Source organism: Gymnogyps californianus, chromosome 2, assembly GCF_018139145.2.
Source record: "Gymnogyps californianus isolate 813 chromosome 2, ASM1813914v2, whole genome shotgun sequence".
Taxonomy (NCBI): Eukaryota; Metazoa; Chordata; class Aves; order Accipitriformes; family Cathartidae; genus Gymnogyps; species Gymnogyps californianus.
In genome coordinates, this window is record NC_059472.1 from 35,186,796 (window position 1) to 35,248,567 (window position 61,772).

At 41.2% G+C, this 61,772-nt stretch overlaps 2 protein-coding genes across 2 annotated transcripts; one reads left to right on the forward strand and one right to left on the reverse strand.

The window, feature by feature from the left end:
* The first annotated feature begins 24,747 nt into the window (after positions 1-24,747).
* Positions 24,748-35,263, forward strand: SBSPON (somatomedin B and thrombospondin type 1 domain containing). Its single transcript, XM_050892567.1, has 5 exons — positions 24,748-24,964; positions 32,606-32,800; positions 33,382-33,472; positions 34,300-34,476; positions 35,146-35,263. Exons 1-5 carry the CDS (start codon positions 24,748-24,750, stop codon positions 35,261-35,263), a joined length of 798 nt encoding a protein of 265 aa, XP_050748524.1.
* Positions 35,264-35,512: 249 nt separating this feature from the next.
* TERF1 (telomeric repeat binding factor 1) lies at positions 35,513-60,511 on the reverse strand. The gene is made up of 10 exons (XM_050892566.1): positions 60,361-60,511; positions 56,333-56,428; positions 54,017-54,147; positions 53,224-53,310; positions 51,726-51,875; positions 48,087-48,193; positions 46,937-47,002; positions 46,805-46,848; positions 45,649-45,713; positions 35,513-37,767 (listed from the first exon to the last, which is right to left on the reverse strand). The coding sequence occupies exons 1-10, from the start codon at positions 60,446-60,448 to the stop codon at positions 37,609-37,611; spliced, it is 993 nt and encodes a 330-aa protein (XP_050748523.1). The 5' UTR covers positions 60,449-60,511; the 3' UTR covers positions 35,513-37,608.
* Positions 60,512-61,772: the final 1,261 nt, after the last annotated feature.

Genomic DNA, 61,772 nt, shown 5'->3' on the forward strand with positions numbered 1-61,772 from the left:
TTCTGAAAACTGGAACAATACGAATGCTTACAAATGAGAACGTGAAACATGTCTGATGATAGGTGATGTCACTTTTGGCATAACTGCATGATACAAAATACAAATAGGTAATGTTCTCTGAAATGTGACCCAAACGAACGACAGGAGAGGAAGAGCGGATAACCAAATTGCATATGATGCTACTGTGGAGCAGTTAGTCTCACAAATAGTGAGACTGTGTTTCTGTCACGGATGTGAGGAAAGTTCATTCCTCAGCAGAATACAATTACGAGTTGACATTGAATTCAAACTAGTACTTAGACCTCAGTCTGCGAAATACTTGTGCATGCAAGCAGTATCAGGCAATGAAAATACTTCAGGAGTTTATTATCTGTCAACGGAAAATGAAGGAAGGAAAATATGTGATGGGATCACTTAAGTTTTGTTACTACGTTACAGACAAATTTTCCCAAGGGCTCTTCATTCTACCATGGACCAGTCAGTTAAAGACTTGAAGGCCTAGTGTCTGGCTTCTGTCCCACCTGACGAAAATCTCAGAAAGGAAGACTTAGTTTTTGCACCAGAACTATACTCAAAAGGGTGAGATGAAAGGCACTTGGAAAAATTACTTTTAACTCCATTATTTACTGGAGACTGTAAGAAGAACCAGAAAGACGGAATCATACCAGGCTGTGATCCAAATTACTTACTAATTTGGATCCTTACTAAATTAACAAACAGGTGTTTTATCACGAACATCCTTCTTTTCTTACTTTTCCTGAAGTCAAGTTTCCAGGGAGTGTCTTGGATCAAGACCAGTTTCATTAAAAAATGAAGTCACTGCAGCAATATAGCCACACTGGATTTTAGAATTGGCTCAAGCTAAGCAAATTCTCAAACCTTAAGGTGCTTGGGGGGGTTAGTGTTTTATCCTGTCTGTCCTTGAATCTGTATGGAAGCAGAAGAGCTTAGTCACACAAGAAGTTCCTTTGCTTTACTTTCCAGTGAGGACCTGCCTAAATTTCTCTGCCCTACTTGCCAGGTGAGTCCAAAGTGTGATGGGTGAGTATATCCATCTGGTGCCTGCCACATAATTCTAGCTGTCAGAAGCATCACTTCTTTTTCTAAACACAGACTGTATGTCTGAACAGAGAGAGCACTCTGATGGACTGGAATGGATATTAGGCTCTTGAATGGTATCTTGAATGGATATTAGGCTCACTGTATGAAATGCTGAGTCCAAGCAAAGGATTAATCACTCTAAAATGCCAACACCATTATTTATTTTTCACCATCAAAGTGCAAATACTCCCCCTGTAAAAGAAAGGCTGAGGGAGCTCCATTATCATAAGGTAATCACTCTCTCAGGGACCAGAGCCCTTTGGCTGAAATTCATGCCTCCCAGTGCTTAAGGGCTGTGATGATCTCATGGTATCTGTACTTATGTTTACTGCTTCTTCTGCATTGTTTAGTAAGTGGCAGAGATACATTCCAAGACTTTTTTTATATACCACATGAACAGCTCTTAAAACACTCCAAGACAGGTTCTCAGCTGGTATATTACCTTACAGACTTCTGCAGCACCATGCTGATTCATATTTCCTGAGGATACAGCCTACTTACTGGAAATACTTTGCAGAAGGAAGGCTTGTTTCCCTAAGCTTTTCAGTTTAAATTACTCAGCCAGAAGAATCCTTTGACTGGACTGTATTATCTTATAAAAAGGTATAGTCTTATAAAAAATGCTATGTAATCTTATTAAAAGTCATCCTCTGTAGCTCCACCCAGCTGGGATATACATCCTCAGAGGAAATGGGGAACCACTGTCAGTATCTACCAAAACCACAAATGATGTAACTAAAGAAAAAGAACTAGTGAAAATGTACAAAAAATTTACTTCAAATCCACTGCCTGTAGAGAAATATTCAAAACTACAGGTGACTCTAGGTCTTAGGTCCTAGCTCACCTCATATGGGTGAATGCAGCAAAACTCCTACAAATGCATCAGGATTGTGTTCATATATTTTTCGGCTTTTAAAGAAGCTGTTCCATCTCCCCAGTGTATATAACATACATCCAGATACTTGATATGGTATAACATGATTTAATGAACTTGTGATTACCCATGGTTATAAAGGAAAAATTCTGAACAGATTCTCAGTAGAGAAATAGTAGGCTAGCAAAGGAACTTCCCTGACTACTCAATCATTATTTCTTGCCTAAGCAATACCGTGTCTCCCTGTGAATTGTTTGGCCTGTTAGAACCACCGTAAGGTTAATAAGAATGTATGTGCGCTGTGCTTGCAGAATGCAAGGAGAATGTTTGTGCATGGTATTAAAGAGCTACGATCTGTGGGATCTGACTGAAGATCAGTGGTCTTGTGAAAGTCCAGCTGGTCCAACCCTCCGCGTAAGATAAGAGGAAGAGCTGCAGGAGACAGCTGGTCTCACATAGGACTGATGTTGTTAATAGGATTAAGAAAAAGTGATGCCATTGATAATACAAAGAAAGAGCAATACCACTGAAGTAAAAGATGGGTCAAGATGGGTGTCATGGTTTAACCCCAGCCAGCAACTAAGCACCACGCAGCCACTCGCTCGCTCCTCCTCCCTCCCAGTGGGATGGAGAGGAGAATTGGAAAAAAAAAAGTAAAATTCATGGGTTGAGATAAGAACAGTTTAATAACTAAAATAAAATAAAATAATAACAACAACAATAACAATAATAATAATATAATATTCTAATTAAAAGGAATATAACAAAAGGACAGAGAAATAAAACCCAAGAAAAAGAAACCAGTGATACACAATGTGATTGCTCACCACCCGCTGACTGATGCCCAAGCAGCAATCCGCGCCTCCCGGCCAACTCCCCCCAGTTTATATACTGGGCATGATGTTCTAGGGTGTGGAATATCCCTTTGGCTAGTTCGGGTCAGCTGCCCCGGCTATGCTCCCTCCCAGCTTCTTGCACACCTGCTTGCTGGCAGAGCATGGGAAACTGAAAAATCCTTGACTTAGGATAAGTGCTACTTAGCAACAACTAAAACATCCGTGTGTTATTGACATTATTTTCATACTAAATCCAAAACACAGCACTGTACCAGCTACTAGGAAGAAAATTCACTCTATCCCAGCTGAAACCAGGACACCAGGTAATTCTTCAAAGACCAGAGACTGCAATCTGAAAGATAAAGGACACTTGTGAGTGTTCTCCACATGAAAATGGAAGGAGCATCCAAGTGCTCAGGACAGCAATCTGGCTCCACTCCCCAGTGACTTGGTTAGCCACCAGACGGCACGGTGGACAGCTGAGGCTGGTGAATTGTAGAGACTAAGTGAGCATATGTTTGTTCCTGCAAGTAGTTTTAGCTAAAAAGAGGCTCTTCCTCTTGTAATGATCTTGCTTATTTAGGATACAACGACTACTAATGTTAAGAACTGTTGGTACCCATTATTGCATTCAAAGGTAATTGTGTAACTTGGCATTTTGTATGCATCTCTCTTCTTCATGGTCAAACTCCTTTTGTTCTAGCTACTCTCAGACCTTTTGGCTATGGAACTGCAAAAATTAAAACCTGATCTGAGTGTTTTATTTTTGCTAAATGCTAACCACAATCATTTCAGCAAAAGACAATGATGTGCAACGTTCGACACATTTGCATTTTGTGATCTGACTGGAAAATTATTAAACAAATATTAGGTTATATTCATGGAAGTGTAGTCTGGAGAAAGGATGCAAAAACTGACGGTTTGTGTCTCTTACTGTGACAATAGCTAGGTGTAGCTATCAGCGTCTACAAAGTATTTTGCAAATAAATATAAGCTCTTTCTCCCTGTCCTTTCACCAGGCATCAATCTCTTGGCTATGTTACTGTGGCACTGAAGCCCAGCTAACAGACAGGGTATTTTAGTGTTGGCTTAGGGATGCATTTAGCACAGCCACATAATTCTTGGTCAGTAGGCACTGTGAGCTCATGCCTGTCTTCAAATGATTGTGCCGACATTCTTTCTGTTGCATTTCTGTAAGACCGAGAAAAAAGTTGAATGATGACCATCATTTACCACATGAACAAACTTTGAGATCTTAGGGGCTAATCTCATCCCTCCTGGTACCTCCAGTTCTGAACCAAATCCTTTTTAAGGCAACATCTGTTTACAAACATGCTATTCTCATAGCTTGATCAGCTTATGTGACTTTGTCAAATCACATGTTTCCTCTCCATCCTTTATCTGCATTCTTCATGTAATGTGAACCAAATGGCTGTATGTTTGGACAGCAAGGAACTCCTGTTTAATACCAATGAGATACAACGGAATGAAGGCACCCCAGCTCAGCAGCATTTAACCTCCTCTCAACACACCACTGTGGCCTCCTACTCCTTCCTGTAGCTCTGATCTTTCATTGCTTGCAGTGTTCCACACACAGAGGCATAAGTCCGTTGGTGAACTAGACCAACTCTTGCTCTACCCAAAGTCAATAGGAGTTTTGCTTAATTGTAAGCAATTTTGAATACAAGACGTAAATATATATTTGTTTGAAAGCATTCAAAAAAGTTCATTTGAGCAATAACAACATAATTAAAAATCCAAACGTTCTTCAATACCTTTTGTATCTAACTGTTTTTTTTCTCTTCTCTCTCAATTCAGACTGCTTTGTCTCAGCCATCTCTCAGTAATTCTCTTTTTAGTCTATCAGTTAGTTGTCTGCTCTTCTTGGACATTAAATAAACTTTGTATTTCAGGATAACTTTCAAGCACCATTTTATTGGATAATAGCTAAACCTTTATCTTTGCTGACCCATACTCTACTTGAAAACAACTGGGAGGTCCTTTTCAGATAAGCCTTTTGGCAGTTAATGTTGTATTGTAACTTTTTTATTAGCACTGAATGAATTCCTTAACACACTTCAACGAGTGAATGAGAAAGAAATCATTAAACATATCTGTGCAATTAATTACCCTAATATATTGCAAACAAAAATTATTTCATGAGTAGCTGAACAAATGAAGTCTAGTTTCCTATGGATTTGTGTTATATGCCTTCATTTACTCAGTCCCCTCTCCTCACTGCAGTATGATCAGCTCCTTTGCTATCTGCTTTCTGTTTGAACGAGAAGTAGCAGGGTGCACTGGTCAAATGGATGCTGCACCATAGAGTAGAAACACAGCTATGTTAAAATTGCCTTTCCTTCGTAAGGGGAACTTGCCTTCCCTTGGTAGGGGAACTACTTTGGTCTTTCAATGTACTTTCTGATTTTCCTAAAGCTTACAGGGACTAAATGTATTGAAGGTTTCTCTCTCTCTGTCAAACATACTTAAGGTCTCTTCTTTTTTCAAATACATGTAAAATCTCCACCTCTTTGTCAAACCAATGAAAAAAAAATACGAGAGACAGAGAGGCAGGATGTGTAAGTCTTGCTTCCTTGCAAAGCCTGGCAAAAAATACCCACTCTTACAGGAGACTGCATGAATATTTCTCCTAAGTTCTCATGCCACATGTTTAGACTGTCTTACCAAAATATACCTTGAAGCTGTCAGAAATGTTCTCCTCAGTTATTTGTGTTACTATGTAATGCTGGACAAACACATTTCAACATTTAACACCTCTGTCTGAAACATTTGGGAGACTTCTGCCCACTTTTTATTTCCAAATCAAAACTGGCACAAATATATTCCTACTGTTCAATGTCAAAAAAGTAATTAAAATTAAATGCAAGATGTTCAAGAATTTATGACAACAAAATTCTTTGCTAACATCTTTGGCCATAGTCTTGTGATTATGTCAGCGTCAGCCTGGCCAAAGTCCTGCAGGACTGCCCCATAAAAGTTAGTCCAGAACTTCAGCTGGAAAACCCTCAGTGATTCCTTGTCATTTTCAAACATTAAATTAGGAAGTTTGTTCTGCCAGTTTTCTAGTAAACTTTCCGAACTGGTTTTCCAGATATTAGGGGGAGCCTTCTGCTCCTGGCAGAGCAATACAGAAATGGACATATTTTGAGGAGAAAGAAGACATCGGTCCCCTATGCTGCTCTGGGAAGGAGTAGGGCTATGGAAAACCTGCCAGGAACCTGCTGAGAAGAAAGCAGGCTATTGCTAAGTCCACTCTTAGCTGGGCTGAGCACTTCTTTCCAAAGGTCTGCTGCACCACTAGAATCAAATGCGGTGAGAATGTTTTGCCCATTTCTAATCCTTGCAGGAACCATTCACTGTTGCTGGAAGGTATTTGCCTCTGGGCTAAGAGCATTCATGCATATCAACCGGGTCCAGGACACTTTGGCACAAAAAATATGCCAGAATAAGGTTGAAGAAAAGATGTTAATTGCTATCCAGCAGAGAAAAAGCCACATTATTGAGAAGGGAAAACGTATTTCAAGAGGTGGTCTGGAATCTCATTTGCAGCCTATCTCAATGCCATTTCTTTCTTTGTGAGCAGGGATCATGTTGGATTTTTTCTTCATATGAAGGGCATATGTTAAATACAACATGAACTCTCAGCTCCAAATTCCTTTATACTAATGGAAGTCTAGAGTTAACTCCACAGCCTTCTGAATCTGGTTTATAGAGTTTAATCAAAAGAGCTGCATAGCTCTTCTCATGTATTTAAGAGGATTGCAATATAAATGAAGTGAAGGAAAAAGTGGGTCACAACTTTGGCAACCCTTTTTCCTTCCCTCTATTTTTGGTCTCAGAGTTAAAGCCTTCAACATTTCCTTGTACGGACAAAAGAATTAATAAAAAACCAAACCTTACAGTGGAGGCAACCATACAACTAAAATGGCTTTACTTTACCAGCAAGGAAAAAACATAAAAATGGGCAACAGCCTGTAAAAGCCCCAATATCATACCACATATGGTGTGAACTGATAAAATTAGCCTAGGTGATCTGCAGATAATGTCTGGGAAATGTTAACAGTAAAACTGTATGTGCTGAAGGCCTCCAAAGTTTAAATAAATATTCCAAGTAAATGTTATGAAAACCTCTACTCCTTTCATGAGAACCTGTTCCAAGAAGGTTAAATGAGATATAGTTTATTTACATGAATCCCATTTTGATCTGCAATAAAAATAAAGTACAGGCTATGTTGGACAGGATGGTATTGCACACCCAGCAGGACACGGCACAAATCCCGTTCATCTCAGAGATATGCCCAGCCTGTGGAAACAGGAGATATTTTCCTCCTAGGAAAGCAAGCAAAATTTTGTTCTACGCATGCTCCAGTTTTGCAGCCTCCAGAGTGCTTCAAAATGCAGATTCGATTGATCCTCCTGCAGGAGGGAATCCAATTCAGTTTATTCCCTTTAGGAAAGCTGTAAAAAGCCAAAGGGATGGGAGCATGTTCTGAAACGCTGTGTCCACACACAAGGCCAAAAAAGGCGCCCTGGTCAGCAGGGAGAGAGTTCCCCTGATCCTGGCCCAGCAGGACACTGCTCTTTGCTTTGCAGACCTAATGCTTGCCTTGGATTAAGCACAGCCTGGCTTGGAAGCAAGAGCAGAGGAGGTTTAGTGAGATGAGGGGAAGGTGGAGTTGGGATGCTAAAGCAGGTCCATGATGTTTCTGGGACTGGTGGACCTAACGAAGCTTTAGGTGGGGATAGGGACAAGAAGAGGTTTCAGGCACTGCAAATGGGAAAATGTTTCTTGAGAAACTACAGGAACAAGGTTTCTTTCTTCACCTCCCATCTTCCCAAAAACTCCCTCCCTCGCACAAAAAGCCCAGCCACCCTCCTGTACCTCCCCACTTATGTGGCATGTGTGGCCAAAGGAAGAGCATGGAGGAAGGAAAAAGGTAGGGTCGAGGACCATTTCCCCTCATCAAGGGAGGGACAGAAACACAGCTGGGCTAGAGATCCCGCAGGAGAGCCCCAGGGGGATGCGCTCGCTGCTCTCCCTGTGCTGGTGGACCTCTACAGAGGGCAAAACCAGCCGGAGGAGGGAGAGGCAGAGGAGGAGGCTTGTTGCCAGCCTGAGGTGGGCTAGCTGGGGCTCAGGGTGGCAGTGCCTCTGCAAGCACGGCCAGCCTCGCTGCTTGAGAGTCCTTCCAGAACTTCAGCTCGGGGCCAGGAGAAGCCCCCAGCGGGATGAATGCAAAGGCTGGCTGAAGCCAGCTTTCTTATCTTTGCTCCTCTCCACCCCTACTGCTCCAGACTTCAATTATGATTGACTGGAAGTCCCACTGTGTTTTATTTACAAATGAGCAAATTCCTCGTGAGGTTCTGGACCAAAGTTTCCACAACCCCTGACTTTCAAGTGGAAGTGTTCCTTTCAACATGACGGATCACCAATGCATGTTGTAGGTTGTTATCGATGGGCTTGGGCAGTGGGATCAGGCCTTGATACTGTAATTTCAAGACACTTTGAGATGGCATAGAGGTGTGGACAATGCAGAAAGTGAAAGCAGATGCTCGGGCCACGGAGAGGGCAGAACTGCCTCCCTCAGGGCCGGCTTATGCCATTTTCTGCCTGAGAGAACTAGGCCATTTGATTCACCTGAAAAATCACTTTTTTACAGGTTCAAACCATGGCACGACAAAGCAGGTAGAATGAAACCTGACTGACTCACATTTTCAGTTCTTGATTTCTAAAGGCTAAAAATCTGAACTCCCAATAGAATCACATTTGTCAGGTTTTAATTTAATGTCTTCAGTTTCATAAACCAGTTTGCTTTTGGGCTGATGGTATGTGTATCAGGTTTCATATTTATGACTGAGTTACAGACCCTTAATTAAATAAATAATATGGAACCATGAACGCGTTCTACTTTTGTAGCAATTTTTACTTTGCAGAGATATAAAAATAAATATTTGCATTTGACTAATAAGTTTTAGCTTGGTTGCATAACTGTGTTGTTAACTTTTCTTTGTGTTCATTTAGTATAAATTAAATGGCAGAGAAAAAGTATGTCTCATGACAGCCATGTAAAATACTCCAACAACAAAGTTTCTCCATTCACTGGATAAGCAAATTGCTCCGTGGATTTTTGTGCTGCATAACTTATGAGGAATACCTAAAGACAGGAAATAAATAAACTTTTATTCGTTTCCAAGCTGTGGGTCTACCTATAAATAGGTCAAATTGATGGGGGAAGTAACAGTGGAGAACGTTCAAAATACGAGTTTTTCACTTCTGGCTTGTGCTCATGCCTGTTTCGTGCATGATCCGGTTTTTAAAACTTGAATGCTAAAGAGAATGTGAACCGTACATTGTCTCTGCTAACATCATAATATGATAAAATAATTTCTGAGGATTTTTTTTGCCAATATTAACATTTCAATGGCTATATTTTCCACAGGTAGGGTAGGACTTTCTTTTATTTATCTACATCATTACATATGATATTCCCAGATGATTCACTGAATATGGAAATTTTACTATCAGATGAAGTATCTTTGACAGAACAAACAGCAACACTTAACTTTTGGAAGGCTGGTGGTTCAAAAAACTCCTTTGTAGTACTTACAGATTACCAACCTCGATGACCTAGGGTTAAAAAAATATTAAGCTGAAATAAAATAAAAATATCAACAACTTCGGTATTACTTAAATATCATGCTTCCCTTGACACAAAAGCAATTTCATTCATCTGCACCATTTCCTTTCATTTTTATTAGCTGTCCAGATCTTGGAGGCAGCTCTGCAAATCCCAGTCCTACTTTTTTTCAATTTGATAGGTCACACTGAAAACTGATAAAAGATGCTTATGTTTTTTCCTGCTACATTTGCAGTGCTGCCAACTGCAAACTTAAAGAAAACAAGAATATAATCCTCATAGCCTTGAAATGGTGTAAAAGTCATGAAGAAGAAAAAGAAAGGTGGGTTATTCATATCTGACTTCGGACTTTTCTGCTCTGAAACTATAATTGTCTCACATTCTTCATACTTTGTCTGCAAGTAAAAAAGACAGAAGCTTTGCTTGTAATGCAAGGGGAGATTCTTGTGAAATAGAAAAGTTTTAGCTTTCTCTCAGCCAGAATCTTGAGGCTTTAAGAAAAAACATAAGTACTGAGACTTGTGATGAAATTGTGAGAGCTGGCAACACCTCAATCAAGCTTGTTCTTCATTTCCATTGAAGTTGAAAGGAAAAACGCCAAAACTATACTTCTGGTGCAAAAAGTGATAAATCAGCAGGAAACAGTCTTGCCCAGTCAGCTTTTTCCCTGAAATGAAAGACAAGCATCTTGTAAAAGGTCTGCTCAGAGTTCCAATGAAGTCAAATTTCAAAATCGGCTCTCACTGACTCCAGTGTTAAAATAGTGTGCTCACTTAAGCGGTTCTTCAAGGGAGGAGAGGGTACTCTGCTACCAGATTGAAATTTGGATATTCTTGGACTTGATAAGCCTGCAGCTCTTTAGAAGCTGGCTGACATAGACAAATCTTTTTCTTATTGCCTCCTTACCAAGATGAACTTCTGCTACTGGCTTTGCTGTGAAATATTCAAAAGTTATACTGAATACTGTGTTTCTGTTTATGTTTAAGAGAAGCTGAATTTATCAAGCTGAATTAAATGTTTAATAGAAGTTGAAGTTACCAAGCTAAATTAAATTTTTGCAATTTATTCAAGAAAGTGAGTTTATTGGGTAAGGGGTACAGACCTGCTAGGATGAGATAAGTTAAAATAGTGTAGGTTTACGGGTAAATACAGCACCATGATGAATAGCGTATAAAGCTGTACACTCATTATCTTTAAAACATGATGGCAACGCTAGTGCCAAGTCATATTCAGCATCACAATATGCTTTCTACAGGTGGTGTCTTAACACAATGCAAGGTCATGTTGCCATCAAAAATGCCTGTGCAATCATCTATGCTCCAGTTGTGTGTGCCTACCACGTCTTTCTCATTAGCACTGGCAATTGTGCAGTCTCAGAGCTGTTGGATCTGCTTGCACAGCTGCCTGAAAATCAGGCCATGCAAAAAAAAAAAAAAAAAAAAAAAAGAAAGAAGGTTAACATGTAGCTGAATCAGTAAGCTGACCTGGCTCTCTGTTTGTCTCAAATATCGGACATGGGTGGGTGGTAGCAGAAATATGCATGTAGCGGCAGTGGAAAGGTAGGACTACCCTTTCCACAGAAGCATGGTCTTGAAAAAAAGCTTAAGCTATTCATTAAACTGGACCTTGATATTACAAGTTTGTCTGGGGTAACAAGGTCTGCCTGGTTCTAACTGTGCTGCCTTTCCACCACCTTGCACATTAGGAAACCCTTCCAACCTGTGCGAACTGGGCTTAAAAAACAGAGCAGATGAACTGACAGTTCTCTGTTGGCAGTGCTTCCTATCTGCTTCCTGCAGGTGTCAATCACTCCACCAGGTGCTGAGCAGAAAGCCCAAGGGCTGGATTCAGTTTTCTTCCTTAAGACTGCTTTGTACTACTGTAGTAAAAATGAATGCAATCATAGTAAAAAACTGTTTCATGTCATGACAGTATCTAGCTCAGCCTTAGCTTCTTGATGCTACCAGGGTGCAGAACTTCAAATTTTCATTTGTATATACAGATATTTAAGGTGTTCATTTAGTCTTTGCTTTATTTTATTTCCACCTGCCTAAATCAAATGAATTTTATATTAAAGACAAGATTTCTGTTAGGAATCAAATTAACAGGCTGAAATAGCTGCCAACACAAGGTTTTGTTACTTACTGTAGCAGGGAGTTGTATACACTTCACTGAAAATCTTAAGCCATTGCTTTAAGAGTTTCTATGTCACAAAGCAAATTCCCCACTACTTTCCTTGACAGTAAGCAAAAAATGAGTGCTTGAAAAATTAAGGAAGAAGAAAATTAAGATTTTCTACAATACAACATGAAAATTTTGTGGAACAGAAAGGGCATTGATCTATTAGTGTGGGCAAATGCCTAATGAGTAGTGCCCTGTCTTTTACTTTGCCACTGTAAAGGAACAAAATGGGGGCAATGAAGTCAAAATTAACTGTTTACAGTGTGTGACTTGTCAAGTCCAGATACACAACTAGCTGTTTGATGTGAGCAATCGAACACACAGCAGTTCAGAATGATTAGACTCGCTGTTGTTGGGAAAACAGCTATTTTTCTCATCAGAAAGCAATTATATACTTGATAACTAATTGAGCAATTAAAATCCCTTCTAAGACAAATCCTTTGCTAAGCTAGTACTTAGACCGTATTTCCTTTCCATGTTCACTGGGCATCTGCAGTTTCTGTCCTTTTTCGTTGTATAGCAGGATCCTGCCTCTCTGTTTTGCCTGTTTCTCTTCAAACAGTGTGCAGTCCAAAGGAACAATGTGGGCGAGGTCCAAATATCTCCATTTACTCTCTGTAAATACTCAGTGTGTAGTGTGCAAGGCCAAGCAACATATAAACACCATTGCTTTGACTGAGTTCTGGTGGCTTTGAAACAGAGGATAGAGTCAAGGTCACGAGACATTTCACAAGCTGTGAAAGGGAATCTCCTCAGTTCCTACCACTGCAGACATACTGCATTAGTTCGATTAAGAGGAGAGCTGTATTTAAAGTAGTACTAGTCTAACAGGACATCCAGAGGTCATCTAGCCCAAAGCAGGGCCAACTTTAAAGTTACATCACTTTGCCTGAGGTCTTGTCCAGTCTAATTTTTAGTATCTCCAAAGATGGTGGTGATGCCACAGTCTCTTTGGGCAACCACTTCCAGTGCTTGACCACTCTCATTGTGAAGAATGTGTCTGTTCTTTCCCAGAGATTCAGTTCAGGGAAAGAGGGGATTACATCAAGCATTAGAGCCAAAGAAGAGGGGTGGCACATGTGCTAGGCAGACACAGGAGGGGCAGATGGCACCAGAGGCACGGAGAAGATGGCTCCCAGGTCATTTAGATCACATGCTGGGTGGTAGCAGTGGGAATGCTAGTGCTGTGCAGGGCTGGAGGATGATGTCTGGATCTATGAGTAACAGAGTAATGCTGGTAGTTTTTGCTTCTATTCTTTTGAAGGTGAAGATCTTCTATTTGAGGCCACTTCATCTTGAGGTCGAGATGGTATTCAAGCACTTCTGTAGCTCACACTGTGATGAGGGTTGTGTAAAGAGTTTGTGTAGCCAGTTGCAACCTTTATAAAACCCCTTGTAAACTTGGGTTGACTGACAGAAAAAGACCATTTACAGTATCTTCCCTAGCCTGGGAGAGATTACTGGGAATTAGTGATCCTGCAGAGCCACCCAAAGCATGATGTGGCTTGCCAAATTGCTCTGGGGAGCTGTATCGCCTGCTTATGGTCAGACTTCAGGCTCTCCAACACAGCATCAGTTGTTGCAGAGATTCATTCCTGACACTGTGTTGCAGCAGCAGCGCTGTAGGCCTGAGGCTCTCTGCTTGTTGGCTGCTTGGTTTTTACCGCCAATAACAATTCAGTCCTGTTAACAACCATGCTATCTGTACTACGTTGTTGCCTTAGGGCACAACCAGAAGTCGGGACTGCCTTGTGCTGTGTTTTCTCTGTGTGCACCGCAGAGCCATATGCTACTCATTCAGGGGATCAGTTTGTCCTGCTGCTTTAACTGAGCTGTACAGGGCAGTACTGATCTTATACTTTTGAATCTGATGATGTATAAAGAAGTAGAACCCCATTTTTGTAATTTTTTTTGATCCAATTCCTAACTGAGAGGGCCCGTTGATTTCAGTGGAGTTGTACAAGTGATTAATCTGCTTTTTGTGTACAGTAAGTCCTATTCTGTAGACAAATGAAAACCCATTTAAGGGAAGTGTTCACCACTTGTTTTACCAAGACACTTCCAGAGAGGATGGGAGATGATTTGTAAGGAGGTCAAGAAACCAAGTAACACAACAAAGAAACATTATTTTCTTCCCTGAAATGTTTGCAGAAAAGAGGATAGAGGCTCTTTTATGCATGCCAGGCTGAAAATCTCCATTTTAAGAAACTGTTTTTTCCTCTAGAAAAACTGTAGAAAAATCTGCTTAAAGCCTTGTGTTTTGCAGCACAATCAGCTTCTGCCTGTGTCATCACTTCCAAACTGGTTTTCTTTTCACCATAAATAATCAAGTCCATTTTGTTGGAAATATTTTACATCCTGTGCTAAGGCATTTGTCTCATGCACACATTTAAACATGCACACACAGGAATACGCTGGGACTTTTTTTTTCTCTGAGGCCAAGACAAGGAAATGGTGGAGACCAAGTCTGAAGTCTCTTGCTGTCAGTGATGGAGATTCAAAGGTTACTGGATAAGCTCTGAGCCTCTGTGTGAACATCTTAGATCAACTGAGAATGTGTCAAGGTCTATAATGTTACCTAGAAACTTTAAAACCTCTGTGGATTAGGAAAACCATTCCCACGGCTTACTTTGCCCCTTGGGCAAACATTGCCATCTCAAAATCGGATAACTTATGGGACATTACAAGTCTAGAGGCTCTAGGCTATTTCCTTCTGACAGTGTAGTTCGGTCCTCATGGGATATTAGATGATTATTTTGATTTCATTCCTAGCTTCACCTTCATCATCGGTCTTTCCAAAGTAAGAAAACGAGACAGATCAGGTTTGTTTTACTTATCTGTTGGTGCCCCCATAATTCTAGAAGATAGAGTTAATTTTGGGAGAAGACATACTCTTTTCCAGCAATTGCACTCCAGTGATGAAATGTGGATTTCTGTTAAGCCTGAGCAGAAATAAATAAGAGAGAAAAAAAGATGTAGTTCTGCTAACAGTTTTGATATTTTTTTCTCAGTAGTTAGCATGGGAGAAATAGAAATGGGAACTGGCAATCCTGATACAATAATGATTGCAAACATAGCCCAGGGTTGAACTTCAGGCCAAGTAGGATTACAGAAATGAAGGAAAAACAAGTAGGCTAAGAAATATAGAACAAAGTATACCAACTAAAATTATACCAAAGTTGGAAAAAGCCTTTGTGTATGAACTTGTTTGTAAAACTAATGCACTACCCATCTCAGGCAAACTGCTGATTATTTTTGCAATTCCAGATTCTCTGATCACTTACCCTGGGAGAATATGTTTGTTGGAACTTGCTGTATTTCTACCAGACTTTTAATTATCCTACAGGGATGCTATTTACAGCCAGCATTTTAAGGCGAGTCTTGGAGGTGCAGTTCCCATTAACATTAATGATGTGTGCATGCTGTGAAGATAACTATAATCCCTTTGCAGATTAAACACTTGGTGCTGTCAAACCTTTTCCTAATGCTGTAAATCTGAAGGCATTCAAAATGGGTGTAAGGCTTTTTTTTTTCCATGTGAGTGAGTGCAGTATTTTTGATTGCTTTGGATGAACAAAAAGATCTCTCCAAGACTGATGTTGTCTGCCAGAAAGCATAGTTATGAATGGGTGGCCTGGTTAGTGTAGGTGTTCAGGATCTTTGAAAGTCACACCAAAGAGTCTCTACAGTATATTCTTGTTGGAGCTAATGTAGTTAAAGTATAAAAACTTACAAATTTTAATTCTTCAATTTAATTTAAACCCACTGTCAGATCGCTGGCGGCCCATTCTGCATTGATATACATTCAGTGCAGCAGGAGGACAGTTCTGCGAGTTTCAGAAGTTGTGGATAAAACCAGAATGTGATCCCATGAGAAAAGTAATTGCTCTCCTTTCTAAAATATAATCTTCTCCGTGCACTAAGTGCAGTCTATCTAGTTTTGCTCTCCATGGATATGTTATATCTCTAGCTGAACACAAAACTGATGTAAAGAATTTCAACATCAAACTTGTAGACATGCTGTGCTGGTCTACAATCAAATTAATGTGCAGATAATTGCACAAGGAATTGATAAGCGTGTTTCAGACAGACAGCCCTAACTGCAGGTATCCTCTGCCCTGGAGGCCTCTGCTTTGTAACTAAGCCAATATGGGAATCCAGAGAGAGACAGAAATACGGCTGAAGTACTCACATCTTCAAGCTAGATAGCAAAACAGGCATTTAAGAGAAAGATATAAACAAATCAAGACACAATGTAGCCCTAAAATTAATTCTCTCTTTAATATTATGAGAGCTATTGAGATAAATTCACAGAATAAATACACAGATAAATACACAGAATAATACAGAATAAATACAGAGATAAAAACACAGAGATATTGAGATAAATTCAGGCCCATGGATCAGTGGGTTTCTTGGGTGGGAAAAGCCCTCGCACTTGTTGGCACTGGCTGATGAGATGGCTGTTCTGCTTCATTGGCTACAGGCAAAGCTGAGCTGGCTCCTGTTGAGTTCAGGGCTGTATCTGCCTTTGCCATCCATCCACCCCAACAGAATGTAAAGCCTAGCCACATTTATCGCCTCTTTCTTCTTCCAACTATGCAGTGGTAGTAAATTTTTAATTAATTCTTAAGGGTAATCTAAAGGTTTAACTCATTAAAATGGCCCCTAAATACCTTGTAGTTATTCAGGGAGATTATCTGGCCCACCCAAAGCCTCATGGAAACCTGGGTGGGAATGGAAAGCAAATGTACTGGGCGAATCTAAGAGTTAGTTACCACCATCTCAGAATCCATCTGAAGTACCCTTGAAGGAAATGGTGTCACCCATTCACATCCAAATTACGATCTGCAGTTGTGTGATATTACGAACAAAACTTTAAAAATGGCACAACAGTAAGTTTGTGTCGGGGAGAATTTGTCTCAGGCTGCATAAACTGTTTGTGCTCTTTAGCACTGTCCAATACTTTATGAACCTTCTGTACACTCTGGGTAATCTCCATTTTAGGTGGCAAAAGATGTGCCCAGGCTGCATGTGCACCAGGCCAGGCTTGGTGCTGTTACTACTGAAGTAGCAGTGAAAAGAGATGCATCCATCCTGTGTTCAGAGTCTGAGCTGGAGGCAAACTCAACACCTCAGCAGAAAAGATTATTTCTCACTGCTTGTCCCCAGCTGTCGCCCTGGCTTCTTCACTGGTTGTAGCTGCCGCCTCTCTCTTCTCTTTGTCTTCCAGCCCTGTCCCACTCCGGCTGAAGGTCACTAGTGGGTTACAGCAGGTTTGGTAGTTATGCTGCTGGCAGGATCCAGGGGTGGGAGGCTGAAAAGACAGCTGAACACATATGAAAACACAGCTATTTGGATTACTGTAGGATCCGGTTACTTCTCCATTATTTCTAAGCTCTAAACCAGTGCCTGATTTCTTCCTGAAAGTGATTCTCCGCTTCGGTGGTTATCGGCTTGTGACCTGTGTGGTTCTTCTACGGGCTGCTTCTTAGATGATCAAGAAAAGTAAATTTTTGTATGCTAGATATTGTGAGCTCTCTGCAGAGGTCTGTGCATCTAATAGGTGCACAACCTAAAGGCTGAAAATGCCTGCTACTTTAAAGTAGAGCTACTTTGACTGTAAGTCATCTGCCTCTGCATGGGAATTACCTGGTGAATTGTTAAAAGCCTGCATTGCACAGATAGACAGATGACTGGAGATTATATTTTCTTCTCTCTTTCTGAAATACTTGGTTTCTTTTACTGAAAATAGTATCGGGATCCATTTCACATATGCAGTTAGGTCTGATCCTAAACTTGACATGTCTTGCTTTTCTGATCGCCATAGTATTGGATAAACTTCCACAGGGGTGTTTAACAACATGAGTAATATTTGTCTTTTGGGGTTTTTTTAAACAGGAGAAGTGTGCACATTGGAGTGACTTACTTTGGTGTATTTTGGGGGTCTTTTTTGGTAAACATATATGCTTCTTTTTGTTTAGGCAAGATCAAAGAATGCGGTAGTACCCAGTATACAGCAGGCGCTTGGTTCTTTGGGAGAGCTCTTCATTTCTGGTGGATTCCTCCACGGGTTCCTGTTATGGATACTACTTCCACACAGGTAAGCTCTCCCCTGGTAATGGAGCCCTCATCGCATTAGAGGAATTTAATGGTTGACTAGAGTAGAGGCATAGTGTGGGACTGGGCTTTGGGCAACCATGAAGAAAAGGATCAAGACTCTGAGCTTGATTTGAAATTCTGCAGGAAACTGATATGACAGGGCTGCATGCCTTGCCTCTCAGCTGAGACTGTTACATATGGAAAAGCTTTTTCTATTTCCCTCACACTGAATTAGGGCTCACAAAATCTCGCTGCACCTTTACCTGCATGGTGCATGCATGCGTGTCTACACACATGGGTAGAACTCAGGGTAGCGTACAGTCTGCCTACAATGCAAGGACTCTAAGATCTCTTAGAGTTGATTAGATGAGTTACAAAGAGGTGCCTTATCAAAAATCACATTTGCCTAAGTAAGTCCATCATCTGACTGAAAAGCTTTGTTCGCTGTTCTACTCTTAAACAACAAGATATGCATGGAATTTGGACGGACAAAATAATTCAGAATATTCTAGATGCTGCAGATGCTAGCTGTGTGTGGTTCAGAATATTTCTCTGCAGCCTGAGAGCCAAAATGTGCCCTGTACACTGACACAATTACACTCACTTACGTGAAGTGACATGGCTGTAACTAATTGGACTAAGCACGCAAACTTTCACTGCACATAGCCAAAGACAAGCTCTGGCTCCAAATGTTTTTCCCTGAATACATTTTCATGGTACCTGGCCCCATTTTAGCCCAAACAATACATTTTTGTCTACAGACACTAAAAATAGTTCATGTACTAATTAAAAAAAAAACAAGCTGTGACAGAAAACAATAAAGGCAAGGAAATGGGAAAGCATTTTTACATAGCCAGCAGCTTCCCTGGCACCATTTCTAGCTATGAAGAGGGTTATTAGCAAGCCTAGAATTATATAAACAGTTTCCTCTGCCAGCCAGTGTACACCAGAATCATCATTTACTTTCAAATTATTCAAGTCAGCAAAATCCACCTTTTCATCGGACCAGTGGAAAGATTGGCAGAGGTTTTTTAAAAGTGGGATTATGATCAGAAAAATGACTTTCTTTCTCAACAGTTCAGTGCCCTAATTTCATAAACTCATTGTTATTCCTACTTTCTTCATTGACAAAAAAAGTGTGTTTATTCCTGCTAGCAGAGCGCACTCATCAGCTGCGGGAGAGGGAGCTGCATTCTTCTCTGCAAAATGCACCGTCATCAAAATCATCCACTAACTCCAAGATACTGAATCTTTGCTACTGGACGTGGTAACTGAGAAAGAAATAAACAGATTGAGTTTTGCACTATGCTAATACTGGTTATAGTTTAAAACAGCAAGGCAAATCTGATCTGGAGTTAATGAGAAATGAACAGTCTTAGCCACTTTTTGCATGAATTTAAATAACAAATTTACGGATAAGCTATTCATGTCTCCAGCTTTATATCCTGATGAAAAAGGAGCTGACTGGGCCTAAATCAGGGCTAATGTTTGCTCTAGATCTGGCAGAACACTGTGGATACTCCGAGGCTGTGCAAGGAGAGGCTGGTGGCTGCAATGTGCAGTGGAGAGCGAGGGAGCTGCATCTCAGGGAGCCCTCGGGCACACCAGGAGGCCCTGGTTCAGTAAATCCTCTAAGATTGCATAACTTGGAACAAGTGAACAGTCCTACAGTGGGGTTATTATGTGCCTCAGGTTATGCAAGTGCTTAAGTGTTTTGCTGGATAGGGGCCCTAATCTCTCAGTATCATTTTCTCCTATCTTTAAAATGGTAATAATGATTCCTCCATCAGGAAGGGAAGTAATTGAGTCCGTCATAATTACAGAAAAGAGGGGGTCTGTAACTACCAAGGAAAATAACCCAAAAGCAGGAGAAACAGGGAAGTATGTGGAATAATATCCTGGGATGCATATTTTATGAGGCAGTTCTGTTTTGGAAAGTGCTTATGTTAAACTGCTATGTTCTCTTACTCTGGCTGATCATGTGCATTTAAAAAGTAAAACTACCTGGTAAACCCTGCAGGAAGATAGCTAACAAACAGGAGTCAAGTGGATTGTGTTCCTCACACATCATGAATAGATGCCTTCACATCTGAGCAAAGCCTTTGAAAGCACGAGTGTCCTATTTGGCCTGAAGAACCAGGACAGGTTGTCTGAATAACAGACTGACTTTCCAGGACCAGGAGTTAGAAAATTCATCACTTTATGCATCACTGGTTATGTGGCAAATGCTCTTCTTCAAACACAGCCAGGTACTCAGCATGCTCCCTTGTGAGTGGTCCCTGGGGAATATTGTTCTCAACATCACTAAGACAAATGAAAATTGGAATGACATCATGATGAAACTTCTAGATTATAAGAGCATTTAGAATTAAGATAAAATAAGAACTAACATGAGAAAAAGTACTTGTGACTGCGATACTATTATTCCATAAGCCATAGGCTGTTTATTCAGACAGAAGATGTAGCTGTAGCCTGACAGAGTAAGGAGAATGTTCTACCACGTGCACTAGCTGAGCCAGTCTCACTGTTAATGGCTGCTGGCGGAGGCAGTGCTGCTGCCCCCTGCCCGCCCTGCCCTGGGCTACCTCCCCTGCCTCATGCTGGCTCAGGTGCTTCATTTCAGTGCAGCTCCCTGAACCTGTGAAAAGAGAAACTCAGGGAAAGAAACAAGAAAAGGATGTTTTCCAGCCCTGATCCGCTTAGGTTGGGCATAGAGATTTGCCTGACGACTTCTGCATGGAATCTCGACAGCAGCTCTGTGTTCATCTGAGTACTTGGATATTTCTTCAGTAGCTTACAGGGAGGGTGAAGGCCTTTAAAAATCAGCTAAAAATATCCTGATAGATAGCTGTGCTATATTCCCACTAACCTCTAGAATTCAAGCAATTTCATGCATCATTACCAACCCCAACCAAAATCAATGGTTGTAATTGAGACGCAGCAAACCATTGTGTCTCCCACAGCAGAGTTGCACCCGACAGGACTGCCAGGGCAAAGCGGGTGGAAGAGGAAGGCTGTTTGCACACAAAATGACCTCTCTCAAATACAGCCAGGTACTCAGCATGCTCTCTTACGATCGATGCGATGTAAAACAGCTCAAGCTAGTCATTGAAACAGCATTGTGCTTTCTTTATCACAGCACGGGCTATGAAACTATAGAAATCTTCTTTTATGTGTCATCTACTGTGTTCTTATACAGGCTGATTGTTAGTGAAGACAAATTACTCCTCATTTTTCTTACATACAAAATGTTGCTGTTGCTACACTAGCTACACTAGTCAGCTACATTAGCAAACACCATGATTTGTTTATTCACCTTAGTAGGGATTATTTCTTATCAGGAGAAAGTCTACTTTTTCAGAACGAGAGGAACAAGGGCCTCTTACAACAAACTCAAGTTGTAGCTGTCTGTGGTGCTCCCAGGAAGCGTGATCCTGCGTAGCAGAATGGAGACAGCCTGTAGCCTTTGTAGTCACATCAGTCACCATGTTGTCTCAATATAAGATGTAAGCAGGTCGCTTTCGGAAGGGTATTTCTGTAAAATAAATAGAGCTGTGTGCAAACACGGGTCTAAAAGAAAAAGAAATGCCCTGCAGGATCTTTGAAGTCTTCTCATTTTGTTGCCATCGGATTAACCTCCTAGCAGCACAGAAAAATGAGCTCTATTTGTGCAAGTTAGGACCTTCCAGAGAGTTTGCTCTTGAGGAGGTGTGGGCATGTGGAATGCTGCAGGCTGACAGATAATGTATTTGAAAAAGACTTTGAAGTTGAGCTGAATAGTCCTTATATCATGTCCTCAAAGTCACTGCTGCTGTAAGTTAAACTTGAAAAATAAGAGAGGTATTTTACTATCAAACATATTTTGTTCCCAGACTGAAGCTTTTCCCAGTTGCAGGTGTTTTCAGTCTTCTGCCTAATATTATGGGTAGATGCACACCGTAGGAACGAACAGAGAGTAAGAGTTTGGCTTTGTTTTACATGTTTTATATAGAGAGAGCATAAATAACCATGGTAAATAATAGAGTTGGTAAGCATGGTAAATAATGGAGACTAGTTCTCTTTCTAATTTACTGTTGGAGCTCATTTGGCTCAGTTTTGTCTTTGTGGTATTATAAACCAAGGAGAACTCCATGTAAGGCAATGGGGACACTTTGGTTGGAAATAAGAAAACAATGGAACGAGACTCATTGGAACCTTTTACATATTGGAGAAATTAGTTGAAAAATATGTTTCACAGTCTTGGTTTCTTTTCTCCTCTTACCATATAATGCTGCAGTTATGTTTTAGTTTGGGAATTTGAGTTTTGAGTACCCGAAGCTAAAATAGGGCAGAAATGGCAGAAAAGTACAAAAATGGCTGGCAACTTGAGCTAGACCACGGTTTTCAAAATCTCAGAGCCAGCAGCAACACCTGCTTTTGAGAGGACTACAGTACACTCCTGAGATTTCTTCTCACCTCTGGGATTAATAAGAAGTATTTCCGCACCGAGGGCACATGTGGAACAGATGACTGATGACCTCTGTTCCATGCAATGCTCCTCTGTGGCTTAGGAGGAAGACAGAGCAAGGGCTCTGCTCATTCCCTAAGCTTACGTACACATGCCTTTTATATCAGCCTTGCCCAAAACTGCTTTTCCTCGTAAAGTTATCTGCATGACAAAAAGATAACCAAGAGCAGGGCATGAGCAACACCTACTTTCTGTGGACCATCTCGTGTCAAACTAGAAGGAAATCTCTGCCTATTTTGGTGGGATTGCCTGTAAGGGTTTCAATGCTGCTTCATTGCCCTGGAACACTTTGCTGTGTTTCTTTGTCCCTCTTACTCACAAGTTACCTAGTGCTACTCCTAATAGTGAGGCACTAAACTAAAAGGGAAAAAACAAAGTATTAGCTGGAACAAACTGGGTGAACTTGTTCTCTCCTTTAATTAAGATTCTTTTTTCTGGTTGCTTTGAAGAATCTGCTTTACTGCATCTAGTAGAAATTTTAACATTTTTCATTTGTATTCTGTTTTCTTTTACTAGATCATTGCAGACATTGTTTCTTGTTTTTCTGTAAACATATCCACTAAGAGAAAGCCACTCTTTAATCTGCTCCAAACTCGTCCAAGTTTTACTGACTTATTCCTTTAGCATAAGTCATCCGCACACGATTTATCTACTTATGAAGGTAGTTTCTACATCGATTTGCTAACATTTTGCATTTCAGGTGAACCACAGGAATCCAGCAAAGGAAAGGAAAACATAAAGAGGCATTCCTGCTCTCACACCGCCTTTTACCAAGGCAGGCTGCAAGTCTTGTTCTCCTCTCACCCTCCGCAGGAACTCCCCCGACGTTCGCTATTCACGGGTTCAAGTTCTAGGCTGGCAGCATGCCAGCGAGTTCATTAGTGGCACACTGGATAACAGCGCAGACCCGATCCTCTGGGATTTAAACAACATTTTAACAGCAACGTTGTGATGGCTAGAAGAAATTAAGCTCTGGCTGGCCCGAGCTGTCTCAGGGGGTCCAAGTACCCACATGTAGCAGATAATATAATAGGCTGTTACCTCCCATCTGTAGGCAGCTTTGGGAGACCAGATGTCTCTTGCCTTAGTAGCTAACTGTCTGCAAATTGAAGTGTGCACAGCTAACGTATATTTGCAGTCACCTCACTCCTTACTTTTGAGATTTGATTTTTGGCTAAAATGATCAGGTCCCATTAATCCTGAAAACCTCTTAGGACTGGAGATAACTGAAAACCAGAATCCAAATCGTTGTGTTTTAGGAATTTACTTGGGGATCCATCCCGCTTCCCTTGTGCACCTGCAAGTACAGCTTCTTTTGTTTGTTCTGGAAACAGAACTTAAAAAAAAAGAACGAAAATGAAAAACATAACTCAAGCAAATGCTTTTGGCTATGTGGGATGTGCCCTGAAATGAGAAAGCGCCTGTACCAATAAACCACGTCCGGTGGCCCCAGGCCGTCCCCACCCGCTGGGCTGTGTGGAGGTGGATGGGGACGCTCTGGGACAGCTCTGTGGGTCACTGCTGTGTGAGTCACTGCTGTACAGGGTACGGCTGTGCAGTTCACAGCTGTGTGGGTCACTGTTGTGCGGGGCACCGCTGGGTGGGACATTGCCGTGCAGATCAGTCCTGTGAGGGCCACCGCTGTGCAGGACATGGCTGTGTGACACTGCTGTGCAGGACATCGTTCTGTGGCTCACCACTGTGTGGGACACTGCTGTGTGGGACATCGTTGTGTGGGAGGGACGTCACTGTGTGGGACATTGCTGTGGGGGTTACTGGAGTGTGGGACATTGCTGTGAGGGGGGAGACACTGCTGCGGGAGACATCGCGGGTCAGCACTGTGTGGGTCCCTGCAGTGTGGGACACGACTGTGTGGGCTATAGCTGTGTGGGACATGGTTGTGTGGGTCACTGCTGTGCGGGACATCATTGCATGGGACATGGCTGTGTGGGACATAGCAGTGCAGGACATTCCTGTAGCGGACATCACTGCGAGGGTCATCGCTGTGTGGGACATCACTGTGTGAGATGTGGCTGTGTAGGTCGCTGCTGTGCGGGACATCCCTGTGCAGCACATCGCTGTGTGGGACATCACTGGGTGGGTCACTGCCACGCGGATTCTGTGGGGAACATCCCCGTGTGGGGGCCATCGCCTCGCAGGACACCCCTGGGGACACGCACCCCTCCCCAACTCCCGTTCCCCCCCCACCCCGAAGCTTTGCCGCTGCCCGGGGCCCCTCGGGGTAGGGGCGGGGGGGGGCGGCCGGCGCGGTCCTGCCCGGCCCTGCCCGGCCCTCCCTGCCCGACCGGGCAGGGAGGGCCGGGCAGGGCCGGGCAGGACCGCGCCGGCCGCCCCCCCCCCCCCCCCCCCCCCCCGCCCTCTACGCCCCCGCTCCCTGCCCGCCGAGCCCGCCCCGCTCCGCCGGGTGCCGGTGGCGGCCGGAGCGCGTAGCGGTGTCCAGGATCTTCACGTCGGGGCGGCACGGTGATGGGCGGCGGGGCGCTATCGGGAGCGCTGTGGTTGGGGTTGCTGTGGGCCGGGAGCGGGGCCGGGGGGAGCTGCTCGGGAAAGTGCTGCGAGGGCCGGGACGCCGCCTGTGTCGGCGAGGGATGGAGGGAGGGAGGGGGCTACGGGACCTGCTACTGCGACGGAGGATGCCGGCGAACCGGAGACTGCTGCCACGACCACGGCCAGGCGTGCCCGGGTAGGTGCCTCCGCCCCCCCGCCCTTCCCGGCCCTAGGGGGGGGGTCGGGCTGGGCCGCAGCCCGGAGTGAGCCCATGGAAGGGGGGCGTGGGTGGGTGGGGGTGGGGGGGCGAGCTGAGCGGGGATCCCCCGGGCACTCCCCCCGTCCCCCCGTCCCCCCGTCCCGTCCCCCCGTCCCTTTCTCCAGGTATAGTTAGCTGGTTGCCTGCCGGTGCTTTGCGGGCTGGAGGTTTTCCTGGGGTTTGGAGATGGGGCATTCGGTAAGGGTCTCAGCTGTGAGGGGGCTCTGCAAGGCCAAATTCCTCCCCGGTATCACCGGCCTCGGGGCGAGGGCATGAGCAGGGACCAGGCTGGGGCTGTGTGAGGGTAGCAGCAGGCACAGAAATGGGAAGAGAGACATTTGCAAGGTTTCTGGATCAGCTGTAGTACAGTTTGCCAGGGGTTTGCCAGTCTGAAGTTATTTTCCCTCTAAAATGTTATGTTACTTACTTTTCACTCATGCTTATCCCAGATACACATCGATTACAGTGGGGATGTAGGATTACAGAGACAACAGGGAGATTTATTTAGCACCGTCTGTGTCTCTGAGCTGATTCCTCATGTCTTGCCAAACAAATATCAATGAAATAACTGGGGAAGTCCCCAGGGTGAGGTTTTGTCCTCATTTCTAGGGGCAGGAATCAGCAAGGATCCACCGTCAAGGCAGGGACTTCAAAATGAGCATAGGGGAATGAGTGAGAGGGTCCTCTGCCAGGCTGCGGGGCAAGACCTGGCTCCCAGGGGAGCAGTGGCAAGGAGGGGAAACTGGCCCAGTTCTACCAAACTGGACCCAGCAGCCTTGTAGGCATTTACACCCCCTCTTTCTGTGGTATTTCTACCCTTCGCAGTCTTCACAGTTTTTCCTCCCTCCCTCCATCTGCGACGAGGGGGACAGCCCTTGCTTTACAGGTGCAGCACGAGTATGCAGACAGCCTAACGTCTCTTCCCAGCTGGCTGGACGCACGCCAGCCTACAGCCAGAAAGTCATGAGTCTCCGCTGCACAGTCCTGCTAATTGGGGTGTATTTAGCAGGCTCAGCGCCGCGCTGACGTAGCCACATAGCTTTGGGACCCAAGCTGGCTTGCATCTGCCTGGTTTGGGAAGGGGGAGTACAACTGTCAGGTGGTGTAGACCTGTCCTAGGTGATGCAAAGCTCCACAGAAAGACTCAGCAGAGCAGAACTCTGACCCCAGGTCTCCAGAGGAAACATGGTCAGTTCTCTCACTGCTACATAATCTCTCCAGAATAACAGAAGGGAAAAAAACATGCACCACAAGGTCTGACAGAAGGTAGCATCTTTAAAACTAGCATTTTTTTAATATATTGATCTTTCATTCAGGAAAAGCAGTAGGGGGAGAACTGACAAGATGCTTGCTTGTCATATAGTCACAGCATATTACGTCTTTTTAGTAAATCAAATGATTTTTAATATTCAAGTATAACAGGAGAGAGCTAATAAAGGTGCGTAGTGTTAGCATTAAAATGGAGCTGTAATCCGATAAAAATTTCTATGCTCTTCAAAAAAGAAGCTCAAACTTGTGCTTGAAAAGTTCTAGTTTAGACACTTTTCTTACCATGACTTCTGGCACGACTTCTGGCACCTGATGATGCCTTATTGTTATGGAGATGGTATTTTTTGTCTCAAGCTCAGTGGCGGTTGCCTCGAAAGGCATGATGTGTTGGTGCACCTCTCTGTGGTGCCCTGCGGGGGCAGTGGGTGCTCTGGATCCAGGCAGCAAGACAGGGTCTCAGTGAAGTCTGTCTGTCTCTCTCCCCCTCCTGCACCAGAGCTGGAATTTGACAGTCTCTGGTGGCCCAGTTCAGGGAGCTAAACCTGCAGGAGACTATTTCTGTTTTCTCTATTGCCCGTTTCTGGCTGGTTTGACTCCCTGCACTGCCTCGCTGCCCAGTTGTGCGAGCACCAATGCTAGTGCAAGCAAAGGGAGCAGGACGTTTTGCATGGGTGTAGCATGGGGGGACAGGACTTTGGCAGCCTGGCGAGGTGGTGCTGTAACTCATACATCCCACAACTACAAAACTGATCACAAGTAGTCATTCTTTTGAAGGCAAATGATCATATATACTTTCTATTGCAAGCAGCCAGTGAGTTATGTTTTGTATAAACAGAAATTCCAAATAGTTCCAGTGGGAATTTGTATTGACTTAGACAACTATGGCTGGAAATTTTAAAGTTGTTTTTGTTCCTGTTGGATGTTGAGGTCCCACCATTGAGTGTTTCTAAATTCTGTCCATGTGTTCAGTGACACCAAGTGTGTTTATTGGCATAATTCATTCTGAAATACTGTTTTGAATGTGGAGTTCACAAATTTAAAACAGAAATGTGAAGAAAGGTGACCAGTGGTTCTTGTTTGTCGGCCTGTTCGCCACTCATGATTGCAGCACTGGCTGAAATGACATTTCATCCTTTTGCGAATATTTAACAGGACAAAGTAATTGGGGAAAGTGTAAAGTGCCTCAAGTATATATAATCAAGAAATGTATTAGGAACAACACAAAAACAATGCTCCAAAATAACAGAAACCACTGAAAGGAGGGGCGTCCTAAAGCTGCCAACGCCATGGTTAAATTCTGTCATGCCTAAAAATCGTGGTAGGTCTGGTACTTTATAAATAGATGGCTCAGCAGAAGTCCGTGGGCTGCTGAACCTAGGTCCAAGGGTTTTTAAATAAATTTCCTTACAGGTCTTTTAAAATAAATTTCCTTATAGTTCTAACAATGAAGAAAGGATATTTTTGTACATAGAGAGCATTTTAAATAGAAACTACTGTACAATGAGAAAGCCTGAAAAAGGAATGACCTCGTCATTTGAATGGAAGTGGTTACTGAGAAAATCCACAGATCCTTATACATTACAACATATGTTGTGCAGTGATTCAGTGAAGATACCGTAATCCTCTTTTTTCCAGAGATGGGAAAAAATTAAATAGAGTGTGACTCAGAAAAAAAACCATGATTCACAGTGCTGTAAATGAAAAAAAAAAAAAAAGTCCTGACCACTCAAGCTGTGTTTCATATGATAGCAATGTAATTTTTCTGTGTATTTTTGAACTTCCAAGTGTCTCATTAGCTTCCACATTTTGGTATGTACCTGAGCACAAATCCTGTCCTTCAGATTCCTTTGACTTGCATCCTTCTCGTTGTTTCAGTGAATCATCTTCTGCCATCATTGTGTTAAGTAAGCTGGACCAATAGTAACGTAGACAGAGACCGTAAAGATGTAGCTATGGGTCCCTGATACTTCTTTTTGTATTTCAAGAGATGACGCCGTTCCTTTTGTGTCAGCTCTGGGACCCATTCTCTGTCATGCTGGGGAATTTGACATCTTTCCAATGAGGCACAAAACTGATGTACTGTCCCTGAATAGTTGCTGGGTGCTGACTGCAAGAGCGACGTTATTATCCCACTGGCTAAATTCCATTCTAGCAACCCAATATTCTTATTATTCCACGTGACTAAGGCAATTCATACTTCTTGTTCTAAATCTTGATGACCATAAAATTGCCATGTATTGCTGCAGATGACCAATATTTAACTGTCAGATTGGTTTAATTCCAGTAAGATGTGAAGTCATCGCTTTATTTGTAATGCAGCTACTCAGTTCCTTGGGGAGTTTTCTGCATGGAAAATGTGATGTTAGACCTGATGTTATCTGCATATCAAGGTGCTAATAGGGGATTTAAATTATGTGGAAATTCTTACTTCTGCAGGTCATTCATACAGCCAACTTGGAAGAGAGTCAACAGATACGGAAACTGGGCTAGATGACACTGTCCTTTGGGTACTCTAGGTAGAACTCAGATGTGTGATCAGGCATTGAAGTCGATGCTTGTATTATTAAATAAAATGGGGCCAAGGACTGGACTGTTTTCTGGCCCTGTGGCCAGGTGGCAAAGACTGTGATGTCCATACTACATTTAGCACTTGTCCTGGCGATCCCATGGCGGGGTCTAAGACATTTTTACTATCCCTGGTTTTCTTTTTTCCTAGTTCAAAGTGCTTGAAACAAATGTCTGAGGGTTGTGCTGCAACATGTTAGAGTGGTGCCTTCACGGCCACAGAGGCTGTGTCATGTGCCTTGGGGTACCTAGATGTGGCTGAGGGCAGTGCCTGGTTGGTGCAGTGTCAGGTATCGGCATGTGGCAAAGGGAGCCATATGCTTTTTCCATGTTATTTTCCAATGCTGTTCTACAAATCGTACCCAGGGGCTGTCTGGGAAGGCGTTTGTCAGTGAGTAGAAGACAGTGCCAGAGAATGCTAATGGTTAAGCAGGGTGGACAGCTGGTAGCCCAATGCCCAGGGCTGCTCTGTGATTCTGTTTCAGTGGAGTTCCTTAGGGCGTGGGATGCAGCATCCTCGGCCACTCGTACGCCTGGCGCTGCTGGGCCACTCAAAAGTGGGCAAGTTTGGTCAGAACAGGTGCACAGTGAGAGGAAAGGAGGGAATTGTAATAGTGCGGTAAGAACGCCTGCCGGGTGGCCTCTGTCAGGGGTTTTATCTGCTTTATGATGTCTGTAGTGCTCCAAGAAATTAGGGATGTAGTGACAGAGCAAAGCCAGCAATTTCTCTGTCTTATGAAAAGAGTCACAAACACCAAAGAGGTTATCACATTTTACTCTTTCTTCCCAGTGTCCTGTATTGGCAGAATCCCAGAGGGCGTAAAATATTTTCCTGAGAGACTAGTTTGGTCCCATCACTTTCCTGCAACACTGATACAAGTACGTAACTAGTGGTTAAGCTGTAAAGCTTCTTGGGGATTTAAATTGTAATCAGGAAATATAGAAAAAAAAAAAGATCGAAAACATCTGATATGTTCCATTACAAGCTAATGGGAAACAGCATACATGGGAAGGGAAAAAGCTTCATTTAACTAGACAATGAGAGGCATGACCCAAAACAATTCAGAACCAATTTAAGATAGCCCAACCATTGATTATAACATATATTTTGTACCATTCTCTAAGTATCATGTTGAAGACCTGCCATTATAAAGGAGTGATAAGGCAAAGTAAAATGTGATTCACACTACATGGAAAATAATTTTAAGCTTATTTGCAATGTGCAATGAAAACAAGCCTTTGAAGAACTGTGGAATTTCCGTAACAATAAGAAACTCTAATTTTAACATAGGCACCTGTAGGTTTTTATAAGACACTATGTGCTAGTATTTCAATGCCATGACATTAATTATAACTTTATGAAAAAGCAAGCCCATCAGAGGACAAAAAGCAGCTAAGGATATTGGGGAAAGCAGCATGGAGTAGTACACAGTGCTGCAGTGGTTTGACCGCTGGTCTCGTTTCAGTTAAGGGAAGCTGCAGACACGGCCCTTCCCTGCTCGCCCAGCAGCATACCACGCACGCACGGGAAAGCTGGTACCGCCGCTGGTGTCCAGGCAGAGGACGTTCCCTCTGGACACACACACGATGAGAGGGGAGGCGGCCTGGAGGAATGCGGCTGCCCAACCTGGAGCACCTACCAGGTGGCCTCCAGGAAAAGAGACTACTGGGAACGGACCACTGGTCAGATTAAATGTCCTCGTAGGCCACAGGTTGAGGACTACTCGTGTAGGGAACTGCCTGCTTATCCTCAGAGGATTCTTCCTCTTGACGGATGCCCATGTGCGAGACATTTTTCTTACCTGTTCTTTCACTGCCTTGCCTCCTGAGGCTGTGCAGACTTGAAGTTCCTCGTTGGAGGGGTTGTGTTTGTTCCATCAGTAAGCACCCAGAGATCATCCTCATCCAGCCCCTCAGGAGTCAGCACTCAGTACAGTTTTGAAGAGCTGCAGTATGCATTTTGACTACTAAAAGTGAAATTGTTAGGCCACACAGTTTTCAAAACCTGGGGCTTGGTGTTCCTGGAGATGAGGCTAAGGAAAGTTCAGTTTCATGGAAACATGTGAAACGGCTGTGTGTTTTTTAACTGTTGTGTACTGCGTTAATGGACAAATAAAGTGAAGACTTGTGCATTATGTAGCTTCTTACTCAGGAATAATGTGTCCATCACCTGTTTCTGTATTCTCGGAATCAGGCTGCAAAGCCTTTTCTTCCAGAGTAGATTATTTGTATCCACCTGGAAGATATCTGGCATATTGTCCATGCTTACATTAGCAGGGTTGACACAGAGCTACTGTTTTGCCAGAATATAAATGAGAAATGCAAGAGAAGGGAGAATTATAGATCGAAAAATGCGTATCATGCTTAATATAAATGAGAACTACAAGGAGCATGCCATCATTATTAGATGTACTGCAGAGAATAAAATAAGGAAGGAAATGGCTAGTGGATAAGAGATATGATAGATATGAGCATTTCTGAGTTTCAAGACAATATCGAAACTAAGAGATGCTTAGTCCATCATTTACACCTCTCCTGGAAAGGTTACAAAAAGTGACGAACGTGAAATAAGGGCTCATTCTCTACATAATATGATGATTTAGTTTTTTCTAAAGAACCTGCGTGTTATTTAATCAAAAAGGTGTCGAAGGCCATAAACTGGGCTAAAGGTTTCAACAGTTGCCAGAAAAATGCCACAGAATACAAACCAAAGCATTTTTCTTTCTTTCTTCATCTGAGACCTTCAGTGAGCTTACCTAATATATGTGAATTTAACAGATGAAGAGAGAAGTTCTTTGTACCTCTGACTATTAGGCTGGGTTAGGAAAGACCAAAGGTACAAATGTATGGTACCTGTACTATTGATGCTCTGTCTGAAAGAAATGCAGTTTCTTATGATTCAAAGGTTATTTTCAAAATAATGGCACTTTCCCCATAATGTTTTGGTCAAGTTCAGAGGAAATTTGTGATCCGTGAGAACTAAAATTCAAATATCCAGTGGACTATTCTATAGTTGGGAATGAGCAAAAGAGGGCCTTAAAATCACATTTTTACACATTTTATTTAGTACGTTTAAATATCTGCATTGTTGTAAAGCTCTAGCTGTGTCAGTAGCTATACAGACACAGAAACACAACTCTACACACGTCCCTGCATTGTTCTGAGACTAAACAAAACCAAAATTATCACCAAAAATTGTTTTTGCAGCAAGGACCGTGGAGCAGGACACCCTGTGTTAAAACAGAGCAACAAAGCTGTGGCAGTGGAACTTATTTCAGTGTTGAGGAAAAGGGGTTAGAAATCAATGTGAGGGGAATCAAGAGGGCTGAAAGGCTTCCTGAATTCTGCTACTTTATATTCCAGCCTTTAAACAAACTCTGGTGGTGTAGGAACTGCCAAGGTAGGTCAGACCACCCACTGGTCTAGATAACCCATGAGCCGGTCTCCTTCAGGGCTAGCGCCGTATGCTTCAGAAGAGGGTACAGAACCCCACAGCTGTAGCGAAAGGTTTCCATGAGGAGCTGTTTCTTTCTGGACAAGGGATGGAATAGGGAGCCAAGCACTGCAGGCAGGTTTGAATGTTAAATTTGAAGATGCAAACTCCTAGAAGAGCATTTAAAACCCTATAAATAAAAGTATGTCAGAAAGAAAAAACAGACACAGTCTTACTACTCAAGCTTTTAAAAGCAATTAGGATAAAACAGAAGTCTTTACTACTAGTTATGTTTTAATACTGCTTTGCAGCTCTTCCATGCATTGTGGGGGAGTGGAGTCACTGGAGTGGCTGTGCAGAACAATGTCAACCGGATCTGCGGATACGTAGGCGCTACGTACAACAGGAACCTAAAAATGGTGGGGAACCTTGTCCTGCTCTAGAGGAGAAGGCTGGCTGTCTGGAATACCTGACTTACCAGGGAGAGGACTGCGGCCATGAACATGGTATTCTCTCTTTGATTTATCTGTACAGTGCGCCCATTGGGGCCTTCATAAATTTTACTGATGTCAATGAACAGAAAAAAAAGCATCTATCTGCAGCTAGCTGGTTAAAAATGCAACTGAAAACCTTACTTTCTACTGTTATATTGCTCTTTATTCTATTCTTATATTTTTTCCCAACTCAGGCTTCTCTTAATTTCTATTAAGTAAACAACTAAGCTGCATGCATTCCTTCAGTTTCTTGATTTAAGCCCCTCAGTAAGTATCAAATTATCTCTGTGCAAAGTTAGAACAGAAATTCAGTACGAAACAGGAAAGAGAGCTCCTTGTAGGATTCCAGCACATCCCGTTTCCTCACAGACTAGATGGCACACATTTCTAGACACATTTCTTCTGAATAAGGAGAGAGCTTAGCTGTAGGGAATGGGGTTGAGGTCTGATGTTGCCAACATTTTATCACTTTTTCAATAAAGTCAGTCAGCATCACCATCCACAAGCTCCTGATTCATTCACTTACTGTTACAGTAATTGAAATATGACTCAGCTGTGTCTTGCTGCCTTACCGTAACTGTTTTCTTCCTCAGTCCCTGCTTTCATAACTACCTCTGAATACGGTAAAGAAAGAAAACGACGAGCAGCATCTTCTCTCTGGCCTTCAGACAAAGAAACAGCTGGGTAATCTATTTATCATATGCATGTGGGTCATCTTGTTCAATAGAAAATAGCTGGCTACAGAGAAAAATGTAATTAAATTTGCAATAATTAAACAATAAGCTATAGCTTGTACTGTTTTTCTCTCCTGCAGTTCATGTGCGTGTTCTAGATGTTGTTTTTTATTACTTGCTAATTGTCCTGAATTAGACATCGGGGTCATGGCAAATCTGAGGATAGCTGCTTTTGAAAGCAAACAGTAAATAATGCTAAACCAAAGCCGAATGTATCCGTAAGTCTGAGAAATTAGACGTAGGTCTCTGAACAAACAAAATGGGCTGAATGTGATTGGTCTCAAGAGACTTTTTTTTAAATTAATTGACACATGCAGTAAAAAAAATTGTTTGGTTACCAGTAGGGACGGTTATGAAGTTTAAATTAGGCTATTACTGGGTCTGTAATGCTCATAATGCTTTGCCCTATGCTACTTTCCCCAGAACAATAAAGCCCATTGGTATTCTTGAAGTCTCTTTTCCATTTTCTCTCTTAGCAGCAGAGAAGAAAAAATACAGGTTACTGAGATTTGTTTTTTAATGTAGAACACAGAACACAACCAGACAGTGAGATTATACATAAAGCACTGGACTGGGGCATGGAATGAGAAATAGTTTGCATAATGTTTTTAAGAATCCATTAATTAGGTTAGGGGCAGAAACAGACTTGTTAGCAATGATGATGTCTAACTTGCACTTCACAAATACCACCCGTATGATATGTAAGTACATTTAAAATGTGTACCTAGCTTGTGCTTTATCTATCATAACTAATTTAGTACTTTTCCTTCTGAGCAGATATTGTGTGGAATTTAAAACAGAATCACTTTCACACCACTGTGCTTTGGAGAATCGGCCATACGCTCGATGGATGCAGTACCTACGAGAAGGACATACTGTGTGTGTAGCTTGCCAGCCTCCAGCTATGAATACTGACACGCATCGTTGTTCTGGAGATGGCCATAATGCAGATGGGTAAAGAAAGCCATTTTTCTGCTATCTCTTCTGTAGCAAAACCAAGTACAGAAGTTAAGACTTCTCAAGGTCTCACTAAAAGCTGCATTTATTATACCTAAAAAATGAAACAGCTCATATCACTTGTAGAGCTCAGAAGATTACCCTTTCAGTTCTCACAGAAATTGCTTTTAAAACCTAGCTAAAATCGGGAAATAATTTCAATAGTTCAGTGCTTTGAACACTTTGTTTTACAGAAGATGCAACTTCTGTAGTGCAAGAGGTCTTTTTACAGCTATGGGCACTTTTGCTTAAAAATGGTATTTCCTGCCATAATCCAAACCTGATTTCAGGTTTAACAGTGGTGGATCAGTACTCCTCTCAAACCTATACACCTGCTTTCTAGAACAGTAATTTTGAAAGTAGACATTTAATATTGGGAACAGATTTTTATTTGATCTATACATTTATTAATATGCATACTACTTAATACCTGTATTATATAATATAATATATAATTATATGGAATATAATGCCTGCTCCAGAAAGCATTTTAAGAGCTAGATGAACTAATTAAAGTCTTACATTATTAAGCAAATCTAATCTTCTGACATGTTATACAACACAACCTAGTAACATGAAATATACAGTTTTCAGTGTTTTAATTCCTCATTTATTGTCACATTTCAGAGGTAAAATCTTACACTGGGAAGCAGTTGGCAACTCTCAGTGCCAGGGAACCTGGAAGAAGATTCGGCAACTGGAGCACTGTTCATGTCCCCTTGTGCATAGCTTCATTTTTACATAAAAGTTTAAAAGACCTTTAAGACAGCAACAACAAAAAGATTAAGAAAACACCAATGCCAAGAAACCTACATCTTTCTGCTGCATTTTCTGGAGCCTAAACAAACTTTAAAGGAGTCAGAACTTTGGAAGAAGCATTTCGGGAAACTCTCTCTGCCTTAATACAAAATGCTAAGACTGATCCTTGTATTAGAACACTAGAAGCATGTTTCCATGTTTCTCTCTTGTAATTAAAGAGCTAATGTTTCTAACCGTAGTAGCTGCTTTTCCTAAAGTTCTGATTTTTTGCTGGCCACAGTCCTGTCTACAGGCACTGCTCCTACTCAGTAGTGAGCCAGCCAAACATTCTCAAGTCTGAGAATAGTTACTGTCATCATTAAATAGCAAGGGTGAATAAAAATGAAAATTTGAGAGCTAAAACCAGATTTCAGTTTAGATCCTTTGTTCCTTCCCAATATCATCTAGACAGCTGTTTATACTACAAGCGGGTAAGTATTCTTAGAGGAAAAGTTTTTCATGTTCAGCCACCTTCATAAAGATGTATGACTAGTCAGTGTTGTTAAGGAAGTAGTCTTGCTCAGAACTTCATGTCACTAATACACAGTGTGAACTTTATGGCAGACGAACCTAAACAAGACTTCGTGACTAAAGCCTTGGCTAACATTAAAAAAATTTACTTATTACTAGTTAAAACTGCTCATGTACAATGATTAACATAGAAACCTGCAATATTAGAGCATTGGCAAGACTGCTATGCAGGTAGCTCAAATCATTGTTTTGTTACCTATTACTTACCTTGAATTATTGTTACAGCATTAGAGAGGCTGCATACTGCACTTTCTCGCTTGTCAGATACCTGCTATGACTCTTTGAATTGTTGGCTTACAGCTGCTCTAGCATTCCTTGCTGAAGGACAAAGCCTGTATTTTATCAAGATCCTGAAATTGACAATGTTTGCTGAAAAGAAATTATGCCTTAAGGTTGAGAAAATTTACTGTTAAGACATGCAGCATCTCTGTGGAACCTAAAGACTACCACTTGCCACTGCTCCTAGCGGCTGCAAGAAGAAACCGTAGCGTCTGGTGGCAAGAATGAGGAAGGGGATCTGGCTGAGGTCTTGTCCACAATAAGAGTGTGAAACAAACCTTTGTAACTGTACTTTACCATTTTATCTTAATGGAAGCAGGCCTCCAAAATAGAAAGCAGAGAGATTATCTTAATACCTCCTGAACATTTCAGCCTTCAAGAATATCTCTCTTCCTTTGTAGCCAGGAAAAATATCTCAGAGAGGTTTATTTTATTATGACCAGTTTGGACAGATGCTTTTCCTTGTAAGGTCCTTGTAAAATAAAAACCTTATCCAAGGACAAAGGTACAGAAAACATCTGAATTTAAGAGATTTCACTTTTAAAAGAATGCTGTGATATGTTAGTTCAAGTCACTAGATTCACACCAGTATGACAGTGGAAAGTATGGGTTTTCTGAGGTTGTGGAACTCTTGTCCACACAACCTGAATTAAGAGAGACAGCGTAGTACCATCATCCATCTGTTACAGTCTCTCATCAGCAGGACATTTACAGTGACCAGCTGACACCTTGACACTTAGTTACACCCATCAGAGCATATCTTTGCTTGCTATCACTGCAGACGGAGACAGTGGAGAGCATAGATGAAACATGTCTCGTGAACTGTCCTATCACTGTCAGTACAGACTTGTTACTGAGCCCCACTTTGGCCATTCGTTTTTGAGCTTTCCCTTTCCTGCTGATCTAGAAGAAGCCACTTCTCAAGACAAGGTATGTGGCGCAAGATAATCACGAGATGTTAAAAGCTAGTATCATACTGTTACTTTCCATATGTTTTCCATCTCTTCTGTGAGATAAAAAGTGCTATTATGCCAATGTGTGTAAGTTCAAAATAATCTGCCACCTAGAACTTAAGCTTAATTCTTTTAAAAAGAAAAAAAAGCAGCACCTTTACTAATAAATATAAAATTACATGGAGTATCACATTTTTAACTGCAAAAAAAGCAATCAGTTTGTAAAATTAGCAATACCAATACAAACATATTTTTTGGTATAACTTACTGAGAGATGACAAGTCTGACCAAAATTTCAAAGTGAAGCAAATCAGATTAGAATGAGTTATATGGCAGGAAGTAAATTGACAAAAATTACCCAAGCAAGTGAGCTTACCTGAACATTTTATACCTATTACTATTCTGTTTCATGTTTTACGACAGCAACACTGCTGGACACTCTGAGACTAAAATAAGTTGTTATTCCGAAAAGCTAGACTAGGTCCTTATGTAGGGAAAGGTCAAGAAGAGTTGATTCCTGTAGTCCAAATTAGCCTTGCTCAATCCTGCACAGTGTTCTCCACCGGTCTTTTAACATGACACTAGTTCGGTTGTTGAAGTCACCATGGACCAAAATTTTAGCCCAGTTACCCACTCCAAACTCCCTTATTCCTGATTTCAGTTCCAAGTCTTCTTTGTAAGTCCATCGCTAGGGGAAGGGCAGAGAAAAATACAGGATATATGAACAGAGAAAGGTATTAGTGTAAGAGCTAAGCTTGCAGCAAATATAAACCCAAGTTTTTTTACAGCCCTCTAGTTGTTACAGAGTACAGATGTCTGAGGGTCAGTAGAGTCATTTTGATTTCTTTTGACCACCATAAGTTGACACTAAATACAACAACAAAGGTTACCAAGTCAAGTGTTAGAACACAGTAGCAAACATCACCTGGAAAGAGAACCACATGCTTCAATGTTCACAAGTTACAGGAGGAAAAGAAAAGAGACATTGGGCAAAGTTTTGCTTCATTCAAAACATGCTTTCCAAAATTGTACTTTATTAGCTAATTGAGCCAAGACAAACCTTGATTGATCCTCGTATGCATCACAAAAGAGAAAGCATTTTGTGACACATTAACCTAGGGACTGAGAATCAAGACACCATTTACCAACAACAAAGGAATTTCAGTGTGCTTAGAAAAAACAAATCCCAATATTTAAAATGCTGATAGAAGCAAAAGGATACATATTGCGTTTGAAAGTGAAATCAGCCATATCCTCAAGTAACAGCTATGCATTTGTTTTTGGCCATTTGTTGAGCCCACTACTTAAGTCTCACTGTCATGGCCTACAAGCTGTTTAATCTTTAGGGGATGACTTTTCTCTCATAAAAGGATAGAAAATTACTTGCAGTTATACATCTGTAAGCAATCCCTTCCAATGAAGTTCTCCACCATACCAGTTCTTGCTTAGTTGCTTCTTGATACAAACATCTCAATACGAACAATTTTAAGACTACACACAGAGTGAAAGAAAACTGAATTTTTTAAAAATCAAATACTTGATTTTTAAAAACTTACCTTTACAGTGAAGTGTGAGGGAGAACTGAGTATCAGCTTTCTTTTATTGTAGCTTTATAGAAAGATGCATATATATAACAGAAGTCTACAGATCCTATGTATCCTATCATGCCTATTTTTAACCACTGCATTTTTAATATAGGTGTATTACATTTTTTCACTCTGGAATAGCAATTAGCAAATTTAATATGAAATTATTTTAAAACAACTTATTCTGCTAGAATCTGATCTTCCACAAATGTCTTCAAATCCTTGCTTGCTTAATACACAACTAATCATACTGATGTATGATCAGCACACCTCCTTAAGCAAACTGAATTGCATACCATTATGCAAATACAGGACAGGATCCCCAGTTGAAACAACTGTGCAGGGAAACTGTTTCTAAAAAGTAAGTATCAATTTCTATTTCAAACTGCCGTTTGATAGCATGTTTTTTTCTAAATTTATTTCCCCAAATCTGAAATGTAAAGACTTAACTTACAGAAGAAATGTAAACTTTAAAATATTAATGAGATTGAGATGTACAGAGAATTGTATGGTGTAGCTGTTCCATTCAATTTATCTGTGTTCACTTCTGCTTCTTGCACTGGAGATGTCCTGCTGCTCTTGATGGTCTCATGGACCATAGTAAGTTATGAAAGGAGACAAATGGTCAGTTTTCACTGGTCTTATGCTGGCATTTCCGTGAGCACCAGTAGATTCCATACTAAAAACCATTAGTTACCGGACTTTTACAAAATCTGCATGTGTTTACATGCATGTCAAGAGCAAATGACTGCTGAAAATCCAACCAAGAAGCTCTCTTATTTCTGCATTTAACCATTGCCTGTGCTTTACTTATTTTGGAGTTGCTCTGAAATAGCAAAAAAGTCAATGTTTTTGTTCATAAGAGCACTATGAAATTTACATAGGCAAGTGATCAAAAGCACTGCAATTACTTACTCATGTTCAATGTGTGAAAGCAAATAGTTAGTGTTGCATAGGCCTTTGCAAGCCTCAGTAGCTAAGAAACATTTGCAGCTAATGGTCCTGCCAGTCAGAACGATTTAATTGACAAAGGAGTGAACTATTTGTAAAAGGATGTACTGTCTAGAGCCTCCTTGTCTGACAAATTTCATTCCCTGTTATGTACCATATGCTGCTTATCTGACAGTTTTAGGGAAAAATGGGTTGTAAAAGTTATAGGAACTCGGCAGCTGCCCCAGTTGGGCAGAGTTCACATCAGCAGAGGCTATCACTCTGCTGCTCCCTGTCCTCTCCTATAGCAACAGCAATAAACCGCTTCTGCTCTGACCTGATCTAAATTGCAATTTGGGTTATTTCCATGACAGCATCTGGTGCTGCAAATAGGATTCACACGTCCTGCTTCGCTCAGGAGGACCGTGGGCTGCTCCCTGCCACTGCTTGGAAAGGTATAGGACCTTTCAAAATCCCTGCCGGGGCTTCAGCCGAGGGTCAGCTGTAGGCTCCTGCGGTGTGCGGGGGCTGCTGAATCCCAGCTTTTAATACAGGTCAGTCCAGCGCCCCACTGCTGGCTAAAAGAGGGAAAGGTAACTGTAATTCTGGTCTGGTCAAGGTAGGTCTGGTAAAGGTACTTCTTGTATCTGCTAAAGTTTAGGAGAGGTTGGTCAGGGAAAGTCTGGGTTGGTTTCAGCTATTAACATGGTATGAACATGGAATGAACCAGCTGGATTCAGGACAGTGGTGAAAGCACATGCGGCTGCCCCGGCAGGGCCTGGCATTAACTTGGCTGCAAGGGCAAGGCGTGGAGGTTTGGTCCTGGATTGCCAGTTATCCCCTCCCCTTCCCTGTCTCCAGCTCCAGTACGAGCTTCCTCCGGACCTGATGTTAACAGTCCCAACCAGCACAGTGGGCTCAGGATAGACGTTGTGACAAGGAGGAGCCCTTACATGTCTTGTAGCGTTTCCTTTGAGTCTCTAGTTACCTCCAGGCTGGAGGGTCAGCCCAGCAGCAGTGACTGCAAGCTGACACACAGGCGGCATGGGCCGCCTCTGCCTTTCCTTCGTCTCCTTGAAGGAGTGAAAATTTCACCTTTTGCCTGAAAGAGAGGCATCTTGCAAGCGTACACTGGAGTATGACCAGAACATGGAGTGCCCATGGAATGAGTGTGTGAGTGCTCATGTTTGGTGCATCCAGTTGCACCAGCCAGCAAGTAAAGGACCCACAAAGTGGGTGCAAGGGTCAGGATGTGGGTAGGGGTACCCGGTGGGCAGAGGGGCTCTGCCCATACTTGGGCATCAGCAAACATTTGTGTGCCTGTGAACCTAGAGAGGCATGTGTGTCCTTTCACCAGTGAACGTACACCTCTAGCAGCCAGAGAGGAGGAGGGGACTTGGCTGGCTGCATTTGTGTCTTACACGGGTACTGCGTGTGGGTGCTGTTCAGGGCAGCACCTTGTCCGTGGCAGTCTGTGTGACCAGCCGTGTCAGTGTCCTCTGTGTGTGTGTCCTGTGTCTGTGTGTCTCCAGGATTTGTGCTCAGCTTTGCTACTGGGCGAACCTGCAAACAGGAAAGCAGCAGCCACATCCCCCAGGCTGAGCAGGGACCCTGGGTCCCTGGGTGCTGGGCTGGGCTCCAGGAGCCGGGCAGGAGGGTCCTGTGCTGGGGCTGCTGGAGGCGGCGGCCACTTCTAACATCCCTTAACAGTTTTGTAGCCAGCAGGATCTGGTCAAATTGTGAGTATTTCTGAGATTAAATGTATATAATCCTTATGTGATGAGAGACCAATCCTTTGCTAATGTGCCTACAATAATAAATTTGTAACCAAACCTGTAGAGCCTTATGGGGGCTCCCAAAGGGGACCTGTGCTAATAAATCCTTAGGTTAATTGGAACAAGTAGATTGGAAAAAAAACCCAAAAACAAAACACAAAAAGCCCCCCATGTTTCTAGAACATTAGAAGAGCAATAGGAGGTGTAAATGGCTGAAGCTGAAGGCCTAGAATTTGTAGTTTGGGGGATGAAAAGAGAGGTTTACCAGAGTATGTAAAAGACCTCCCCCTGTAAGTAACAGATCACTTCCAACTATCAAATGGATAAATGGTGTTGGCTATAAAGCAGGAGGAAACCTGAGAGAGTCAGGCTATGGCTGACCTTTACAATTGGAACTTTCAAAATTGTGAAGAATTAGGTAGAAAGGGAAATGCAGTTGCAAGGAAATAGCCTCAACTTACAGAAATTTAAACTTAATAAGATAACTAGTAGAACTGAATAGTACAGAGGAAATCTGTGAATTACAGGGGAACAAACATCACTTAACTCTGCAAATACTGTACACAGTGGAAATTTAAATCTCACAGCTGCTGTCATTAGACAAATGCATACCATCCTGCTTGTGCACAAGGGGTGGCTGGGCAGGACAATCCAGGGCCAGCCAGTAGGATTGTCAGTGGCACAAGAGTGCCATGTGTCCAAGGATGCTCAGATAAATCCCTCATCCATGGAGATTTTTTTTTTTTTTTTTAAACTTTCTCCCCTCCTAATGACCTGGAACCCTTCTGGGGATCCTTAAAAGATTCTGCCCTTAAGAGCAACAACAATTCAGGCACAGGGGATGGGCCAGGTAACAATTTTGAGTGCCGTTCTGCATGGTTCCCCCCTTGCCTTGAATTTAAGCTGCTAAAAGTGGCAGCAGCACTCAGAGGTGAGAGGCAGGGGGGCGTCTCTGGTGCAGAAGGAGCTTAGATAACATTCAGCCTGATCAAAATTGTATTCTGGTTATTCTGCAACAAGCAAAAGTTTGGCATCTACACGAAGTGCAAGCTGAGGTACATGAAGATCAAACTTCACATCTGAAAGCTGGACTTACTCCAGCTTAATGCAACTATCAGTGCCTCTTCAAGAAACTATGATCACTGACAAACCTCACCAAGCAGTGAAAGAATTAAACAGTGGTAGTAGTTCAGCTGTGTTTCTAAACATTAGAAACCTAAAACTTCTCTAAAGTAGTCTACCCTTTATCAAAAATACTTCCTTTTTCCAATACTTCCTGTTCCACAGATCTTTTTCAACATTAGCAGTGAATGGTGTTGCTTTTTTTTTTTTAAACTATTATTAAAAGGCCAGAGATTCCATTGGAACCATCTAGTTCATCTCATTTCAGAGCATACCAGAAAACTTTCCTAAATAAAATCTTTATTCAAGTAACACAGTTATGCTTGACCTACAGCACCAGATAATTCAAATACTTCCAGCAACAGAGACAATCACAACCCTTGTTACTTGTTGTAATGATTAATTACATTTGCTGCTAAAAGGGTTCTTTTTTGCTTCTTTTGCTTTTAAATTGCTTATATTGAGCTTTTTTAAAAATAATTTTTTTCAGTTTAACATACAAATGAGGAGCCTGCCTTACAGGTAAACTAGCTACTGACTAATTCTTTTCACTGAGGAACTGTATAAAGCAGTAACTTCCTGCCTCCAACCCGCCCCCCCCCAAACTGCCTGTGCCCTCTGAGGTGGCAGTTAGACTCTAGCATTGCAGTTACACACTACCAAGACTGGTTGAGAGACTGGACATAACGCAGCACTATGCTTGAGCTAACAATCACAGCACCCAGTCCAGAGCAATGTGACATTTGGCTAGCTCAGAATGCTGGCAGAGCAAGCTGGAGCTTGCCAGACAGACTGTGTAGATATACCCTCACATATCTAAAGATCTTGTTATTCCTTAGAGTCAGTTCTGCTCTAGCAACCTGTCTTCCTTCAACTCTTCATTCTGGGACTCTTCTCTGCTCTGATTTTTTTCCTCCAAGTTTAAATATATGGAATTTTTTTTCCATACAAGTCTGACTAAATTCTTAAAATCCAGATTTGCAGACACCTTCTTTAATTTAAGCAAACTGTCAGTCAGATTTTAGACAACTAACATGACTTGCCATACACATACAGGATATAAAGTTGAGCACAAACAGTTCCCAAAAGTCTGTGACACTTGCATCCCCTAATTTAGGAACGAGAAAATAAAGTACACTTCCTTTCAATAGCACTGCAGATTGTTGTATGCAGCTAACTGAAAACACAGCAATAAAAGGCTGAAAATGGGCACTGAACCATTGCAATGAAATGCCATTTACAAAACAAGAGCAAACAATGCCAACATTGAAAGAGGGACTACATGGAAAAGGAAGTTCTAGAAGTCAACAGCTCTGATATTCACTGCATTCTTTCATGCATGCAGACAATTTTATAACCCAGATTATTAAGCAGAGGAGCAGATTTATTGTTTAAAAGGCCCATATCATTGCTTTCTATATAATATTTATGAGAGGTCTCACTGGCAGGGAGTATGGCATAAGTTTCAGGCAGACACCAAATGCCTACTTTTCTAAGTGTTTAAAGAAACATAGTTCTGAATCTTAGTTTCTTTCAAGTTTTTATAAAATTTTCAATGAGTTCTTCACTACTATCAGATGTAGTTTTCTATAAATTTAGTCTTTACATTTCAATTAAGGTTGAACTATAACAGAATTAAGCATGACATCTATTTTTTTTCTAACCAGATGTGTGCACAAGCCCTAGACCTGGATACAGTGCTTGTAGCTGACCCCATAACAGACTACGTCAACATAAAAATAGGCGAATATAAAGCTGTCATTAGCTCTGTGTCAGCTGTGGTCCAATTAGTTTAAATCTTGATGTTGAAAACAAGATTGATGGAAGTGTGCATGCTTACCAGCAACTGGCTGACAAGGTACCTATCCAAGTATAAGCTGGAATAAAGTAATTTATTATGTTTTTGAAGGCAACAAGCAAATCCAGTAAGTGCTGATATTTTTTTTAGGGCACTGGTTGTATTTGCAGCTTTTAAGGAGGCTCTCAGTGATTTAACTATTCCTGAGATTTGTGAGAAAGTGAAAAACTGTTTATATGTAAGCAGGGGGCTTAACCTCCAAGGACAGATGAGCTCTCATTAGGATCTCAACCAATTTGAGGACAGCATTTAACTGAAGATGTAACCAGTACTTCAACTTCAGTAAAAACGCTTAAAGAACTAGGAATAAGTACAACTCTCCTTAAGGACAGTCTGAAAAACACATAAGCAGGTTTGCCCTTACCTGTTACATGAAAAATGAAATGTCAAAATGAACACCAGAAGAATGAAACAGCTCACATCAAAATGGACACATGTTGATAACTTGCACTCTTATCTAAACAGAAAGACTCCATATTGCTTCCTAAGAGATATTCTCAAGAGGAATTCAACAGTGGGAATACATTTATTTAATATTAACTTCATTCAGAAGTGTTTATCATTTTATAATAACTGAAGAAAATTGGCTATGTGCAAAAATCAGTTTGTCACAGTTCACCCCAACATCAAATCAACTTCAGATTGCTTTCTATTAATGCATACACTTCAGTACTTCCCACCAATAGGGAATTCTAGCATTAGTGAACATAGAATTATTTTAAAGTAATTCAGTGAAGTAGGCTTACCCATGAAGAGAATGCAAAGGACTATTTGAAATGTAGCATTATAAAAAGACTCTATTATTTGGTTTATAAGAACTAGAATAGTTTCCCAAGTAAATATAGGTTTTCACCTCATATGAACAAAGTATTGAATTATAAAATTGCTAACTCTTTAACCTTCTAAGTCAGAAAACAAAAAGTCTTTGATGTTTGCCCAAAACTCTCATCAGCAAATGACATTCTAAATTCTTTAATCCAAATGGTGGAAAGAATTTTTTATTTTTTCACATGTTTTAAAAAGACTCAGACTAAACTTTAGTAACAGTGTATTTCAACAAATTAAAGGCTCATAAGCATTAGCAATAATATTTGAGACTGCACAAAAAGAGTCCTTTCCTTTTTTAAAGACAGGAATTAGAACTTAAAAAACAGGTTCAGGAGCTGTAGCGCAGCTTGAGTAATGTGGAGAATCTTAAACCCAGGCATTTTGGAGACAGTCAAATGAAGTTGGGTAAAAAAATTCTATGCAGTGCAGATTAATTTTATCTCCATTTAGAATAGAGAATGGGTACAAACCTGTCTTCTTCGGCCACAAGCCACAGCACCTCCATGTTTCTGCAGATTTTGCAAGCTGTTCAGACCTAGAAGACAGTTAATATACATCCAGACCAATGAGGAGTCAACATTAAGGCAGCAGTTTTGCATTCTACCATTTACATGAGACAAGAATGTACACTATTTTGATATGCTTTGACAGACTGGGAAAATTTCAGTGTCTGTTTATGTATGAACACACTTTTATATATGTATACACATGAATGTCACCTTAGTCCAAGGACTCAAAAAATAGTTTGTTCAAAAAAGTCACTATATTTTCTATGCAATAGAGCTCACAGAAGAATTATATTTTAAACAATTAGGTAAAAATTGGTAGATAATAATGAAACATTATTTCATTTTGGGAAACACATTTTTACTATACATACTGCTCTCATTTTACATAGTGAGAATAGAAACTAACCAGCCATCAGAGCTATGATACTTTGTATGCAGGTTCCATCATTTCCACGGAATGTGTGTCAGGTTCTAACTGTGGCAAGCATCCAAGGCATCGTAAGAGTTTGTCCTTCCAAGTACAACATGGCCACATGCAGAAGCTATAATGTCATTTTTGTGGTAAGAGGGTGCTAATGGTTTTCAGACCCTACTTATAAATATTATATAATCCATGTTGTAAGTTTTTAAAAACTAATACCAGGAAGAGGCACGAACATCCTAACTTTGAAAAAACAAGTTGTAGTGTAAAATGCACAATCAGCCAACCTCTTTAGTTCCTTCCCCTCAAAGTTATCTAGGTCAGAAGTTAGAAAGAGACAAGCTTCAGTACTCCTCTGGCAGCTTTCTTTTGCACAGAATACCGTAAATCCCAGTAAGGCAAACAAAAACCCAAGTGAACCAGAAAATAGTGAATGATTTTGCAAAATGAGTTGCTAGAGAACCTTGAGTCATTTCATAGCTTCCTAAATGTGGCGACCACCAAATCTGTATTTGTGCAGAAACTACACACAGCAATTGGGAGTTGTTTGGGTTTTTTTTTTTTGCCACAATCATTTTTATATTAAACCAATCACATTCGATAGCAGTTATCAAACCACCAACGCATGGGGGGGCGGGGGGGGAGAAAGTGTTTGACATTACTGTTTTGAAAGTGTAAAAATAAGCTAATACTCACTCTGAAGAGCACTGCTCACTCTGTGTTTCCGTCTTGAATGAGGCCTGCAAGGAACACAGAACTGAAGTAAAAATACACAGAACTTCATGAAATGTCTATGATCAAGAGCAACAACAAAAAAATAATTTTTACCTCACTCTGGGTTTTTTTATTTCTCCAGGTGACGGATCTGTAATACTCTCTTGCTCTTTCATTGATCTTTAAAAAAAAGCCAAAAAAATAATTTCCTAGGCAGCAACTTGCCATTTATGTGATTCAACAATATTTAAATGAAAGAAAATCCCAAGATTTCTCTACAGAAACAGTGGCATACAAACACTAACTGCTTCAATCCATCAACCCTCTTAACCTTGCCTCCCTGTACCTGGAGGAGAAATATACAAGACTTACACATTTAAAGTTGAAGACATGTGCAAAATGCCTCATCTATTTTTTTCATACCTTCTTCACAATCTAGGAATTGTTCCCTTAGGTTTTTTGATCAAGTCTTTCATCATACCTCTCAGATGTAATTGTGTCAGGAGCTGTCCTAAAAAACATCTTATGGCTTGTCTTCCTATATACTGCATCAGTCAATTTCCTTAACTAAACCATGCCAAGTATTCCAAGTATAAAACTGCAGAAATACAAGCTCTGTCCCAACTAAAGACTACAATTTATTCCCCATGAAAAACAAGTGGTGATAAACCTAGAATATTAGTATTTTTCAAAATAAAGTCAAAGGAGGGGGGAAGGAACCGGGCTTCAAGTTCCCCTAGCATTTCTTAGAAAAGCGTGTAATTGTTTTGAGGTTCACATTGCCAGAATCATGAAGCAACATAACTATTTCCCATCACACTAGTATCACTAAATAAGAGAATCTTGTGTTTAGCTGTAAGGAAAAAGTAATAGACTAATTCCCTTTCCTTATCCTCTTTCTTCTCCAGATGACCTATAGCCTGAAATTAGGAGGGCAGGACTAAAAGGAGCTCAATCAAGCATAAAGAAAAAAAAAAGTGAAGTATTTCTGTTTTTATTGTTATACAAGACTGACAGCTGTTTAAACTGAAAAACGTGCATCTTCAACAAGTACTTAAACTTAATGCCAAGCTATTTGATGTAAGTGCCAAAAGTAACAACAATAGAAGAGCCAAAACTTAAAAACAGAGAATGTGCTTGCAGTTAATTTTCTATTGAACAGCAGTTTGGAATTTAACGTCCTTCCTTCTACCTACTCTTAGTTCTACAAGTTTCACATTACTGTCCAAGCATGTCCCTCAGTAGTATAATGCTTAATACAAACCTTTGTTTTGTTTCCAAATTCCTTTTGTTGTTTTCGTTGACATTCACAGTTTTGTTTTGCAATGCTGTTGCTCCCAGTCCTTTAGACTCTACCTGTTTTGTGGCTGCCTGTGAGAAATGGAATTGATACTTTAAAATTAAAGCCAGCCAGTACCTAGATAGTAGTTTAAACTAAGATTAATATGTGTACTCTATTAGGACTAACAGTGCTTATTTCACAGACCCTTTAGAGGTATTACCATTAAAATAAGTAGTTTCAAAACAACTGTTGTGTGTTAAGTTGAAATCCATCAAGATCTTTATCAGCTAATAACTCAGAGAAATTTTAGTCATAGCCCCAAGTGATATTTATATGGACACACAAAAATACAATGAATACTTGCATAATAAGTGAACATATAGATGTGTGAAATACATTGCAGAGATTAACTAAGACTACAAATACTACCAAAGTACTCCAAAGTCTGTTTTTTATAACTAGATTAGAAAGAAAACTGACAGGCTTCACAAGTTCATCTAGTTCTGTAGCACATGGCAGGACAAAGGATACCTATAACACTTTCAAAAGACACATGTCTAACCAGACCTTAGGCTTGTAATTTAACCTTTCCTATATTAGCAAAAGAATTTTGTAACATCCTGCCTAAACTTTTAGCCACAACCTAAGATTATTTCTCCTCTGTTCCCAAGAGGAGGAAAGAATAGCTCATTACTCTTTATAGAATGTCCAGAGGATCGTAAGATTTGTACTTTTCCCTAGATTCCTCCCACTTACTTGCTATAACAAATAACACCTTCCAAAAAAAAAAACCAAACCCAAAAAACCCAAAATCACTTAGTCCACATGAGGTCATTCTTGCCACTTTGCAATCAACGTTCTTCTCTAGCATCTTAAGGTATACTTACTGCCCAAACCATAAAGAAATCCTGGTTGTGCACCATCATTACTAAGCAGAGCCAACCATTTTCCATCCAACACTCTCTATACATCCCAAAAGGTGATCTGTTTTGCAACACTCAAATATCAAAATTATTCAAAGTTGACAGATTCGCTACAGGCCCAATATTAATTGTTTTTCTGCTTAGCGAGTTGCTCCCACTTTTCATCTATTTCTTCTTTCAGGGCTTGCTTTTGCCTCCTGTTAATTTTCTGTCACCCATTCAATTTTCAGTTTTCTTGAAATCTTAACCTGTCCTTCACAGTAGCTTGCAGAATCTCTCAACATTTATAAGAGTCAGATAATATAAAAACATTCTCTGTTTCACTCATTTATCCATGAAAATACTGGAAGGTATTCCTGTCACAGAATGCTTCCAATCACAGAAGAAAATGCTTCACTGTCAGAAATTTCGTAGCTACCCAAACTACCACATCTTTCAGCTGTAAGTTTTCAAAATACTGGCTCTTTTACAGTGGCTGATGGTAGCAAAACATGTGTGAAAGTGAGGACATGTTTCCATACAGATAAACGAGTAGAAAGGATTTAGTTAAAAAAAGTTTAAATCCACTGTATTGTATTTTGAAAGTTAACAGTAGCTTTCAAATTGTACTTGTCCCTAAAAATAATTCTTTTGAAAGAGAAACAAAAGTTATAAGAAAAATTACAAAGTATTCAGATCAATGCTTTCTTGGTATAGCTCCTTTTTCCTTGTAATGCATTATCTGCAGACTGTTCTTAGGGCAGCTAACCTATAAGAGTGTCTTGAAGCGCAAGAACTTCATCAACAGTAGGAGCTGCAATCTTGTGGATTCCAAGCTTGACAATAACCTAGAAAAAGCAGCCTACAAAACAGTCTAGCAATGTAGACTAGCAAAATCCACCTTATGGTGGATGAAAAACTGGACATGAGCTGGCAGTGTGCACTTGCAGCCCAGAAGGCCAACCGTATCCTGGGCTGCATCGAAAGAAGGGTGGCCAGCGGGCTGAGGGAGGTGATTCTGCCCCTCTACTCTGCTCTGGCGAGACCCCACCTGGAGTACTGCATCCAGCTCTGGAGCCCTCAGTACAGGAAAGAGATGGACCTGTTGGAGCGGGTCCAGAGGAGGGCCACGAAAATGATCAGGGGGCTGGAACACCTCTCCTATGAGGAAAGGCTGAGAAAGTTGGGGTTTAATCTGGAGAACGCTTCGGGGAGACCTTATTGCGGCCTTTCAATACTTAAAGGGGGGGCTTATAAGAAAGACGTCAACAGACTTTTTAGTAGGGCCTGTAGCAATAGGACAAGGGGTAATGGTTTTAAACTAGAAGAGGGTAGATTCAGACTAGATATAAGGAAGAAATTTTTTTACGATGAGGGTGGTGAAACACTGGAACAGGCTGCCCAGAGAGGTGGTAGATGCCCCATCCCTGGAAACATTCAGGGTCAGGCTGGACGGGGCTCCAAGCAACCTGATCTAGTTGAAGATGTTCCTGATCATCGCAGGGAGGGTGGACTAGATGGCCTTTAAAGGTCCCTTCCAACCCAAACTATTCTATGATTATACATATGGCACCAGAAGAAAGAGAAGAGAGATTAACAGTTACAGCTAGAGTGTTTTTCTGTAGAGAACACAGGGTACACTGCTGGGAAAGTTACATGTATTGCACAGTAGAAGTGGGAACTCTTTAGGAAGTTGTCTCCTCCATGCCCCAGAGTAACTCAGTCCAAAGTAAAGATTTCAGAAGTAAGATTTGCAACACTGGTGCAGACAGTAGGATGGATGTGCAGGCAGTGGGAGTGCAACACAGAGGGCCTAGGTATGCTAGTATGGAGTTCTGGGCCTTCTCTGACACCTCCAAACCTCCATCTCCTCTAAGACTCAAAGAAATAGCCTTGAAAAATAAACTTGAAAACTGACAGGTGAGTGAAACCATTAAAAGATATTCTTTGTATTATACTTTGAAGGCATTTAATAAGTTCTCTAGTCTCTCTTTCTGGTAAGAAAATGAAAACCCCAGAGGAACTTCAGGTTTGTTTATTTAAAATTTGCTTCTTATTACCTTTAGATGTTTGTGCTTTTGTAATTGAGTAATTCAATATTCTTTTATAGGAAGTAAACATACGAGAAATTCTTTACAATCCTCCTGAAGATGAGCTGCAGGAGGAATGTTGTTCTTGCCAATTTTAAATCACTTTCAAGCAAGATGGTTTGTGGAGCTTTTTTATTTACAGGAAAACAGCAATAATACTTTTCTATCTCCTAACTCCTCTGACATTCCTAAAGCTTTTAGCCAAATTAACAGGTCTTGATCTTTTGGTTTTAGTATGAGAAGTCATATAGACTTAAACAAAATAAACATTAACTATATAGTTACATTATCTTTTAAGGAGTCTCAGATCAGAATTGATTCTCTAAAACATACACTAATAACAGACCTCATTTTAATTATGCTTTTTTCCTAACTTTTTCTAATCAAGACAGTTGTGGAAAAAAACATTCACAAAAGATATTTTAGAGGAGTCTTACTCCTGCTAACTTTCTCCTAAACATATTAATTTAAAAAAAGGTTGAAAATAAGACAATCCAAAGGAAGATAAAGCTCCCTTTTCATCTAATACAATAACTGAATATTGTCTAAACAACTACCTTGAAAGTATAATTATTTAATCTTATCAGGTACCTCTTTTGAAATAAGTTTTGAAAATAGTTTTGACATACCTGTATTAAGAAGTTTGTTTCATTTTCTTTCGTGAAAAGTTCAATGTAAGACTTGATTTTACTTATCAAAAGATTGTAACTGAAGCTTTGGAGAAGGGGAACATATGGATCCTTGCTTTTAATTACGGTTGCCAGCTTCACCCTTAAAGGCTAAGAAAAGCAAAGCTTTATACAACACATAAATATATCCTGTGGTAAGCTTGGCATCTATGCTAAATAGGGCATACACAAAGCTAAACATGATCATTATATTGTTTTCTGAATACGCCTATACAACTTCATGCTACAGTTTGAAAGGGTTCTAAAGTAAACTAGGTATAATACCAGCAGTTTACTTTATGTGCTCAGTAAATGGTTAAGTGTAACTTTCCAGAGATCCTCATTTTCATTCCCTTTATGAATAACACTGAAAGCAGGGTTGTCAATGGAGCAAACACACCCAGAAAAGGCCACTCATTACTGGGTTCTCTTTTCTCATTTGCTGCCTCAAAAAGACTGCCACTGAAAGGAGTTTACAGTGTACAGGAAAAGGACTATTTAGTACAGTAACATTAAGGACACATCAATACTGATAATTGCAACTTCATATTTTGTCTACCAACCACTCTGAATCTTACAGAGACCAATATAGCCAAGAATTAACTTCTGTGTACAGGCTGCATTTTTATTTATGAATTTGAATACTATTACCACAGCCTACACTTTCCAAACATCTGAAACCTCTGAATCAAGAGTGCATCTGAAGAGTAAGTTATACACGTGCTACTATTTACATAGAACATGTGTCCTAATATACCAGAGGAAGACAGAGGCAGCATTTTTGCCTGCAGTCCTTTTGCTCTTTTCTCCACCCCAGCAAATTCAGGTGTGTGCACTAGCTATTATTTTAAAGAGCTATGCACTCGAACTTGCATCTTTCTGAATGATGCAGTCAACATCAAACCAGGAGGTGGCCTGACTCACATATGTTATCTTTTCCAGATAGAGGCATAATATGCACTCTATAGTACAGATGCTAATGAGCTTTCCTTCCGTGTGATGCTTCAGTATGTAGAACACTAATCAGAGACGACAAATAGCATGCACTGCAACGGTTCCGAAAAAGTCAGCAGACTGATTATTAGGGAGTTACTATGTCTCTACCAGCATGTTAATACTGTCTTTACTCTGAGAAAACAGCAATATCAAATGCCCAGAATCTGTAGTGATACCTCACTCCTCATACGAAGTGGGAAAGGGGATGAAGTTCAGACTAATACTGCCCACAGTGAAGAACAACTGCTGCTGGAAGCATTTTACTCCCCCAAATCAACCATTATTTCTGTCAATCCCTAGCCACAAATTTCCTTTTGTATTTACAAGTGCCACGGCTGTGTAAGTGACTGCATAGGCAGAAACTGGGACAAAGCTATGCAGGTAGCATTTGCTAGCTTTGGAAACCCATTCCCCTCTTCTCCTCTGAAAATGAGAGCTTAATTCAAGTTAAGCAAATTACTACCTTATCTGATTCCGAGTCTGTAAATAGCCTTTCAAGAACTTCAGCAGCCTCCTTGAAATATCCATTTTCCATATGGACTGCTACAATCTATGACAAATATAATTACAAGATATGCTGAAATACATTTCACCTGAGATTCAGAAAAAACAAGAGAAGTCACACTTTTACAGCTTTGTAAGACTTCCAAAATCCAGAGGATTATATATTTAAAGGGTTACCAACAGTTATCTAGTTATAACAGTTAGTTCTGAAGTAATATTAAGCCTCATGTATAAAGGTCTAAAACCTCTCCATCAGGCATTTAGAAGGATCCTCATTGATGCAAGATGTCCCATACTCACCTACTAAGTATTGCTTTCATCTTTCCCTGACTTTCAGTCCCAGTAGCTGTCAATATGTTTTTACATTTATCTTTGAAATCAAAAGTTTTCTAATACAAAGAATTATTTTTAAGCAAAAAAGCTACTCATAATAAATTTTAAAGCTCAAGATACTAGTGTTCTGAAATTGACCTCTCAATTGATATCTTTTTTTTTCAGGTTGGCAGCTTTTGAGACAATTTTGAACTGGGACAAACAGGAACCAATTTAGATAGGAAAAGGTCCCCTGTACAGATCTATTTACTCTGTACTTGAAAATACAACGAATTTAGAAAATTCAGTTCAGCCTGCTAGTAGCCCAAGCTTTTTGTAAAAGGAACCCTGTTTTAGCAGAACGAATTTTGAATATGAATATATATTCATATTTAATATATGAATTTTTAGCAGAAGCATTTTGAATAAGTCACACAGACCTGAATTTGAATCAAGCGGCGAATATCTTCATGAAGCTTTTCCAGTTTAATTTCTTCCCTTTCAAGTAAAGTCCAGAAAGACAGAGCAGATTCCAAAGGTGAAATTCTTTGATCATTTTCAAAATGGCATTCTTGGGGGGAGGGGAGGGGAGAAGAGAAGTATTTAAAAAACTTGAAGGATAAAGCTAAAAATATTACATTATTTATACACAATAAAGTAATATGTACTATACATAATTTCAATTCCCTTTATCCTCAAGTAATTTTTAGTCTCTCTCTTCAGCATGTTTAAAAGACCTGAAGTAACTGCCTTCTTTCCAGAGAGACTGGTTCTTCCTACCCTTGCTAATAACAATACTGTTGCATTTTTAAGGGAGATTATGTGTCTGCTAATTATTATTCACTTAAAATGCCACTTGCAATAGTGCTAAGTTTAGCATCATGTATTTGGGCTAGCATTAATAATACTCTTACATTAAGCTTGGCATCAGATATCAAAACATTTGGTATTGATACTATTAATTTTGTAATCTAACCACTACCCTAAGTTTTTTTTCCTGAGTCTACCTCTGTATTTCCATGTCTTAACTTTTTGTTATATTTGAAGGTGTTAAACTGAGAGGGAAATTCAAACAGCTTGACACAGGAGTGTCCCTGAAAAAGCAGAAGCAACCTCCCATGTCATTGTACTGCTGTGCCAGCACCAAGGTTTGTGCAAACTCCCAGCAGGCAGGATCAGTGACCAGTCTGGCAGAAATCTAGCCCAGCCAAATAACCATCCTCTCAACACTCTAGAAACAGTTTCCCAGTCTGGTCATTGCACATCTGCACAAGTGAGTGTGCCAACATAACAGATGCAGTAGGAGCTGGCAGGTGCACAAGACTGCTTTTTTCCCCCATGGCACTGCCAGCTTAGCTCAAGACGTTCACTGAACTACAGCCTCACTTATTCCTTCATTTTATATGACATCATAGCAGAATCTCTCTCAATATCTTCTTATTCCTTACAGTAAGTATTTTTCAGACAGAAGGTAAATAATTTAAGCAATATGGAAAAAATAAAAGATGATACCCGCTACAGTAAAAGACAAACACCAAAAATTTAAATAGTATTATATGTATATATACACATAAAAAAAATAACACTTGTGTTTCTCTAAACTGTTTCAATCAAGTAATATGACACTTCATATTGAGTTTATTTTAATACTGTAAAAACAAAGTGTTTTACTCTTTAAAGAGCTAGCATCTGAAACAGCCTATTCTGTTTTAAGGCTCAGTACAGATTAAACATTTTAATAATTGGAAAAGAATTAGGAAAGCTACCATACAATATATTAGCTTTCCGTGTGCATTGTGCAACTACATCTGATGTAATACCTACTAAGCACATGCAATCCTCCTCACCACACAGGTCATTCTCTACACTGATAAGTAAAACACACATTGAAGTCATATTCCCAAGTGTTATATACAATAATATAGTTTTAAAGCAAGTTAAGTTAAAAGTTTCATAATTTGTATATGATGAACTATTCTAAATATTAGAATTTGGTTCTCAAGTTGAACTAAATCAAGAAGAGTGTTATTACCTCACAAGGTAAATTTCATTTTATAAAAACAAGCCTTTGTGGCACTGCTAGGCTAGAATACGCTTTTTTCTTCTATGCTCATGCTGGCAAGACTGCTTTTGAAGTCCTTAAATTCCAATGAGTTTTATCAAGCAGTGAAAACTTGCAGCAAAAAAGTTAAGCCTTCCAGAAACTTGAGCATGGAAGCAAAATCAGCTTGGCCAAACCGGTAAGTTGTGACTACAGCCCAATAGGCGACATGGTAGTGAATAAGAGTCCCAAGGACCTGCTGCCAGCTGAAAGCCTTCTGCAAGAAACAAGGGCAGTCATCCTTTTCATCCATATTCTTATTCCTACTGTCTGTCCTACTTTAACCTCTAGAGTCACATGTGCAGAAAGAAATGCACATTCTGTGCTTTAAACTTGCAAATATTGCTCACTAAGAGCTAGTCAATCTTTTCCAGTGTATTTCTTTTGTTGGTGCTATTCTGACAAAAAAAGACCTATAATTTAAGAAGTATATAGTCATTCAAACTCAAAGCAGCTAAATCAGTCAGCACAGAATAACACTGGTCCTGCATACAGCTCAGTCACATGTGGAATACAGACAGTCCAAAACGTAGAGTTCAGTCATTTTATTTATATATGTACAGTAAAGGTTATGTGAAAGCATACCTAATACACCTCTGTGCAAGTTCACACAAATCTATTTAAACAAGTAAAAAAAAAGAATCAGAGTATTTACCAAGTTTTTTTCCGTTTGCAATTCTTATCAAAAGCTGACAGAGATACACCGTTTTTTTCTGATGTGTAGGTATTTTGGAGAGGCCATTAATAAGAGCTGGAAAAGAAGAGAAAAGTTCAGTCAGTCTTGCTCCAGCACTGCCACAGTGTGGCTAGAAATATACTAGACACTGTACTGTGTTATCAGACTTCAATAGTCTACTAAATTTCTAATTCATTAGGAAACTGATGAAGTGCATTTAGTTAATATTCTTCCATGTTAAAAGAACTTAAATCGTATTTAAGAATTTGACCAGAAAAACCTATCCCTCTTGCAGTTCACAACAGTAACCTAGAGGTGGTGCATCACAGGCTTACATTCATCAAATTAGAAGACCACAGTATCTTACTTAAATAAGTGAAGTTTTGTTTTGCTCAGTAGCTTACTACGAAAGACAACTGTCTGCTCCAGAGAACATTTCTGTGGAATGCCCACAAAACATGAGCCACATGCAAACTGGTAACACATGTTGCTATAGCAACTGACAGACCAAAAGCAGTAAAAGCTACAAGGAGAGCTTAGCCAGCAACATAAATCTACAAGGGAAATCCTCCTTGCAAGGTTGGAAGGCCACAAGGATTATTATATATTTTAGAATGGGAGCTATCATGAGATTATTTCCATCATGCTGGTTACTATGAACTTCATATTTTCATGTGCTGGATATAGTAATTCGTCTTCAGAGCATAATACAGAAGCATTCAAAATGAAAAGTGAAGAATGTGTCAAGTGACTTGTCTAAGCTGCAGACTGAACACCCTAGTTCAGAAAGTGCTTATGTACACATTTCAGTGTCAGCCTAGCAAGAGCCAGGATTCTGAAGCATGGGACGCCCAAGTTTTGCAATGACACAACTAGAGCACATAACACATTGTTTTACTTGGAACTGCTCAGCCTACTTGCTTATTAGTGTATGATCGTCTTCCATGACTGATGGATAAGCATGAAATCACAAAGTAATTAAATAGCCCCGAATGATTACCTAAGCTAATATCAAGCAGGGTATTGTCATTTGGGCTTGGAAGAACACACTTACAACTGCTTCAGTGAGGACAGGTGATACAAGAGCTTTTAATTCCTATAGCCAAAATAGGAAGTAAAAAAGAACATTGCTTAGAACAGCGGTAAAGTGCCACTCATTATAATCACAAATTCATGCATCTCCCATAGCAGACAATAGAGTTCAATTTCAGAAAGAGTTTGGACAAGTTCAATGATAGAGATAAGCACCATCATCATGCCCTGAAGTACCTAAAGGGGCCTACAAGAAAGCTGGAGAGGGACTTTTTACAAGGGCATGTAGTGATAGGACAAGGCGTAATGGTTTTAAACTGAAAGAGGGTAGATTTAGATTGGATATAAGGAAGAAATTCTTCACTATGAGGGTGGTGAGGCACTGGAACAGGTTGCCCAGAGAAGTTGTGGATGCCCCATCCCTGGAAGCGTTCAAGACCAGGTTGGATGGGGCTTTGAGCAACCTGGTCTAGAGGAAGGTGTCCCTGCCCATGGCAGGGGGGCTGGACTAGATGATCTTTAAGGTCCCTTCCAATCCAAACCATTCTATGATTCTATGAAGCCAGAGCTTGGAAATTTTGGAAGTAGGCAAAACACTGTAGCTGAACAATTCCACAGAACAAAAGGGGTCATCTTGGGAAGTAGCTTGAGATCTTTCAGCTTTCTCTGTTCTTTTAAGGTGCACCTACATTAGTGCTTTAATTCAGAGCAGGGGAGCATTTTTAAAGCAAAATTCCTGTGCTTGGTTTGTACAATGGAGCAGTTTTGAGTACACAAATTCCTTTAGAGCTATTCCAAGAAAAAGAAACCTTGAAATGTTTACTGTATGGACACAAGGTCCTTAGCAGCAATTACTCACAAGTAATGCAGACAAACAGAAAGAGACATAGCCTTAGTAATCTTCTCTAGACTGTTCTCCCTCCTCGCCCTCAAGGCAGTTTATCTATTAATTTGTTTGTTAATAGTGCCCTCAATCATAAATTGCTTTCCTCCCTATGGCCACTCAAATGTATTTCTCATCTTAGCCTTTCATTACAAATTCTAGAAATCCAGTTCCTTGCCACGTAGATACCGACACAAGCTAGTTCAGGTATATAGACCATAATATCCCGTCAAGGCAGGATAAGGTAGGCAAGGCATGTAACCTTGCGATGCTGTCTTTAAATCCTTAATCCCAGGTAACCTAGCTATTTCTACTTGGCAGTGTACTGAGCTATACAGAAATATTATTTATCTCCTAATAAAATAGCTCATCTTGTTCCCTTAGCCTTCCTACCTTTCCGCACTTGCTTCAGTTTGAATTGACCACCTTGTTGACAGCCAATCATTGTTTCAGTATGGTCTCACTTTGACACATGCAAGAGTAATAGTTCTGTATTTCTATGAAAAAACCACACCCACTTTTCTAATGCAATCTTATGACTGTGCTTAGCTTTTTCCATAGACTTTCACACTTCGGACTTTGTAATCTTATAGCACCAATATGCCCAACTTGGTGCCCAACTTATAGCAAATATCCCAACTTTCCTCTGTTGCTGAACAGAGCAGGAACAAATTCCAAATTTGCTATTAGTTCCCAGTTCCACATGACCTTGCATTCTGTACAATTTAATTAATTGTTTCTACTAATATGGTCCTCAAAAGTTTTCCCATTCTTCTCAGGAGATACTCCAATCTGCCTCTGTGTTGACAGTGTCTCTGCTTCCCATCTTCATGACATTTCAGCACAATTCTCCCACTGAGCCACAGTCCCAAGGCCAAACACAGAGAAACACCATTAATAACTTAATCTAGCAGCCCCCCATTCAATGTACTTTATTATGTTATCTTCAGATTTCTTACCTCTTACAATTTCACATATCCATCTCGATTAGCAATCATTCCACATGCCATTGTATTCCGTTCTTTGCAAAAGTTTAAGCGAATCACACTATCACATTTACTTGAGTCAAGAACACACACACAAAAAAAATCCCCAAAAGCTCTAACGTGGTATCTGTTAGAAAATTATTTCTAACAGAAAAGCCATCATAAATCCATCAAATTTATCCGAGACCTAGACATTTGCTTCCAGCTATTAACTATTCTCACTCTTAAGTATTTCTCATTTTAAATACCTGGTTTGCCATTCAAAATCCAGTCACCAGACTTCATTCTACCTTTGTCTGCTAGACTATAGTTCCTTGAAATATTTCTAGTCTTCTACCATAACCGTGAATATAAACTCAAGGAACGCAGTGTATTTAATTAATTCTACTCTGGTTTTTACCACATTTGCATCTCTTCACTAAATACTCTTCAACTTTTCAGTAGCCTTGAACTCTCAGCATCTGAAGCCTCAGCTTCAGTAACTGCTGATAGTATATAGACAACCATGTTACACATTCAAGCTTCACAGATTAACACCAATGCTTGTATTCACTTAAACATCTAAAAGTCCTCACCCCCAACCCCTCAGTAACCATTGCTTTCTTGGAACTGTTCAGTTTGCTTCCCTCCCTGGTCTCATTCAACCAAAAAATTAAAATTCCCCAAAATTGTGATTCTCTTACAATACTCCAGCGGAGCTGCTATTGCATGCTAAACTCAAACACCAGTGGATTAAACAAGCAAACAAAAATTCAGCCTGCACTGTTTTATTTCCACCATATGCAAATGCTGCTGATACCATTAAACGGCCTCAGACTACTACCCTGTATTCTAGGAATCTTCTGAAGTCCTCAAAAGAGCTGAAAACCTCCTCAACGCTAGTGACCACGATCACTAGGCGGCTACACGCATGTATAAAACGTGCTCACACGGGACAAGAAATAAGTGCAGCAGCACTGTTAGCGCTTTAGCACACTCTTTAGCGTGCTAAAGAAAGCTGCCCTTCACCCTTTGGGTCGACACACTGCCTTCAGAGCAGCCGCAGCTGCCCGAGAGCCACAAGTGCCCGCGCCCTCAGAACCCCAACAACCGCCGCCGCCCCTCACCCTGCGCCACGTCCCTCCACCGCCGGAACTCCGCCGCGCACTCCTCCCTGAAGTGCCGGCACAGGCAGTAGCAGGCAAACTCCAGCATCCAGTCCGCGGCCACGGCTTCCACCTCAGCCGGCGGCGGGGAACAGACGCGGCCGCCGCCGCCGCCCGCCTCTGCCGGAGAGCTCCCGGCCGCCCCGGCCATCTTCAACCCGCGCGCCAACGGCTGCCGGCCCAGCTCCGCCAACGGTCCGCCTCGCGCTCCCCCAGCCCCGCCCCTTGCCGCGCGGCAGCCATTCAGCGCGGGCACCTCCTCCCGGTCCTTGGCTGACGTCACTTCCCGCCGGTGGGCGGTGCCGCGCCAGTCAGTCTTGTGAGGAAGGGGGGAAGCGGAGCCTGGGCTGGGTGTGGCGGTGACGTCATGCGCCACCCCGCCGCAGGGCGGGCGGTCGGGCCGTTGGCGGCTGCCTAAGTGCGTGTGGTCCCCGCGGCAGCGGGCCCCGCGCCGGACCGTGTCCGACACTGCCTCGTCAGCCTGTAGGAGCCCCGCTGCAGCGCACCCCCTTTACCTCGAACTGAATAAACGACGTGACGCGGCCCACGCGGTGTACGCGGCTCACGGCACCCTGTCGCGTGACAGGAATGTTGTGGGAGGTCTGGGCCGTGCGCCGGCTGGCCGCCGGTGATTTGAGAGCTTTCCCCGGTGTTGCTGTGTTCTGAGAAACTTCGGTGTAGCGATGTGAATACAGATGTCTTTTGGTGTCAGAGGCTGAAGAGTTGCAGGAATGCCCTGCTTGGAGCAGGTGGCCGTGCGAGCTGCCATGTCTTGCGGTTTCTGGGAGACTAAAAGGCAGAACGCAGGGGTTTGTGCATGTGTGATGTGAAGGGCTTCCCGTAAGAAACATGTTTTCACATGGATTCTGGAGAGAGAAGGCTGCTGGAGGAAGGAGGGAGAAGATGTCAGTGTTGCGGAGCCTGGAAACTGACAAGTGGAAGCCTCAACTTGGCAATGAAGCCCGGGATGAAATGTGAAGAGGGACTGAATTAGTTGGAGTGTGGAGTGCATCTGTATGAGAAGGCAATCCTTTGTACATTGTAAAATGTTAAACCTAAGGAGAAAGAAGGCAGTCTACGATGAGATGAGTTTAAGGCAAATGCTGAAGGGCAGAACAGTTTTCCTGTCTGAGACTTGACGGAGGATGAAATAGGCTTTTGGTAGATATGGTGAAAGGGTGAAGGGCTTTAATGTGAGCTTAACTTTATTCCTGGGATGAACAGTGTGATATCAAAGAGCAGAATGAACGAATTGGTAGGCCTTTGCTGCCTTTGACTCCTGTGGTCATATTAAATGCACCTGCAGCAGTCTTGCTGTGGCAGAAATAAATTGAGGTCAAACAGAGAAGAAGATACATAATTTAAGATAAAAA

Bases quoted from the DNA above. Each gene is read 5' to 3' on its own strand.
- TERF1 (XM_050892566.1), bottom strand. From the start codon at position 60,448: ATGCTGGAGTTTGCCTGCTACTGCCTGTGCCGGCACTTCAGGGAGGAG. The intron at 48,194-51,725 runs GTATGTCAAAAC...CATTTCTCACAG, and splicing joins AAACAAACTTCTTAATACAG to GCAGCCACAAAACAGGTAGA. The intron at 45,714-46,804 runs GTGAGTATTAGC...ACTGTCTTCTAG, and splicing joins AGTGAGCAGTGCTCTTCAGA to GTCTGAACAGCTTGCAAAAT.
- SBSPON (XM_050892567.1), top strand. From the start codon at position 24,748: ATGGGCGGCGGGGCGCTATCGGGAGCGCTGTGGTTGGGGTTGCTGTGG. The intron at 32,801-33,381 runs GTATTCTCTCTT...TTTCTTCCTCAG, and splicing joins GGACTGCGGCCATGAACATG to TCCCTGCTTTCATAACTACC. The intron at 33,473-34,299 runs GTAATCTATTTA...CCTTCTGAGCAG, and splicing joins TCAGACAAAGAAACAGCTGG to ATATTGTGTGGAATTTAAAA.